This window comes from Hylaeus anthracinus, unplaced genomic scaffold (assembly GCF_026225885.1).
Source record: "Hylaeus anthracinus isolate JK02 unplaced genomic scaffold, UHH_iyHylAnth1.0_haploid 11994, whole genome shotgun sequence".
Lineage (NCBI taxonomy): Eukaryota > Metazoa > Arthropoda > Insecta > Hymenoptera > Colletidae > Hylaeus > Hylaeus anthracinus.
The window spans coordinates 10,316,145-10,386,898 of record NW_026534341.1 but is presented as its reverse complement, the minus strand read 5'-3'; the positions used below and the strand labels follow the sequence as shown (position 1 = coordinate 10,386,898).

The following is a 70,754-nucleotide window of genomic DNA, read 5'->3' as shown; positions in this document are numbered from 1 at the left end:
AGCAAACGAAGCATCATAGTCGTTGAACTTTCATCGAACCTTCGCAACTTTCAAGTTGCAAGAGAAATAATTTAAAGTAGTTATTAATTATAGGGTTTCACCCCGTCGACGCGCAGTTATGATTAATCGAGTGATTTACTATCTGCGATATCGAGACAAATAGAGGACTGGTATGAAAAAATTGAAACAAGTTTGACAAGTCCATAAATATTGATTTTAATCAAAAGTGTATTAGGCGTGTAATATTGAAGCTTATATGAAACGCCAATGAAACTGTTTTAGTACTACTTGCTTGCAGGAAGTTGTGATTATAATTTACACCTCAGCTGATGTTTATGTTATTTATTGTATTTTAATATTCAAGACTTTCTCAAATGCATACAAATATGGCACAGAATCATATATCTCTTATTCTTTAAATTTAATATTGAACTCCTAGGTGTACATTTTCATTTCACCGCGCCATCATATATCAAACATGGTCGTAAATCACGTTGAACGGCCGCTGGTCGGAAGTGAACGGTGATTTCCGTGTCGGGAGCGAAATCTGTTTGTTTTCGATGAAATAAATTATTGATAATACACTTAGAATACGCGAATATACCGTCGATAACAAATCGTTATGCAAACAGGCTACGCGTAGCACAGTGTGATATTTCAGCGATCTAGCGGGACAAACGGTAGTTGTCGAAATGTTTTAAATGTGTTTATGGATATTACAAATCAATAATAGAATGTCCTTTTTACCAGAAAATGTAAATGTTATTCCAAAAAATAAGGTATAATTAATTATTAATAGATGTATTAAATTTGTATCAAAAAGTCTTGCTATTTTTTGATCACAGTAGTACATTACAAGTAGAATAATTTTCTTTAATGCAAGAAAACAAAATTTCAGAAAATACGTATTTCGTAGCATAAAGTGTAGTTTAAATGTACAAATTGTTGTGAAAATTGACTAACATTTTGCAATAAAAATATATTAATATATAATTTATAAAAATGAATTTTTCTGAAAACTGATTATATAATTGCTAATCTAAATCTAATCTCACTTTACACTTTACACTTTGCACATTTTATATCTAACGATCTTATTACAAGTAAGCAGCCATTAGCTCGCTATTATTCGTGACGAATGATTGTTCGTCACGAATAATACCGATTACCAGGTCTCACCACGTAGAGGTTGCTGCGACTGGAGACCCGGAGATAGAAGGAATCAAAGCTCCTTCGATCTCCCTCTACATAGAGTTAACGAGCTTAATACTAAGTGCGTAACTATGAAAATCAAAGGAAAAGAAAATTCCCTTCGATTTCCAAAGTCTATGTCTGACTCTGCCAAATAATTATTTGAATTAAATGGAAGCTAAATGGAAATCGCGACACGGCACGACCATGTAACGGACTTACTGAGTCAGTCCCGTTTCCTCTTGTTGGATCTGACTCGAGAGGAAGTCGACCGACGCCTCCGAATCAGTCCTCCACACCCTGCACCCAACTGGGAGCCACTATGGGACCCGACTTGCATCCGTTTCACTGCGCTTTGGACTCACTGCATTGCGCCGGGAGCCTAGACTACACCAGATGGTAATACAGGGAGTAGAGAACCGATCCGAAGGAGCCGATTGTCTTCTTATCGAATACAGATTCACCAGGAGGACGCCAACCGACCTTTCTGTCCAGTTACACAGTTACTTCACTTATGACATGAAGTAACAGTGACCGAAATGGAGAACGGAGTTGCGAGTCCAATATGGACTTACGAACAAACAAAGGAATTGAACAAATGATTAATAATTATTTGGCAGAGAACAGACACTCGTACATCCATGCCTTAAAACTAACCAAACCAAACTAAGATACCCACAACCAATACCAAGCCAAGCTAATACTAAGGGAAACTACAAATAGGAGGGGCGCGTGACATGGACGCGCGATCGCGAGATCCATATCGATCGAAGGATCAACGACGAATGATCTCTCACCTTTCGCATACCTGTGTCGAGGGTCGCGGCTCGCTCTCGAACAAGAGTGGGGCAAGGGCAAACAACAACCGCGTGGCTGTTGATTCGACAGCTCGATGAATTTATCGAGAAACATTAATATCACAGCAAAATCATATTCCCCATCATTGTTTAAATAATAAGTCTTGTTAATAATTATTTTCACTACTGTCAGATATTAATATTTAGTTGGTGCAATCACGGTTCAGAATAAGCATTCATCGAACACAGTAATCGTGAGAAATTTTTCTATATCGTTATATCTGTTAACTGGAAGAACTAAAAATTAATTTCTGACAATAGTTACATTAATTATTAACAATATTTGTTCAAGCAATGACCGAGAATATGACTTTGCCGTAATATTACACCGCGCGGACAGTGGTAGATGCTTTTTCTAAAAATGTTCAAAATCATTACTAACAAATAAGTAACTAATTTGCGATTTCAGTCACCAACCAATTACGTTTCTTTTGAGTAGCTTCGTGTGTGGACGAGCTAATAATTTCCGAAATATCGGACCACATAAGTTTTGTCTCGCTAGATCGCTGGAATACATATCACACTGTGCGTGGGCCTGATTTTTTCGCTCCATTCTTAGCTAATATTGCGTATTCCTCCAGTGACGAAAAGGGGCACAAAGTCCAAGAGAATGTGACCAATTGGACGTCACGTGGAAATACCTGCACGGTTTCTCGATCGAATCACCTTTTTGAGTAACTGGCCGTGGCTGTGATTGACGGGCATCAATACTTGACGAAACCATCGATTAGAGATTGCCCTATCGCGCTACTGGTGATCCCTCTGCACACTGATATTTCGTGGGAGCCAGGAAAGTGCGTGTACTCGAGTGCAATAGCATAGTTCCCGAGGACTAGGTCTGGGATTAGCTCTTCCGGTGTGTACGATTGAACAGAAGTGACTCGAGATCCGTCGAAATTATGAAACGATGGATCAATAGTATTCCATGATTAAATTTTTATTAGACCGAAGAAAGTAGAGTTATCATGTTGTTTGAGTATCGCCAATTTTTATAGAGTGTGTGCAATTTCACATATTAATTTGAGTAGCAAAAGTACAAGAGGCATGAATTTTTAGGATGATCTAATATGTTACAAAACGTGACCAGTAGCTTTACTTACATTGGTAGGTTAGTAAAAATTCCTCACTGTTAAATATGTTGTAATTAAATATTAGAAGGTTGGGAGTGGGATAGACCTAATCGCCATCGATTAATTGTAGGAATTGCTCCCAGCTAGAAAGCTCGCTTAGGCGAGTTGACCTACCTGCTCGTTTCTATAGCGATGTCCCGGACATTATCAGCTGATTAGCGAATGCGACATATGGCCACGGTTGGTTTTATTAGATTATCGGCCACTTATTTTCAACCATACATCCTGGGGCAGTGTGGAACGACGATCTGAGCTTGAAAATTTCAACTTGATCGCGGTGAATCGCGCACGATTTTCTACATAGTAACTCAAGTAAGATTAAAAAATTTATTTCACATTACTAGTTTACTGTCAAGTGCAACATTTTGTATCCTTTATTCTTTTTTTATTATTTTTATATCTCCAGTACACGTGTGTATACAGTCAGTCTCATGCATATGCGTACTCTCTCTCTGTCTATTAAAGAAGTTTGTCTAAATAAAATAATATGTTCGATGTTTTTAAATAAGTGTTTCATCATAAATATGTATATCGACACAAACACAAAGAGTACGAATATGCATGGGACTGACTGTAAGTAAACGTATGTACTCTTGGAGGCACTGCACGAGCGCCTTTCCATTGAGAACCCACTATACAGAGTGGTACACCTGGCAAGTATTGCAAGGCGTTTAAACCACTTAAAATTGTAGCGATAGAAAGTAAATCATTTTTCGCAAAGTAATATTATTATTAGAGCCATCAACTTTCAGTATAAAAATACCAAACATCTTGTATCTGTCTATAACATTTTATGTATCAAATACTGTAGAGTGAAATAAAATATCGAACGTCGAGTTATTAAATCCTTAAAAAATGCAACATTTTAAATGTATAAATCTCCAAGAGCTGAGTACTCTTGCCCCTAAACGTTCTCACAACAACAATTTCGCTAATACGCCACAGAACTCTGCATTCATCTTCGCATAAGATCCGTAAAGAGGTGTAATCGCCCTAAAAACCTCTAATCTCCTAAACTGAACGACTACATCGCCGGTGGCACGCGTCTAACGCATACACGGATAGTGGTGGGGAGAACGTTAGGTGCCCCTCCGTCGTGATTATGGGGTGAACTCTTGGTACGGTGCCCCATAGAGGCCGACCCGCCCTTGTGGAGGGGGCAAAATACCCCCGGGGCAGTATATATGCTCTAAGAGCCCCATGCCACTTTCACAGTACCAAATTGTACCCCGCCTAGAACAGTCCACGTTTCTTATTTCCTTTTTCCGCCCGCTGCACACGGCTCGCTCGGCTATGCCGTGAAAAGAATATCACGCGCGACAGTTTCGTTAAAATTGCACGAAACTCATCGGTTTTGTGCCAAGTGATCAATCTGGATAAATTCAAGAAGGATCGTCCTCCTCGATTAATTCATCAAGTAAGGTTGTTTCGGGTGAATTGGTTCCCTAGTTTAAAACTTGGAAAACTTCAGTGATATTTAGAGCCTGGAACATTACCATGATTCACTTTTTGGTGGTGATAGTGACATTACCCTCCATGGGCTTAATTTTTTTCTAAAGTAAAGGCATTTACTTTGATATTTAAAGTTGATCGTCCTGCCAACCGTCATTGATGTTATTCATGGTTATTAGAGAGATTTTTATGAGAAAAGTAAAATTATTTAGTAAAATATTGATATATTAGTATGTAACTTGAAAGTAAAATTATTTAGTAAAATATTGATATATTAGTATGTAACTTGAAAGTAAAATTATTTAGTAAAATATTGATATATTAGTATGTAACTTGAAAGTTGCGTGAGCCCATAAACATTTAAGCAAGTAAATTTGATGCAATATGAGAACTGCGAAAATTGGAATTTTTAAAGAAGGGTATATTAATCCTGGAATTTGTTAAAAGTGATTAATGTCTTGCAAGTGTCTGATATTCTCTTGTTGTCTGTTCTTGCTGTGAAATTTATTTGTACAATAGAAGCACAATTAAGCTGAATTTTCTAAATCGTATATGTGCCACTGTATTTGCTGAAGAATGAAAAAATAATGATTTGGATGTAAGATAGAACTTCTATTGGTGTTTGTAAGTCATTCGAAAATGATTTGTTCTTCAGAAAGCACTAGCTATGTCCTCGGAGTACTCGTTCTGCAGCGAAGGAGGTTTCGACGAACTCTCAAGCTCTTCAGATTCGGGCTTCGACGTCAGTTTCGAGTCGCCGAAACACGAGATACAAGCGGACACTCTGTTTCCGCCGGCGAAGGAAGAGAAACGCAAGAAGACCAGGAACACGCGGTGCAAGAGCCCTACGCAGGTGAGAAAGCGTTCCTCAAGTTGTAATAAAGTACATCACTCGGTAATCTAATTGGGCACATACACTTTCCAAGACTTCCTAACAAGTAAAAACTATAAAATTAAGTAGTACTAGAAGAGAATTAATTTGGTTCGACAGTTGAGATTTTTGAAAACACATTCTAAAATATTTCACATATAGTCACATAAAAATTGTAACACTATTGACGATTATTTTTTGGCTATTTTTCTTATTAATTTCATAGACCGTTAGATGAAAACTACATCTGTTTTATGCAGTCTACAATATTGATTTAAATTTATGTTATAAAGAGAATTTTAAAACTTTCGTTCTATGGAGTTAATCGATTTGTGTAATGAACGGCTCAATTGTAAGTAACTAAAATTCCAATTGATCCTGAGTAGCGTCTAATCTACCCACTAAGAAACTACTCACCCGCTATAAATTTACCTCCACTCCAAGTTCTTCGCCACCAAGAACCTAAGAAAAGACGTTGAAAGACACGGGATGGAGAGAATCGATCAAAATGATCACGTGCAACTATTGATTCGCTCGCAGGTGCTCAGGCTGAAAAGGAACCGTCGGATAAAGGCGAACGATCGCGAGAGGCACAGGATGCACACCCTGAACGACGCCTTGGAGCGGCTCAGGATGGCGTTGCCCACCTTTCCGGAAGACACCAAGCTGACGAAAATCGAGACGCTTCGGTTCGCCCACAACTACATCTGGGCGCTCTCCCAGACGCTGGGAAACGCCGAGGCTGGTGAAATCACGGTAAACGTTGGGAACGTGACCGTCAGCATCGGTGAAAACGGGAACATGATCACATCTTCGACAGGAAGCTGCGCGGTGGCGGCTCAGAAACGATTAGGACCGTCGCACGCCGGATTCCCCTATCCTCAGGAGAGATTCGTCCCGGAGTGGCAGGAGTACGACTGCTACAGCGACCAGAGCGTCAGTCCACCGATGCAGTATCAGCCTTGTTTCGACCAGAGGATGTACCATCCTCAGCACCAGCTCCAGACGCCTCATCACATGGGGCACAACAGCATGTACCAGTGTCTTTAGAATTTTCGTGGCGACGTTGAACTCGTGGGACTTCGTGGACGGGTGGAGATTGGATACTGGGTGCAGGGAATCGTCGAAGGTTGAAGAAGTTAGTCTAGACAGTTACAAAGATGGGCGAAATTTTATTAGATTTATGGGCAATGACATCACCTGAACAAGGATCACGAATGAGTCCAGTTTTTTATTCGTTATTCGTGTTTCGCCCATCTCTGGTTCGAAGTTCATCTGCGAGGGAGAATAATGATGGATTCTTCCAAGTAGGATCCTCTGCAGTTTGAAAGTAACGAAAGCAGGGGAGAAAGATGGAAATATTCTAGAAACATGTTTGGTAATCGCGTGTTGCATGAGTCATCGCCACCATTGTAACACTGTGTTGAGCAGCGTGATCATAAGACCTGCTCAAATCCATCAGTGACGTCAGTGCAAAGTAGTGAATTAAACTCAATCGGTTTAAATTATTTAAATGAAGACTAGAAGAATGTACTCCTCAAATTTTCTGACTGCAAGTACCTTCATAGCAAATAGACTTCTCATAAATATCTATGCATCTTCGTATGTACATCTGAAGAAACTAGTCCCCAGTAATTTTTAGTTACTCACGCTATATCAAATTTTCAGTGTCATATTTTTTACAGTATTTATCAAGGACTGAAGACCAAAGAATTTATCTAGATTGTAGCAAACACAATTCAATTTCTCCATTAGCTTCAATTCTTAGTGTTCTGATGAATCTTTCGACTCAGCATCCTTCACGAATCTAAAACAACAATGTAATTTACAAGCAACATGATTCTCCTGCTGCATGTAAATTATACTCCGATCAACAATAGCCTGCATATCCTATTTAAAAATTCGAAAAGTGCTAACGACCAATTTTGTGTAATCGTTGGTCGTTCGAGCTTAGTTCGCGTGATTGTAAAAAGAGTAGGCCAGTGCGAGAAAGATGATCGTTATTTACTTTCTAAGAGAGCATTCTATCTGCAACGAATTTCTAGAATTAAGGTTTTAGCCGTAGATCGATCGTAGCATGATTTTAGTTTCGGTACTCTCGCGATCGTTGGAGACGCGTCATCATTGCCATGGAATCGATATCACGATTCACGAATGTTTAAACACGTACTAAAATCGCGTTCCTTTTCTTTTCTAGTCATCGATGTTCTTAGGTTGATCTCGAACGTTTGATCTCACCACCCTCGTTTCTAGATTTAGGTTAATTTAAGCGTGCATCTCCGTCAGTGCTCTTATCGGATTGTGAAGTCACCGATTCAGGGAATATATATTGTACAGAATTTACATCTTATCAATAAATCATATTTTACCTAGCCCACTCTGCTTTATCAATTTCATCTCGAAAACCGTCGTCATATTGATCACCTTCATACGATGGCATTAGTTTTCAGTAAAATATCGCTGATATACAAATGAGACTACTATGACTGATAAGAGAATGAAATATAAAATCTTTATATTCAGTACAAGCGTAAAATAAAAATTTTAAATGAAATTATTTTTGTCTGAAAATAGGCTCCAACAACGAATGAAATTACAAAAAAATACAATTAAATTCTATAGTTATCACGGTCACACTGATCCAGTCACGTTTTCCTCGATGAACAATCTAACACCATAGTCATGGTGTCCAACTGATGCCAGATAAACCACGTTTTCGTTCAGTAATAAAGCTACGGTTTGAAAGAGGGCGAATAGATACGCAAACATTAAAGTTACGTTTAAACCAGTTATCGTCTTACAAACGAGCGTGCTCGAGCCACTTTGCAGGAATGAATTCCTGTTCGAGAATGAATGCACACGTGCCAGGACACGTGTCCTTTGTAGGAATCACTGCGGGGCAGATGTATCACAAGTTGCGCCTGAAATTACGCCTACCCGCCTAATCCGTCGGATTACATCAGGAACGTGACTTCGAAACGCTCAAAATCTCTTGCCATCGGAAGAATCGACCTTGCAACCTGTCACGGTCTTCCTTTAAACTCAAATTAACACATCATATTCACTTACTGCACGTAGACTAAATCATTACAGGATTATTCGTTTCAAATAGAATTTAAAATAAAGGAATTTGTAATAAAAAAAAGTTGGATATATTCTATACCATCTGTACTTGATCGATAAACAAAATTCTGAAGTTCGCTTTAGAGAACCCTTTATTTAACGCACATCTCAATTGCAGAATAGGAATAGAAGTTCCGCAATTCTCTTGTGCGAATAAATATTATTGGTAGAACAGACGTCGACATGGAAGTTGCAAGACCGTCAGGCAAATATTATTTTTCCATTCTGAGTTCAGCAGTTCAGATATTTTGATAGTCCCTGTCCCGCTTCCTCTCCATTTGATGGAACGATACTTGGGTATTTATTTTCCTAACACTTGGCTACCGTGTAACGAAAATGAAACACCCACTTGTTCTTGTTATGGAAATTATTTTCCTCTGGAGGCGCTTGATCGATCGATTTTTCTCGATGTTTGATAGAATTGGATTAGTGTACTTTCAAACACGATAAAAAATATTTGATATTCAATTCAATTATTAATATACAGTTAGTCCCATAAGTATGTCTTTCTATGTCTATTGAAGAAATTTGTCTAAATTAAATTATGGGTTTGATGTTTCCAAATCAATGTTTCCTTATAAATATGTACATGAACAAAATTTACACATACATATGTATTTACAATGAAAAATGTATAATATTTGGAAACGTGACATCTATCATTTAATTTAGACAAACTTCTTCAATGAACATAAAAGGTATGAATATTCATCGGATTGACCGTACATTTTGTTCCGTTCAATACGAAAAATATGTATTAAATTAAAACCCATTATTTTATTTTCGTTATTTGGAAAGGTTACCTAGATAAGATTATTGGCCATGTCTGATGCTTTTATTGTACAGAGAGATAGAAAATATATTTTTTCAGCACAGCAGCGATTGCTCAGCGCATTTAACGACTTGATCAATAATTTCGTATACAAGGCCTATTTGCAAACAAGCTGCAAGCTGCGACGAATCCGTTAGCACGCTCGATCGTTTCCCCAAATCTCGCCAATAATGGTAATGCTTCAATGGAACCATTATGTCGGCGACATGGAACTGTGTGCATAGCGCGACAGACGGCCAGGAGCCGTAAAGGTGTTGGATTTTGGGGGGATTCAATCAGTTTTTGCCATGGCCTCTGCACCCCGTAACTGCTTCCAACTTTAGGGGTGCGACGGCGGAAAATAAGAAATCGGAAACACGGGCGATTTATTTCCTGAAATTACGCTAATGTGGGTTCGTCCAACACACAGTCGTTGTAAACAACTTAGACTCTAAACTAAAATAGAATTTTAAAACGTTATCTTATTACTTTGTATGTCATCTTATAACTTGTACTTTCAAATCTGTGTAAACACTTTCAAAACGTCGATAGATTTTCATAAATTCCTTCCTCATGATTTAATACATAGCCCAATAATGTATTAATTAGAGTAATAACTTTTCTTTCAAATTTGGAATGGTTTACGATCGAAAGGGTTAACAGATGAAAAGACTGATGCATTCTGGAGAATGTGTTTTACTTTTTCACCAAGCTTGGTAAGCTTTTGATGTACTGTTCACAGTACGAATGTGTCCACCAATCGTCTGTGCGTTCAAAGGTGACGGAACAATGCTCCCAACGGGTCGCGTTCTCCGGTTTTTGTTTAAACAACGATTCATCGAGCATTTTTTTTTACGGGCCGTAAACATCGAGCAGTCGCGTTTCCAGGCGCAGTGATTTCGCTTTGATCGACCTTTCGTTGGGTCGTTTCCGTCGAGTGCACATATCGATCGCTCGCAGGGCCCTCATTGTACCGGGGCGCTGGTCTGTATGGTGACATACTGGTGGCTGACAGAGGTGCTCCCCCGTGGAGAGCACGGGTAGAAGCGGAGGGGTACCGTAGACGGGCTCGAAAAGGGGAGACCAGTTTTCCTAATTCATGAAAATTCGTGAAATTACCTTGACCGATCGCTGAACACTTAATCGAAGATTAATGGCCGAGCCTCTGCATCGAGACCCTTCCTGATGGAATAATTCACCAGGCTCGATTGGCCCTCGAGTGCCAAATAAATTGAAAAATTGAACCATTTTTTTCGAAGTATTGCAGAAGGTTCTCGGTATATCCATGAAAATTCAGGAAGCTACACTCTGACGGATCACTTGGTTGGAGATTGAAGATTGATCGTGGTGATCCATTTTAATGATCTAAAGGTGGAAATGTTGTAGTGTCTGTGAATGTAGAAAGTACAATCTACGCGAAGTAGTAGAGAAGTAGCAGGAAATTAATATCTCTTAAAATTAATTCCCATTAATTTTACAAACGTACCAATTACAATTTTACATTTCCATCTCGTGAAGCATCCCTTATTTTTCATCTTGTCTGCGATCCAATTTGTCTCAAATTAAGTAAATTAGGAGGGTAAGTATATACGAGGTTTCCAATGGAAAATTAAATCGAACAAAAGGAACGCCGATCGAGAAACGAAACAACCCTCGCGTGTGTTTACCCCAAAAGACTGTCGACGGACAGAGGAGGGTGTAAAAAGAAGATTCAGACAAACATCTTTCGGCATCGTATTTCGGCATCTGTTTAGGCATAGTGCCGTAGGGTAGCGGGCTTTTCATTGCAAGTTGGCATTTGCAGGCCTTTGTGGTAAACCACGAACAATGCCGGTCAGACAACTACGTCATGGGACACACCCCGCGAACACTACAGAATTCTCTGCGGTGCGTGCGCGGTGGGCTTGCTAAAATATGGAAAGCCTTATTTGAGCTTGAGATCGACGCCCCTGACACACCGAATAAATTGAATTAATTACGACGAAACGTGAATGTTTATTTCTACGACGTCTGCGCAGATACTTGCAGTACTACGTCACACGAGGGATAATATCTCTGTGAAATGCATATAGTGCAAAAGGGAAAAGCAACAAATTTGTTTCAAGTGTCGTGCATGTGGTTCTCTAAAAATAAGATAATATTTTATTTTACTATTATATTTGTTATTCTATTGTATTGTATTCTATAATATAATATAATATTATATTATTTTATATTATATTGTACTTTTTATTTTCTCTGGAATATAATTATGGAATATAAGAAGTGAAAATAGAACTTGGAATAAAAGTTTCGCGACATTTGAGGTTGTTAACAAGAATTTGACAACAACTGGCGAGAGTCTACACGCCATGGTTTGACTCTCGCGATGGAAATACAGGGGACAGATGTCTACGGGGGGCAGGTGTACCCCAGTGTACGCGTGCCAACCAACCCCCCACTGCGCTGCCATTCAAGACTATAATTTACTTGAAGAATGCCCGAGCCAGCCAGGCATTCATCCCGGAATGACGTGGATTACTGGTCCAGGGAGCAACCAGTCCTCCAAAGTCGATCGAGAATCATCGTATCCCCGACGATCAACGATAATGTTAACGACTCTACGTTCTGCTGCGCATGGGGTTTTATTTATAACCCGTAATAAATTTATACAGGGCAACTGCAACATTTCCTCGAGATTGACGATGTTTTGGAAAAATTCCATTTATTTTACATTTGACAAAAAAAGTCTTAAATTAAAATAAATAAACTCTCTTCTTTTACTATAAAAAAAAAAACGATTATACTGTAACGTGGTTTCTTAAACAATTATATACAATTCGCTGTTTGTATTATTTTATTTTTATTTATTCTGAGAAGTTGGTTCAGGCAGGCTGATTGCACGTGTTCATTATATTTAATATACCTCCCTATTGACGTTATTCATTAATAACATCAACCGCCCTGACACTTAAGCCAGGCTTTAATCACATGTAAAACCGGGATTAAAACCCGTTCCAAAGGCTCGTTGGACAAATCATTGATTTAACGTCATTGTGAAGCGTTCGTAGCAACGTACGTTTTATTGGGCCTGTAGGGTGAGCTTAGGCAGGATTACACGCACGCTGAAAACACATTTGATCTGCAGATTTACATCCCTCTCCGTGCGGGTGCGTTTTATGCGAATTCGACGGACTCCGAAGACAACTCATTGAAACACTGGGAATGATTTCGACGAATAGTTGATATATATACCATTGAATGTAATAATTGTACAATTTTATTAGAGTGTTTATTTCTCTACTATCTCGTCCCTTATAAATTGGAAATTCAAAACTCAAGAGAAATCGTTTCCAAAAAATTATGAACGTCGGGGGCAATTAGTAAGAATCGTTCAGACAACAGTAAAGGTAACGGCAGTGGATATAGAGTTTCATTCTCCACGGTCGAGTAGGCTAGTTTCATAAATTCATCGAGCAAACGGTTTTCCCTAATTCTCCAAATCGTCGGCAAATAGTAACTCAATATCGCGATCGGAGCGCCCTTCGAATTTCCAAATCGCTGGCAAATAGTAACATAATATGGTGAATGGCGTTTCTTCAAGGAGGATCAATAGAGGTGGAGCAGCCTAATTTCACGGAACCGTTACCTTCGTGAATGCTCAGGTGATCGACGTTCTCGTAGGTCAGCGGTCAGTCAACCTGGCCTAAGAATGAGATGTTCCATCTCCATATATCAACAAATAATAACTGTTCTTTGAAAAACAGCTCTTTATTAAAAATTTGGTGCGAAAATGCTCGGGCAGCGTAGTTGACAGAATAGTCGATGCTACCTCGTTTTTCAAGAACGTGTAAAAAGCATGTGGACCGTCACGATCAATTTTCGAACAGCTGAAACGAGCCGGAAAATAGCCCTTTATTATTCTACGAAGTCATACACAGCAAATAATCGATGTACTTTTGTACAATTTCTAAAAATATAATGTGTGTTTGTGCACCAAGGTTAAATTAAATTTTAAATACATACATTTTTACATACAGTCAAAACTCAATGATTTATTTTGATAATAATAAACATTATTCGTAAAAAATGTTGTGATTGGTTCAGTTTTGCTCCTCACTGTAAATGTTGCACCATTTATGCGTTGCTAGAGAAGATTGCTGGAAGCACCAGCCAGGGTCCATTTAAACATATGCAATGTTATTCCTACACTTTACACGGTGCCGGTCCCATAAACAGTCAAGTGGTGCCGTAGCTCGTGCCCCATAGACTTCACCATCCTCCTCGCACCCCAAAAAGTCCCTCTACCCCCTCGTACCCCTCTCACTCGGCCCGTGCCCCCTAGCAGTCACTGGCTGGCAGCTCATTAAACACCCACAGCAACCCTCGGCCACCCCTCACCCTGATTTAACTATTGTTTAGCTTACGTGTGTGCGTCATCACCCACAAGGGGAACGATCTGGACGCGTGTGTGCGTCGTTTGACGAATGTACGGGGTGTAGATGAATGCTCCGCCATTTTGCGAGGGACCAGTCTGTCGCCATCGTACTTTCGTCGAATTTTCAAAAAGGAAAAGTTTCATTTAGCTGTTACTCCTCCATTATTCATTTAAATCTACCAATAGAATTTTTCGATTTTCAATATATGCATCTCGATGAAAGTCTTGGTGTTTAAAATAATTTTTGAATTTCTTTTGGCGTGAATTTGCATAGTTTCTCTGAAAGTATTTAATAACGAAGAATGGAGAATGTGTTTCATTGCTTGGTTAAAACTTTTTCGTTCAACAATTGCAGATTTCTCGTTCGTGACCGATTCCTGTTACACCCTGCATATTTTCGTCATAGGTGGCACGACCACTAACGACGGGTCTCGCGTGAATGTGTTCACCAATACCAAAGAGATTCAACCAGCCATCTGTCCGTATTTTGGCGGTCGACGTACGAATCGCAGTGGTTCTTACTTTGATGCACTCCACGCAGGAGTTCATATCATCGTGTATCTTGGGTGTAGCGATGGGATTAACCCCTTCTTCAGGGTACCCTTCCTACATTTACAAATTTAACTACAGTTGGATCACTGCTGTTGTTTCAATCACCATGTGTAGTTAAAATTTCGTCAGTATTTCTGATCCTTTGGTAAACCTGAAATTTTGCACAGAAAGATTTAAACAGTATTTAATTTTTATTCTATGTTTCCTTTCATACTATATTTAATTCTTCATTTATTTTGCATAACGTCATTCCTGCATAGATATGTAAGGGTGTGCATATGTATATAATGAGTATATAAAATAATATACTGACAATTGAACAAATGTGCCGAGGTTCAGTTAAAGTATTATGTCTAATTTCTGTCTCCTGTTGGATTAAAATAAATGAGAATGTATTGAACTATAATTAATACACACGGTGAAAGAATAGTTTGATTATTGTGCAAATGGAGTCGACCCCATCACTACCAAATGCAGGGTAAGAAAATTAGATTTCGACTCGTATCAAAAGGACGTCCTCGAACGATCCCTTCAGGGATGCGATAACGAGACTGAGTGGTATCTAAGGACCCAGGGAATTCCTTGCATCGATTATCGTTTCCTGTCCAAGTTATTCAATCTGAGCTTGTTAAGCTCTCTTTTTACACCCATTAATTTTTAAATAATCCTATAAAATAAAAATATGAAGACGTAATTTAACGAAGTACGTGTGATGTTTTTTAATAGCGTCCAGGATTACATTTTAGTTTACGTAGATCGTAGATGAAATAATAATTGTGCGTGACGAGTCGTTGGCTTTTTACGCCATTAGCACCCTTTCCCGAGTTCGCTTCATTATCCACCTAAGTCGAATCGCGGATATTGAGCACCGCCGGAAGTACAGAAGTGACGTGTCCCGCCATCGAGTACACCGGCTTCTGCTTTGATTGTGATCGTTTCGACCCCACCACACTTTCACCCCTTTCTCCCTCCGACCACCCCGTTTCCAGCACCGCCCCACGCTACATTACTATTTCATAGCAATCGCGCCGCGCAAGAGACGATTACTGTGGCCTAGCCGCGAGTTAAAAGCCAAATCGCAATCTGACATGGGTGATCAACATTTCATACTACAATTTGCAATATTTTTGCATACTGCAGTGCGACGCGAAGGATGGCAGTAAATACTGGGTCAAACTGCAGCTCTATACTCGACGACGATACTGAAATTAGATATTCTATTTGTGCTTGTTTTATAAATAAAAGGCGATACAATTTTTCAACGTTATGGAGTCTTACACTTAGAAAAGAACTTCAAGAACTTCTCTTAGTTTACAGAATATCTTGCATTCGCGTTTATTATATTCATCGTAAATATTGATCTTCCATAAGGAGGTACAAAAATATTCACGACATGAATGAATAATGAGGATTGCCACAGTAGTGGATAATTGATTGACTTTTTCAGTCGAGTAATACGAGACGGCAGACCGTTATTTTGCTCAGGCGACCATTACTCTGTTTAATCACCTGGTTACGAGCTGCGGTCTCGATTCAGTTGCGCTTCGAGGTCGTTGAAGACGTAATTAGGGCATACGGTGTTCCATATTTGTTGAAGAGAAGACGAATCTCTTTTTCGAATTTTTTTATACATGATCTACTCGTAGGTGTTGCGAGCAATTTTCGACTGTCTATTGGACTTGGTCAGATATTCGAAAACATTGTAAAAGTGAAAATAGAAATTTTAAGAAATAATTCCTAGATGTGTAATATTTCAGTTGAAATCCAAGCACACCATACCATCTGCGTTTGAAGATCTTTGATTGCATATTGAATTTCAAAAAGTTCGTTCGTCAGAAAATTCTGATTTTTTTACGCGACGCACAGCCACATTCAAAGAAGAAAATAACCAAGGGGTGTTCGATTTTATCGAACCCTTTCCCGCTAACAAGAACGTAACGGGAGCCCCATGGACCTCGACCGCGACTTCCTGTTTCCCTCGGGGTTTCCATTGAAAAAAAAACTCCGCTATCCGGATGCAAGCGGCGTTCCGTCTGAATGTGGAATTCGTCAGAGAAATAATTCACTGAAACGGATTTAGGAAGTCCACCCTAGAGGATCTCACGCTCAGGCTATATCGGCTACACTGAATCACGAGGGGCTCGTTACGATTAAAAAGAAATCGACGCTTGGGTACGTGCAATAGTATCTTCCAAATTGCGAAAAAACTAGTGAAAATCGACTGAAGTGGCACACTTTTGAAGGGTCAAAAGCGCGAAAATCCTTCCCCTCGCGATTTCCCTCTGATCTCTGCCGCGAAGTGGTGAGTTTCAAAGGAACCGACGGCTTTTCTTACAACGCCGCAAGGAACGACCGTGAAACGTGCGCACGCTTCAGCAGGAATTCGGGGTGGCCATTCGAACGGAGGTGGTCCGAGGAAATTTTCGTAAAAGCGTATTAAACCACCATACGAGAAACTCGAGGCTCGTGTGAAAACCGCGATGGGAACTTTTCCCTTCAATTGCACTTTATAATTTTGATTCCAACACTTCTCAATTCTCAATTCTTTCGATTATTCCAGGGTAGTGTTAAAACAATTCTCCTAATATATTTCACACTGTATATGTCTAAATGATTCAAAACTGTTAACCATCTGTGGGCTGAATTGCTTATTGAATTTCTATGGGAGAAATCGCTTATTTTAAACAAATTTCTACAACAGGTATACAGGGTACGAATATTTATGCAACTGATCGTAAGTGATTGTACTGGGAACAGAATGTATCATGCAGTAATCTCAAATTTGTTGTATTAAATGCAGTTTAAGTGGATAAGGTATTCTCAACAGGACTGTTGCGCTAACGCAATCGAATTAGCAGGGATTCTCTTGTCGACGGGAAACCGGCTATGATATCTCAATTACGGCCACTTTTACACGCCGGTGGACGGGCACGTGCGTGACGGTGTGAAGTTTCCCGCTATCAATTTCTCAAAGCCAACCACCCAGTGATAAAGCCACGTGGCGATGGCGTTTAGTCGCGTTTCGGTCTTCCTCCTCACGTGCCGCAGGAATCGAGCACGTGGCCATTATTACACACAGTGGTTGCTAATTCGTGGTGTGCCCTCGAAACGAGGGAGGAAGATCGATTGGGAAGCGCGATGAAATGATCACGTTTAACACGAGACATGTAACCGCAATTCAGAATTATTTAAATGACTGAATCACATTACTGGTATTTTAATTCTGAAGTATATACCTTGTGATAAAAATATTAAGCAATGAAAATTGATATGTTATGCCGCTTCCTCGAGTCTTCGAGAAAAAAATGCGAGCACCTGGCTTCGTATTTTTTCCACCCTCGTCCGGAAACGATTACGACTTCGATAAGGAAGACAGTCGTTGAATTTTTTAAAAGCTTACTTCCGCGCGTTAACAAAAATCCATCCATGAAATGGCTTTCCTGTCGATACGTTACGACTCTACCAATCGACCACGTCCATTTTCCAAGAGAGCGGAGGGGTGAACGAGGGAAAATCAAACAGCGTGGCTAGTCGCGACGACCGTGGCGAATCAATTTTAATGCATCGCAGAACGTGACTTTCGGGGGTGCGTGCCACCTTTGTGGACCACCGGTCGTGTAATTTCAAGGTATTTAGGCGTCCTAACGAGAACGACACCCTCCACTTTCGTGGAGTCGCAAGGTGATTGTGGATTACCGGAACTATTCGTGTAATCCAATCTCCGTTGGATAATCGGTGGCAAACCTTTTCCAAAAACCAGTTGTAAATTTTCTGATAATAAAAACAAATTTTCTTACAGGAAAGAATGAGAATAATATTAAAAAAGTTGTCCACTGTTCGTCTAGCTGTATTTTTATTCCGTTGCAAATAAATGAAAATTATATTCCTGTAAGGTATGGAAGATGGAAGTGCTAATTAAACTGACCACAAAGTGTCATCGCCAGTATCTCGTATCACGCCCATAACCCCAGCGATCCTTTCCAGCCAATCGCCTTATCCGCACTTTAGCATTTCGAGCTATCGCCACGTGCGGCCACGTGACCGCAGGACGCAACCCTGATACACCTCGCCACGTGCGCATTTCGCGCGCGACCTCGCTGTTGATTCAAGTACGGATTACTCACAGATAACACCTCCGTGGAAAAAAAACGGAAAGAATAACAACGATGATCCGATTCGTTTATAGCTAAAACGTCGCGTGCCACCGCGAGTGCTTTTTTGGGAAGAATTAAAAGAAGAATACTTCGGTGAGGATTGTTAGTTCTTCCTGTCGGACGTCTGAAGTGGCAACATCTGTTGATGTTACATTTGAATGACGCCACGAGTGCGCTGGAAACTTCTGTTGCTTCGGAGATTTATTAAAAGAAAAATTTCATATGAAGATTACATGGTTACATCATTATAGAAATAGGAAATAAGGAATTATAATATTACAGTGACAAATTATTAGAATATTCCTGTACTGTGCTGGTGACTTCCACGCTTTTCGTATATTTTCACAGCACTGGATGTCTTCTAGAGCAACTTCAACAAATTGTCGTCTAGTTTGTGTAATTTGTACTAATTTTAAAAGTGGCGATCATCTTGTTTGTTAATATCGATTGACGAATCGTTTGTGGCCAAGCTTGAGCCACGACACGTGTCGGTGGAACACCAGGGCAAAGTAAGCGTAATTGAGGTATAAAGGGCGAGAGATTCTTGGCCAATTGGAATGCTTGCACCCTGTTGTGACACGTGACTTCGACGCGCGTGCGAATCGTTTGGTAGCACGTGCAGTGGTGTAACTAATTCCGAATTAATTCGATGAATCTAATCTACGTATTTCGTGCTGTGGCCTGAATCTTTCACACATATTATTATGACACTATTAACACAGTCGCGACCGCTGACGTGAATTCACGTCACTTCAAATTCCATTCCCGGTTAGGAACAAAATTATGGAAATCTTTTTATTTTATACACTACATATTTACAACATTGATATTTCAAAACATATTTTGTAACTTTTATCTTCGCCCCAACGATATAAATTTGCGATGTCCACCTTCAGAATGTTATTATTTTCGTCAGCACTCGGTATTAGAAACTTAAAATATCTGCCGGTCACGAATGTGTTAATAAAAATAAAGAGTCTTGTTGGGTCGATTTTTCTAACTAGAGCATCAGTCCAGAGAACAAATCTCGAGAACAGTATCGAGAATAAAAAAAAAAGGAGCTTGTGTGCACAGAACTATAGTCAAAGGATCGCCTGGGGATATTTAACCTGTCTTGCATGTCGGTAAATGTTTGGGCCACGTGAAGCGCTCCTAGCAGTTTGCAGAACGTTTTAATTAAAGTACGCACAACGACGAAATAAAATTATTCGACCGTCAATGAAGTGGGCAAACACGATGCTAACGTGGCGTATAACTGTCAGAAATTAAAGGGGGTCGTAAACTCGTTCGTTTGAATTTTCCTGCATACTGTACACAGCGATTCTTGTATATCTCAAACAAGAAAAATAATAAAAAGCATGGTACCGAAGAAATTCGATACCTATCGCGTTCATAGGTTTTAAATAAATTTAATGATCAATAGGAACCTCCCTTAACGTTTGAACTCGTCTATTTTAAGCCATCTTCCAAATAAAAATCTATAAAAGAATTAAGAAATTTCTTTAAGGTTTGAGAATTTGTAGAAAAATTATTTATGAATTATTTTTGAAATAACAAATACGTACTAACATTCAGGATTTAAACGTAATAGGATCGTTGTCTGAATTATTCCCTGCACTTGATCACTATCGTACCAAATCTTATTCAATTTACATCTTTTATTCATCCATCTTCGTCGTTTGATTTGAAATAGAAATAGATTTAATCGCGATGAAGTGCGCTCCATTATGGACGATAACGCTAAAAAAATTGCGACGGAATGAAAAAATTGAGATTTTCGCGACCCCTGCTCGCATGATCGTACGCACCCGCACTCGAATCCGATCGAGATAACGAGTCTCTCGCATGTTGCTACAAACGAATTCGTACCCTTCGACCGACAATAAACTGTATTATCTTGGATCGAGGCCACTCGATGCACCCCATCGACATCAAAGGGAAGAATTCGATCGAGCGGGGCGATCGATAACGCAATAACGCTGGATACTCCACCTCGCGTGTAATTCTATACTCGTCCAAGAATAGTTATGCACCCATTCCTTTGATGTTTCTTTCACGTGTTGAAAAGTATACCTCGCACCGCAATTATTCAGTCTTTGCATAGTAAGTGTCGAATTTAACACGCGAGGCACGTGTAAAACCTATTATTGGAAATTTTACGAGGGCCTATGAGAAAATTTAAAAGAATAAATGGTTCGTATCCATAGAGAGCTCATCAGATTTTCTCAGTATTGATTTCATTTTTCTGGGGTATTATTGATCCACTGCAAATGAATTCATTGTTACAGTGATGTAATACAAATTCATGCTTTTGAGAATTATAAGTTATGGTATACATTCACGAATTAAAAACTTAGCTCACTAAAATGTACTGAAATCAGAAAATTTGGACTGTAAAGGATTAAATCAGGATTAAAGCATTTTATTATCAAGATAAAATTCTGTTCATTTTCTTAGCGAGATGTCCCAATCCTTCTCAAAGTAAACCCATAATCTAACCCCGTATCGATGTATCAGAATTGAATACTTCAAGCAAGTTGCCCTCACCATTTGCGTACGAACCTACCCCGAGAGGGTGAAACTCTGCTAACCGTCGTCTACAGTGCTAAAAGGGTGCACCGAGGTGGATCGAAACAGAAACAAAGAGGGCACATTAAAACCTATTCCGAAACTCGTCTACTCCGAATAATCAGATACCTTTCTGTTACAACCAGGTGAGCCTGCTCGAGCGAGTAACGCCGTTTGGCGTTAACGCCAGGGCTCTTGTATGCGCGGGCACTATAAACGCCGTCTACGTACAATGGCTGATCTTAATCTCCCGGTTACTGGTTACAGCGGGGACGGGGGCCCATTTACCATTATGTTTGCACTCCAGCTATCACTCCATTGTCTCAGTTATCTAATGGGACATCGACTGGATTGCTTTTCGTGACAACGGATTTGTTGACTCCCGATCGACGCGTCTATTTCCCGGAACTAGTCGTTCGTGTTGTGGTTGTCGTGTTTTTGAATTATGGTTGACTCACATTGGTGGTCGATGGGAGTCAGAGATAAGTGTCTTTACACTCCATCTGTAAGTAATTTTTGAAAGATTTTCTCGTGACCACGAGTGACTTTGCATTCCTCCGTTTCGAATTGTTTCTAGCAAATATTAATTTACAGTTCAGTGGTTTGATATTTGAAATCGAAGGATCCCATCAGAATTTTGTGCCCAGATTCTACAAAAAACGAAGACAAAGCAAATGATTTGAATGCGAAGTCCATGTAGGAGTTTACACGCAGAGATAGTCGCAGATGTCTGACGAAGAGTGCTGGCCACTTAAAAACGAAGTGGACCGACTAGGCCCGGTGGCTGAGCAAAAGCAGTACAGTTGCCATTCGTGGTAAAATAATATCGAGGAGAGAAAAAAAGGCTGCACGCGCCATTGACCTTCTATAAAACGTAACATCGGAACGGGCAAAAGTAGAGGGTGGCAAGCCTGTTGGGGCAGTGTACACAAATAAACACCCGGGCAGAAATTATTTTCCGAAGGGTTCGTTAAAAGTATTGTCATTATTTTTTGCTCCTTGGGAAGTTTACGGGGGGAGGCTTATTCTGCAAAATTATTTGAGCGATTAAAGAATAAAGTCACATCTCTACTTCAAGGGTGGAAGAAAAGATCAAACTTTTCGCTGTAATTTAAGTTTACGTCCTACATTTTGAATTTATTATTCATACGCGTTTTCGAGCAAACGAAAGTTATCTAATAATTAATAATAACAGGGTAACAAGTACTCTGCAGTAATCCCGATGCACCCAAAGACTCTGTTGATTCCTTTTCTATTAATAAAAGGGATAAAGTACGGATTATTTAGTTCATATCGCGGACACTGGGTTTCTAAAGAGATAATGATCGTTCCTAAGAGGAAAACCGACGAACATAATACGCGAAGATTCCCTCGGGACAAAGGAGGACGAATCCCAGCTAGCCACGCGAACAAAAGAATCTCTCAGCAGGGTATTCCCTAGAAACGAGTTCCCGAATGGCAGATCTGTTCGATCGTTACGTATTTCAAGAGTAAATCAATAAAAATAATTTTTATCGCAATTGACAACAAACAGTGGAATATTTTAACTCTGTATGGACCGAATTTGCTTTTTCTGAAGATAACTTGGAAAATTTACTTTGATATAGCAGGTTGATGATGCTGCCAACGATTTTATGTATTTATGATATAAACTAATATAATAAACACGTATTAAATATAATCAAAAGATATGTGCACCTATGCAAAATGAAATAACAATATCATTATAATAATTGTAGAATATTTTCAATACATATTATATACATTTTACGTATTCTTGTCTATATTATTGCAGGTAATAATTGCGTATAATCCGCGGTCTAGTTATCAGAGACATTACATAATTAAAATGTATACGTCGTCTTGTAAAAAAAAAACTAAGATTATTAACTAAAGCATCGACGTATTAGCATGTGACCTGAAGGTTACACGAGCCATAGAGGGTTAAAGAATTTTGCTTTACTCTTCAACCTTACGTCTATAGACGATTCGAGGGACTTAAAAAATGAATCACGCGAATGACAACACGAAAGGGACTTAAGTCGAACACGCACCAGTACCTGTAGTCCCTACGTTTGTCACCCCAAAACTGTCTTTCCAGACGAACGCTCAGGCAAAATGAAAATCGCTCGCACGTGATAATGCGTATGTCAGTCCATCCCCCTCTGTCTGATCGAAACTACCGAACAGAGAAATGCTAATTAGATTCTAATAGTTTTAATTTCATCCTGACGTGGATTTTCCAGCGTGCGCAAACGAGACACGAAACATTCGGTCTTTATTAAAAACTTCGAGCGACATTTCATACATTTAAAACATGTACGATGTGGATACGCCATGTTTCGCAGCTTTCGCGCGCAACAATAGAGAGATTTTCGTTTTGGGGGACGTTCGTATGCTTCTGCGTAGTGATAGGAGCAAAAAAACTCGGTGCGAAAATCCGCGTGGCAGCTTAGTTGACAAAATAGTTGATGCCACCTCATTTTTCAAGAACGTGTAAAAAGCACGTGGACTGTCGCGATCAATTTTCGAACAGCTGCGACAAGCCGACCGCGTGTAATGCTCGAAATCGAGATCAGTTTCTGGAAGACTGACTTGATGTATGCTGATTCTACATCAGCAATAAATTGGCGAGCAAGTTTGTATTGTGAATTTATTATTTTCCGAACTTTGTAAATCAGTGTAACGTTTATTATAATAATCATTTATGTTCATTTGATGACGATGTCATTCACGAGCATCGATCAACATTTTTTAAAATTTAACTTTCTCCAAGCTTTAACTTTAAGTCTTAAGCTTCATATTAAAGTGTTATACAATTAATATATGTTATCTATATCATCTCACACGTACGTATTATTTAATATTTCATTTCATTTTGACCAACATACAAGTAAATAGATTCATTTCTTTGGTTCTAGTTAAAAACACCAAGGAGTTATAGTAAAATTAAATTCTCATTTCCACACAAGAATTTAAATCTTTCGCACTAGTTGGGCTTCATCCCTAACGAATTCTGCGAATGTTGGGTATCCTCAAGGAGGGTATCATCGATCTCACCGCCGTGAAAAACAAACTGGCCACCCATCGTCGATCGGTGCTCCATTATCTCCGGACTGTCACGGCTTTAAAGGATTACACGTCGATTACGAGGCTCAATTTTAAACTGTACGTCTCCCTTCTCCCAGCTACGGTCTGGCAACCCTTTGCGGGTTACTCCATGGTTTTACAATCAGTCACTCGTGCTGTGACACGTCCGACGACCCGTCAAAGGGGTTGCCTCTTTCCGAAAAGCGGATTACGTTTCTCATTCTGCATCCTTTCTCCTTTCTTTCGCACTCCAGATAACAAATCGATGTCCTGGGATCCTTTCAGATCGATTGATCGATGAATTCTGACTTAAGATAGCTGGTAACTTGGGTACTTTAGTTGGAAGCATCTGAGGTGTGCAGAAGTTCATTCTGATAGTAGATGACAAATGGAAATTTCGTACGAGCTCTGTTATTTAGCAACACATGGTCTAGCGTTTGTAGCGAAAAAGTAATGGATGAGAAGTGTTTATCTTTGATTCGTCATTCGAAAGTATATAAATAAGTGCCATCGATGGATGTATTTATTTGCAGAAATACTAGGATGATTGAATTAATAATGTTTTTTAGATATAAACAAAATCATGATAGCTCCATTCGGTAAGTATTTATAAACAGAGAAGCTTGAGAACATAAACGCATAAATAACAAAAAAAAATTTCATGTTTAAAGGGCAAAATAAAATTTACGCAATAGAGGCTACATCTGAAAACTATAGTACAGCTAAGGCTTCTCTTTGTGGTTTTGTTCCTGAAACGAGAGGCAGAGATCTATGAACGCCAAAAAAGTTTTACGCCTTTTTCCAGGCTCCTCATATTTTTTTCCTACCCTACGGGACAGTTTCGCACGTCACTGTTTACTACCGGTGCAACCCCTTTTGTCCTTCCTGGGCGTGGTGATTTTCCAGAGGGTGCCAGCCGCTTTCCGGAAACCCAATGACCGCAAGAACTTCGCAGTCTTATTTGGGAACCTCTGTGGGATTTAGTTTTTTTCCGTTTGGGACACTATGTGTTGGGGTTTCGCTTTGTGTGCCTTGGATGAGATTTTATTTATTATGAAAGATAAGTCTACTGCTGTTTCGAGTCTCAGGGGTAGAATTAATGTTCTTAACCTTTTACTTGTATACAAATTTATACATGTGTTCAAATATCTTTTACAGCAAGCAATTGATTTCATGTGCTTTGATGATATATGTCCGCCACCTATACATATGTATACTAACAAGAGCATTTTTTTAAATACATTTTAAACCAATAAATAAATATTTACAAATTCAGTATCCTCCTTCTACCCTGTCATCATTTAGCATTCCTCACCTCAGAAACGAATACATATAAAGTAAAAGTCGCAGAAATGGAACAATGTAGTGGTTACGAAGCTTCTTACCTTCCGAGGTGCAATTTCGGCTCACCGAACGAGAAGAACCGAAAAACCAGCGTGGCATTAGAAAGTACTTGATGCGTACTGGGTACTTTGAAATTTCGAAGGCCCCTCCAGCGTAGACTGCCATAGGTGCCCCCAGGTTTTTTTTCCAGTATGAATGATGATGTATGGATGTTGGCTGGGCGCTAGGGGCTGGGTAAAGGGTTCCATTGTTGCACACCCCCCTCGAGAACGGACCCTCTCTCTCTCTTCGCGGGAGAGACCATCGTGAAATATTGCCGGCGAGCAACAAACTGCATTCTGCAAGCTGTATACTGTTAATTTTATGCCCGATTTTTTTTTCGGCCACTCCATCGATCCCGCCACCCCTTTCACTATTTGGATGTCGCGTCGTGAGCGACGATCGTTACTGTTGGAATTCTTTATACGGGGGGGAGAACACATTTAAATCCCTTGTGTGCCTACGTCTGGGTTTACACAAGAATATTTATAGTATTTACTTTATTTTTGTTTGTTTTATTTAACGTCTTTACTGCGCAATGGTTGCTGCAGTACATGCGTATTTCACGGCATACAGTGGGTGTAGAATGTATTCGTACACCGATCAATTTCCCAAAAAACTTTTCTGTGAAATTGTAGTTTCTTAACTTCTGTTTGTATAATCAATGATATTTTACATATTCTCGGAAGTCTCTGAGATAGATATAGTCCAAACAACATTTACTTGTTGATATAATTTGTGAAATTAACAAAAACATTGCGAAAAGTGGGTAAAAGTATAGAAGCAATAACGTGAACACATTAGTTTATTGCTCCGTGCGAATTAGAAAACATCAAATTTCAAGTAATGTACTTTTAAAAATGGCTCTAATAGAGGAATGGAGAAAGATGCCACTTCGAATAACTAATAATTTAGTTAATTTAATGCTTAGAAGAGTAATTATATAAAATTACAAATTGCACAATAATTATAAAATGAAAACGAAATCCAGAAGTATTATATACTTATAAATTAATGTAAATTAATTGCTATAAACTTGCAAGCGGAGCTAATAAACTTATGCTAATAAACTTATTGCTTTAATATTTCTATCGATTAATTGTTTTTTTCTTCTTAATTTCGCAACTTACATAAATAGCTATTTTTTTTGTACTATACCTATTCTAGAGGTAAAAATAAGTTAATAAATTATAATTTTACATAGTTTTTGTGGAAATTGATCGGTGTACGAATACTTTCTACACCCACTGTAGTTTTAAAAAGAATTATTTTCCCATTTTTACAGTTTTATTGAAAGAAATAGTGGAGAATCATTGAATATGGTAAACATGGGTAGCACTGTATCAGGCACGCGTTACTTCCACCCCATTCTGTTACGCATAAAGAGCTTTCCGCGACATCCTTTGAAACATCTCCTTTTCACATGAATATGCAGTTGCCTAATGCAGCTGGGGTTACACTTTCGATCGAGATTTTTTAAATAACGCATTCAAACGTTTTCTCGCAACTCAACAGCTCACGTCACAATTCTGTCGACGACTATGCGCAATTTATCGCTTCGCAGTCCTCTAATTAATTCCTTTGATTATCGATACATTGTTCAAGACTGTATTGTACTTGAATCTTTCAATCTCAATGGACACTGGATTTGTTTGACACTTACATTAATCTTCGTAATCTACTCCAGTGATAATACATATTTCGTCACTCAAAATGTCACTCTTTGGTTGATGAAACATTCTTCCTTGATGCTTCGAATCATTTAGATTAGAATCTTTAGATTAGAATCGTAGATGAAACAGACAAGGTGAAATGTCTGTATTCTTTAATTTTTAACTGTGTGTTTAACGAAAAAGAAACCCATTGCATTTACTTGTAGAGATAAAAATACTCCACGAGTGTATTCCAATAATCATCGTCCACGCGTCACTGGAAAATGAAACGCAACGCGAGCGAGGAAATTAACGCCGATATTTGCTTATGCGCGCATAGAAAACCTCCATCAACCCCCGTATTTGTTCAGGAATATGAATCAGTCCACCTGGAAGCGACCAAGGAGAGAGTTCGACATAGGAGAGCGAGGCCTACGAAAGGAGATCCGCGATTGTCGTGCGTATTTGCCCGGCTATTTATCACGGTTTATTATTTCCTATTGTCGATGGAGTCACGCATTGTTGGCATACGAGCAGGGCCGTGGAGAATTTCTAAAACCGTGTCCGATCGAATTTGCATATTTCGCCCCAGGGACGTACGAGTGTCCGATTACAGGGCCTATTAATTGCGGTTCCGCATTGTTCTGCCCGATAACGGGGGTCGATACTAAGTTTTCGCTTCGCCCTCTTCTTCTCGCGTTGATTCACTTTTCCAGGCTCCGCTTGCAAGTTTCGGGGGCGAACGATGCTCCTGCAAAGAATAAAGTTATGACAACTTCGACAAAGGCACTGCAAGTCTACTTGAACAATTAGTTTACACTGGGAGAATTGATTTTACATTGTTCATGGAGATAGCTTTCATACTTGCATACACGTTGCACATATGTACGTCTCGTATAGTCAGCATTGTACGTACTTAACTCTGCCAGATAACACGGTTGCTCGAATAATTTACATTCGTAAGATTTCACACGACTCTTAGCTCCCAACTTCTCATTTTGATGTATAGAATATTAAATTGTAGTGGGGTAAATAATCAGAAACTTGTCCAACCAGAAACCTTATCTTACATACTGAGTCTCTTTCGTTTCATTATAATTTTCGACTTATTGTTGCACGTACTGTAAAAGAACTATGCTTCAAGAATATTGGTCATCTATTTCTATATATTTCTCTAATTATTATAGTTCCTCATTCACGGTACCTGTTCCTGAGTGTCTTCTGCAGACCTTCACAATTTATATCAGTAAAACTTGACGTAACATTTATATTCCACACAGAATAATAATTTTAAGTAAACATTACAATCTTATTAGACTCTCAACAGTTATTCGACTCGAGTCACTATTTTCAAGACGCATCGACATAGCGAATGAAACAGCGGTCCGTCACGATACGGCAGTTTTGGGAGGGCTTGAACCTTGAAGAGGCAGCACTAATCAAAAGTGGTCCACGGAGACAGATTGAAGGGCGTGCTGAAATAAATCAGCCCTTTGTTTTACGGCTCTAAAACGGCCGTTGGGGATTTAAAACTCGAAGTTACGTCCATTCATTAAAACACCCCAGCTGCGAGATCGAAAAGGCTTCGGCGGTTCGTTCAAAAAATTCGTAATCGTTGTTCTCCAGCGCGAGTAATGTCATTATAGTAATTTATGTGAAGAGAAATCTATTTTTAAGTCGTAATTTTAAAATGGCGTGAAAAATATAAATGTTTAGTTCAGCCAATGATTTCTCAGTAATATATTCAAAATGATGTTAGACACTGAATAAAAACAGAGGACACTGTCTTACTTTCATCCTTCTTTTAAATAAATTACAAGGTCTGCATGAATAGCTAGAAGGGATGCACAAACAATCACGATGACAGCTCATCAACGCGTTGATGAAAACGGGTTAAGCCGTGCGTTGTGCTGGAAATAATTCGAATTAATGTCTCCCAGCCCAAACCTGGTTCCCTTAGGACTATCTTGATGAAAAATAAGGATTTCTCGCGTCGTCCTCTGAGATCGCGATTATCTCTCACCCCTGTCTTATCGGTCCCATCGAATGAGACAGGTCATTTAAAGAAAAAGATTAATTATAGGAAAACGTATAACTGTCTGCTACTATTGCATTAAAACAATGCACACCATCTTACAATAAAATAATACGATACATAATTTCGTTGCGAATAGTAAATATTGTGACGAACTTCTCTGCACGATTTTAATTAAAAGATACCTACTCCCTCCCTATTAAAAAGTTGTTTATAAAAGTCCATGCATACATTCAGTGATAAAATTTATATTATACATATACATGTATAGAAGGTAAACGATCTTGTTTGTCTGAAGAATAAAGTTCACAAATTAAATTAACATGTCCCCAATCTTATGAATTATGTGTACACCTTGCACCTCGAATTTATTTTCGAAGGTGATTGTAACGTTTCATGGATAACACCAGAAATTTTAATCGTTTCGTTTAAATATATATCGTGTAATGATCCTACGCTATCTTTTCCAGTAAAAATGTTCATAAATCACCCGGCCATTGTTATATAATTACATATTGTGCCGGTAACGACCGAGATAAGTGCACGTTGATAATATATTTTTAAATGGAATCGCCAGACTATGTGGTCGGTCAACTGGTGGTTGACGCTTCGATTACTTTTGAGGGCAAAAACATTCTTGACGTTTTCAATTGTTACACACTTCCAACGTCATTCTGATATTTATGATTGAATAATTTGAAATGATAGATGTATAAATGTGTAACTGTGTTTCACGAATGTTATTGTACCTTAAGAAATGGCATCAAAGTGACTAGACGATTGAGGAAAATTTTATTGGAGATATAAATGACTAAAGAAAATACCCCGGAATACCTTCGTAAACCAAATATTCAGAAAAGTATTTGTTTCATTCTATAAATGATTGAGATTAAAATTGTTATCAGCGAAAAAACAGATCAAAAGATGTTTACCTTCAATCCATTACTTCAAATTCCTGTCTAGATAAGTGTCAATCGTACATGCTCAAAGTGATAATCAAGGTATTAACTGCATTACATGAAAGCTCAAGAAGACCTGTTACCCTGTATCTAGAAAGCATCTATTAATAGAATCAATCAGCCAAAGATTGACACTTTCAATCTATTCGTATGATTAATTTGTCATCGATCGAAACCATCGATCTATTAATAGAACTGGTATCGAATAAATTTCATCGCGACGTCGTTACGAGAGTCTTTCGTCACATTTTTGAGTATCAGCTGATAAAGTGATAAAGTGCATCGATGGACTTGGGAGAGCGCGGTGCACATATATGCCCGATAATACTTATATTATTATTGCGCGGGCGCGGGTCAATAATCGAGCACGTTGCCTGGCGACGGTGCTCCTGCTCTCTCCCAGCATCCGGAATTTCTTCTTCTGCGACTACGTGTAGTCCTGGTCCTGCAGCTGCCACGCGCAGAAGTCGAGCAACCTTCGATACATCCTCATCGGACCGGTTTCAGCTACTCTGGCTTCGAATCTCTCGTTCCCGCCAGCTGGGTGAGTCCAACATTTTCATTGCGCCTTCATGTTCGTTTTCCATTTCGTTTCCATCGCAATCTCGCAACGGGTTTGCTCGCCTTGCTTTCTTATCGTGTAGTTATTGGTCGATAGAAGTCCAGATTTAAAGTTCAGAGTCAAAATTCAATGAACTTTACCGTCGATGCCTGTTTTTCAACAGAGTTACTTTTATTTTTCGATATGTCGCAGCGTTCTTCTTACTAAATACTGGAATTTGGGTGGTTCGTCGTGTTTACTGTTTATGGTTGCGATTCTTTGGAGATTCAGGAAGGAATATTTTTAGATCGAGTATGAAGAAAGGGATGGTTTCTTGAGAATAATTTGGGAGTTTATTGGATAATTGAAACATTCTTCTGATCAAAAGGGTTGTTTAGTTTATATAAGACCTTTTTCAGGAGATAATGATTAGTATGTCATGTGGGAATGTTTTTTATAATACTAATAGTAAAGGCGCAAGGTTTGATATTTATATTATAATTTTGATTGCATCGAAGTGCTCCAGATGCAACACAAGTAATTGCATGATTAGTTAGATTAGGTTTAAATGTCAAATAGTTGCTAATCCTATGGTAGATGGCAGGTTGACTAGTTTAATTGCTAGTAAATGAAAAATTGCATAGCAATATCAATGACTTCAGAATGTTCATTAAAGTCTAGTATTGGGACAGAAAGAAAAGGAAAACTAATTCTCCGTGTGAATCGAGAAGAAATAAAATGCAACTATAGAAACGTTGAATGATAAAAATGATACTTTGTTAATATATTCTCACATAACTGCAATTTTTACTTTAGCGTTAGTAATTATTCTAACAATAATTTTAAAGTAACAACTAATTATGTAAGCATTTGTGATTTGTTTTCTTTCAAATAGAATATTTCTTTTCCCAAATTGAAATACTTCATTTCTTAGTGAGCTCGTTATTTCAATACACTAATTATTGCTAGTCGTAATTCAAAAGAAGAATAATCATAAATGACGTCCATTCCAATCTAAATATTACAACACAGACCTAACCTAGAACAAAGATTGTTATTTAATTGCTCCAGCATCAAGTGTAATAAGTGTACCATAAATGAATGAGTTTTGAACGTTTCCAGACCTACATTATAGTTCAATCGAATGGTACACTAGTGATGTGGAGGAAAAGTAGAAAGTTGGCAAACTCGGAAACCTCTGCATTTGGATTTGAAAAGGAATGTAACAAGCACGTTAAACAAAGTCTTGGAGTGCGATATTCGATCGAGAAGAACTTCGAGAAGTTATGTGGATTCCAATTACAGGATTTGTCGTCGTTTGAGAGATTCACCTTGTTGTTGTACCGACCGACGGATCCCGCCAGCTTGGGAGTCGTCAGAGCACTTTTCGGTGAGCGATTTTTATTTCTAAGAAAAAGTGTTAACCCTTTCCATTCCAGATTTTCTGATTTCATTTCTGTCGAGTCGACTCAGCGTAGAAGAGCAAACGGTTAATGGACTGATTATTTGTAAAATTTGAACAAAACATTCGTAGGTCTGTGCATGGTATTGGACGTAGTGGAAGAGAGAGGACTAGCAGATATCGACATAAAATGGGGAGAACCATTAGACTGTCACTTTCCATTGATCCATGGAATGAAGCCTCCCCCACTGGCATGGATCACAGTAATTTATGCAGTAATGTGGATGGGTGCGTTTGGGATTATGCTGGGCTTGCACTTCAAACTCGCTTGCGCCTGTTTCGTATTTCCTTACTGGTACATCTTCCTACTGGATAAAAGCTACTGGAACAATCACACGTATCTATACGGGATCGTTACGACTCTCCTCTGGGGTACGGAGGCTAACAAGTACTTGTGAGTTTGAAAGGAAATGTCTCATCCCAATGTGAATACTGGTTCGTCGTCAAATACTAACTAAACTGATTCGAAATCCTCCAGTTTGGGTAAAGAAATTTCTCAAAATTCTAAAGGAAATCTTTTTATCTCTTTGCACTCCGAATTATATTTCAATTTCGATCCCAACGCTTTTAAATATTTTACTTGAAAATTACTTTACTTAAAAAATATGGCAATTTAAATAAAGAAATAAAGAAATAGATGATTTTAATTTACAGTTTTATTAACACTATTTTTGTACCTTCAAGTGTATAATATCGTATAAAAAAAGTCGGTTTCTCTTCTGCCTCCAGGTATCTTTCTAGTTACACAATTCTTGTATTTTTCTCCGGGTTGTTCAAAACTGAGATGAGGCTTCCCATCTAAACGATCGTATTTATAATATGTTCCGGGCCTTCTATATTAATTTGTACATGAAAGAATGTCGAGTGTTACCCGACAAAGGAGCTTCTAACTTAAAAACTGATGTCAAGTCACACTCGACATAGGAGTACAAAGAGTTAACGTAGAACACATAATTTTGAAACGATCTGCAACGTGAGATATTATATTAGTGCACTTTGCATACAAAATCTGAATACAAGGTGTCGCCACCTTAGAAATAAATATTTCAAAAATTAGTGTGCAATTCGTAAGTATCTTTCAGAGGTGATAGTTTAATTGCTTTCTTGCAGTGCATTAGATGCCATTAAAGAGAATGGAGGCTCAAACTCGGTCCCATTGTGGAACTACTTCATCGTGAAGTTTCAATTCTTTGCGCTGTACTTTTTAGCAGGATTGAAAAAGTCTAGCGCGGAATGGCTGTCAGGTTACGCCATGACGAATCTATCGAGGCACTGGGTTTTTAGTCCGTTTAAGTAAGCATGCCAACGAAGAAGTATTGAGCAATCTTTGCTCGAACAAGCGCTGCTTAATTTTGAAACGTTGCAGGTTGTTTTTAACCACAGAGCAAACTGATTTCTTCATAGTACATTGGTTTGCATTTATCTTCGACCTGACGGTTGGATTTTGGATGTTGTTCGAGAGGACTCGAATTCCAGCGATGGTCTTCTGCACAGCTTTCCACTTGATGAATTCTAGACTGTTCAATATTGGCAAGTGTTCTTTCTGAAATTTCTGCATTGACCCTTTCAGACCTGGCGTCCACAATTGAGGACACAACATTTTAAAATTACCGACACTATCGTTTAGTACGAATGTCCTGATCAGTTTTCCTCGAAAACTACACTATTAGGATATTTTCAAAAATTGTTTCCATACTAATTTTAATCCAAGTTAACTCTAAAAATTAAACTACATTAGTACGAGAAAAAAAATTCATGTCTGAAATTGTTACAAATTTGTCACGTTTAAAATTGTTTACTCACTTTAAAATAAAAAATCTTTATTTTGTTTACAGGAATGTTTCCATACGTGTGTCTAGCCACGATGCCTCTCTTCTGCAACGTTGATTGGCCTCGAAGGTTTTCTTCTAGTTTGAAACGTGCTTCATTTTTCTCCCAAAATGAAGCCACCACTTCCTGCGTAGAATCATCGACGAAATCCACAGATACTCGCAAAGAAGAGTCTACTAAAAAATTAATCGACGAGCCATCGAGTCAAGAAAGAAACGAATCTTCGTGTGACGAAGGAAATACTGATGCAGATACTGTCTCTTCTATCGAAGCTAAGAATGAACAAGAAAGTATCAGAAATGCTTGCAAAGGCGTAAGAGGAACTCGTCTCAAGTCGACAGGTGCGACGAAGCAGCAAAAACTTGTAGTATCTCTGTTGCTCTTTCACGTGGTTTTGCAATTTTTCCTTCCTTACTCTCATTTTATCACTAAGGTACTCCACGACTCTAAAATCACGAACGGTGTCCTCGTTTAGCTATTCTTAATCGAAATTCGTCTTTAGGGGTATAACAACTGGGTACCAGGATTGTATGGTTACTCGTGGGACATGATGGTCCACGCCTGGGACACCATACTCGTTGTTATTAAAGTTCACGACAACGTGAGCAACGAAGATCGTTATTTGGATCCCAAAGCGTGGGTGGCGAGTGATCGATGGGAGAAACACGGTGACATGGCGAGACAATACGCCTTCTGTCTAAAGGTACCTATTATCTCCGTAAACTTATTATTATTATTAATTATTTATTCTCGCATCAGTTTGTATATCATTAGGGACCACTATGAGTATACTCTATAAATAAGATATAATTTTTTATATGCATTTCTTGTCATTTAAGCTGGTCTTCAGGGTTGTGGTTGATTTCTTGTAGTTAGCTGTATAAAAATATTTTCGGCCGTTTTATGCTCTAATATTGAATTGTTTTTGTAAATCGAAGCCCTGTACTTTCAGGACAATTTAATCGAACAAGAGAAACATATTTTCAAACGTGATCTTCAGTACCAACCAAGGACGAAATGGACACGTTTGTCTACGAATTTAAGTATTTACATCGACGTCTGGTGCTCTCTGAATGGAAGGTTCCAGCAAAGAATGTTTGATCCCACTGTTGACTTATTGACAGTGGACTGGCATCCATTTAAGCCCATTTCGTTCCTAATGCCTCTTCTCTCGCAATACAATTCGTACAGGTACGTTAATTTCTGCGTAAAAAGTGTACAAATAATATATACATTGTCTGTATTTAATTTCTAAATCCTTCAGGTACAAATTGGAAGAAATTCAGCAACAGGTTTACACATGGTCCAACGACACCGACGTTCTCTTCGTAGCTGATTTCCCAGGGATGCACCTGGACAATTACATAGCTAAAAATTTTACAAACGTTTCGTTAACAGTGCTCGAAGGTCAGGTAACCTATAGCGACGAACAACAGCTGAAAGGTGTAATCCTCTCGAAGGAATCGTCGATTTCGATAAAGACGGGTCAATTTCATCGCGTGAAGACGACGAGCGCTTATCCAGCTTGTTACATGTACACTTACACCAATCGTGACAAGCAAGAATCAGACACAGACGGGTATCTATATAATTAATTTTAATGTAATTCACTGCTCGCAAATTAAGATTAAATTACTGAATTGAAAAAAAGATTCCAATCAATTCGCGGCATATTATTTTGTATTACTATCTTTGGTTAACATTTTGCAATTGTTTAAATATCAGTACCTATTGTACGTCTCGTAATTTATTGGTTATTACTGAACGCTTTTTCAATTTCACACGATAATGTTTATTATCAAATATTTATTCGTTCTCGAAGCAATTCGTGATACCTCCGAAGATTGCTGAACAAATTATCGCCTTCGTTATGCAACAAATATCTAAAATTAATATAAAAACATTTTATACGGATTGTATAATAAGACTTTATGTTTGTTACTTTACAGAGCAATCGACGAACTAAAGGAACCCGTTTCAATCTCTACGGAAATCCTCTACAGGATTGAAAACTGGGTCCGAGCCATGAATCACATTGCAAACGCATTTTTCTACTTGGTTTACAATGTTCCTATGGTGCAGAGAGTAAACATTAATGTAACTTGAAATTAATTAGTCTAAAAACATTGAGACTAACACCCTAGCTGTCTTTTAAAAACAATTTATATTCGAAATGTTCATACTTGACCAGGTAAAAGAGTAAAAACCATTGTATGCTATGAATTCAATTTAACTGTCAATGATAAGATGAATACATGTGTTTAGTTTTAACGTCGCTCAATTTCGGAGCAATTTTTGAGAGAACTAATTACTGTTTGACAAATAGGCGATTAAAATCTTCACGTGTACTCCTGGCATAATGTATGATTGTATGATTGTATCATATAAGAACTAAGCTCTGCTAAGTCATTCGTTATTTACACGATACGTGAAGTTTCGAGACTGCAATCTGTTCAAAGATATATTATGTACATGAAGAACAAGTGTAATTCGTACATGTACAATGTAAGACTGCGAAGGAAAGACTGTGAACAGAGAATTAAACTTTATTTCGTTTAACATATACAAAACCATTCTTTTACCGTAATAGTTAGACGTAACAAATGAAAAAAAAACCGAAAGTAACCGCAAGGACGTCGCGCATGGCAAAGATATGCTTGCGATTAGACGCGCACGTGTGGACACGCTCTGTTAAATGACGAAAATAAACGATCGACGACCTTCCACAATTATGCAATAATATGTAACTCACTGTAAAAATTAACGAAACCTCGACACGGATTTCGTTAATTTGGTACTTTGGAATTGTATGTGAGAAATCATTATTTGATGTATTTATTAAGAAAAAGAAATTTATTCCTGTAACAATCTTGAACTAAAAATTTAGTTTAAATATGAACAGTGTATTGCTTGATACCTAGGCTGGATGGATTCGCTAAGTGCTCAATTACTCGTGTCTAGACAGCTCGAGATGGGTAAAATTTGATTCCAATAACAGATAACGACTATCACCAAATAACAATCTATACTAATTTACTTGTACTATTCATTTCACTGAACAGTTATATTTTTTATCACTTTATGCTACAATTAAAATTCTAAATTTTATTATACAAATATTTACAGTCAATCTTTTTCTTTTGTTTTTATTATCCATCTAGATAAAAATCTTTGTACATGGCTGTTAATGTTGCAACTGGTACTCGCATTAATCATGATTCGGCAGTTGAAGCATTTTGCGATCCCACTCACTCGTTGATACAGTTGATAACAACCTTCATACGATAACAGATATCGACAAGATTGAAAAAATATCATCCGCGTGTTTATGAGCGTATGATACGTAATTAGGCATTTTTTTTCTCAACGTATTAGAAGATAGAAAATAATCGCTCGAATTTTATTGCTCTCGTATCTCATCCTCGGCAACGAGCATCGCGATAAATTGTAATATCCTCTGATAAGTTGCAAACGAATGCATTCGGCATACCTGATAATCATCCCAGTCACGTAACCACGACTAAAGTAGCCTCGCGTGCAATTGAATTCGTAGAATAACGAGACACATTCGCGGTATTGCGCAACTCACAGTGCTGAGCCATCTGTGATCTTTGCGACTGCTATCTTTACCTCATTTTATCAAACGTATCGCATGCCACAACACTTTTGTAACTCCTCACGCTTTTATTTTTGAAATTTCCACGAGAACGATACAGCTGTATCCAACGTAATCGTTTAAACGTAACAGTATGAAAAATCAAGTCAAGACTGATTTCACAGGTCACGTTTTGTCTAGATCCAACGAAACGAATTTTACGTACCATTTATCAAACATAAACAAACTATACCATTCGTAAATACAGATGTAACAGTTTGCCTCCCACGTTTGAAATTTCAGATTCTCCACAGTTCTTCATATTTACATACTCACGCCTTTCTGTTAATATTTACAGATTGTCTAAATGGATTTTGTCAGGAGAGAAAATTGAATGAGATGTGAAAAACAAATACTACACGGTGATAATTGAACAACAGACTTACATAAAAGAAGCGATGAATTATTCGAGGCTCACAATGTTGCTAAATCGTAACGATGCATCATTCGAAGAGAATCAGTTAAGGTTATCGTTATCGTACGATGGCTAACAGAACTAAAATCATTTTGTGTTGGCATCGCCGTACCTGACAAGAGACCTGCTTATCTAAATGCGTGGCAAAGGAAAGCGAACAATCGTCAGTAGTCGTTTGGATACGATCGCGCAGAGGATTTCGTTCCCAGAAGCGTTGCAAGATGTAGCAAAATCACGTTACCGACGAATCCAGTGAAACCTTAGCGAACAGAGGTCGATAAGAAGAGGAACACTAATGTTGAAGTACGCGAACGTGTCATCTGAAGTGTTGCGACGTATTTATCGTAGTGCAAATATGTGTTGACTGTTTGAAATACGAAAATGAAGTGACAGTGTATTGTTGAGGAATTATTTGTGAGAAAGTTGACGTTGATATGAAATAGCACAAAGTCACGTGATCGATAGTTAGATATCTGAGATATTAGGAAATGGTTGCCGATGTCGCTTTCGTGGTATAATCGACCTTGTTGACACACGGTCAGTAATCATCAGTAATTTTAAAGATTATCTTGTATGATAAGGACGTATTTGTGATATTTGTAGCTTTATTAGAAGAAAGTACTTCATTAGAGCCATTGAGTATAAATTTAGATGATATTCAATCGAATTAAAAGATCGATAAGTTGTGATAAGAATTCTCATTGCTTGTTCCTCAAGTTTGATAGTTATTAGTAATACAGCACTCATCGGTAAAAGTAATAATTTAAAAGTATTTTAATATTACATTATTATATATATTAATATTATAATGTTACATTTGGAAGAAAAAACTCGGGAAAGAAAAATTTGCGTATTTAATTGAATTTTAAACATTATACATTTTTTTCATTTTCACCTAAGAAATTAGTTATAATCTGATTTGCTTTACAATCAGTAACGAGAATAAGATATCCTAGTGTTCAGTTTCGTTTAAAAAATGATTCGTAAAATTCACTTACGTGTCTTGATACTATTTTAATTTTACTTCCAGAAGGGAAGATGTCTGACGATCAAGTCGACGGTGCGATAAAATCGAAGGACACGGATCCTCTGTTACAAGCGCTCGAGAAACTCGGCTTGGGGTCCAATTTTCTATGGATAATATTTATTTTCACGCTCACGCCGACGATATTCAATGGAATGCATTCCATGTCCTACATTTTCATTGCCGAAGTAAACTTCGCGCATCGCACGCGTTAACGATAACCTTGCACGTAGAATCATTTGTACAAACAATTAACGAATTACATGTTTGCATAGGTTCCCACTCACTGGTGCTCGGTGCCAAGTCTAAGCGCTGCGAATTGGACGGACGAGCAAATAAGAAACATTTCCTCGGCCAGCCCGTGCACCATGTACGGTTACAACTATACGTCTTTCGCGATAATTGGATTCGACAAGGCTTTGGAATATAAGAACAACAACGAATTTCCAGAGGAATTAGCATGCGAAGTAAGAAGCTTTGCGAATGATCTCGACAGAACTTCACTCGTTGAAGATGTAAGTGTTGCTTTTCGCGTATCTATCTTGACGCGATTACACCTTTCAGATAACCTTTTTGGAAAAATGCTGTTCGAACATTTGGACGTTTGATACTGATAACAAAAACCAATTCACAAAGAGCACCCAATTTCGACATTGAGTTCCTTATCGACTTTCTTAATTTATTTATTTTTCTCAAACCAGTTCTTTTTTAAACGAATTGAAATCGTCATGTTTTCTATTTTTAGCAGAATAATGATTTCAGTAGTCATTTGATTGTAAATACTTTTAGTGGGACTTGGTCTGCGACAAAAGCGCGGCTCGTTCGAGTACTCACATGGCTCTGTCCCTTGGAAAATTATTGGGCAGCGCTTTCTTCGGAATTTTTGCAGACAGATACGGGCGTAAAGTCAGTTATGTAATTGGTATAATATTGTTGATCATTTCTGGTCCAGCTGGTGCACTTGTTCCCTGGTATTGGGGTTTCATGATCTCAAGGTTCTTCAATGGCGTCAGCCACGCTGCCATACAGTACTCAGCATTCACGACACGTAAGCTGTGCCTTAAACAGAAAGATTTATTATTTTTCTTCACTCACCACTTCACTTGGTTTCACTAAAATTATTAACATTTTTCTATAATAGAATATTGGTTGAAGTATAGCTGTTAACATTATATGTAATAAATTCTAATCTAAATGAAAACTGAAATAAATGAATGAATAATTTATACAGTTACAGAAGTGGCATGTGAAAAACATAGACAGTGGATGGGAATCGCTTACAATACTGGCTATGCCTCAGGAATTGTCATTATTCCGGCTGTAGCTTACTTTATACACGAATGGAGATACGTTCAATTAGCAATATCTCTACCTGCTCTGCTCTTGTTGATCCACTTGTGGTAAGCTTGTGAAATGTTATGTAAACACCAATCGAAGGATACATTTGCTTACTTGAATCGTTAGAGGTACAACACGAAAAGTCAAAGGAAATTTTATTTAACTCTTTGAGACGCCGATTATAAAATAAAAATGAAATTCATCCTGCTTATTTTACCTTCAGCGTAAGTTCATGGCATTGTCACATGAATGAAAAACTTAAATGGTTCATGCAGGTACATGCCAGAATCTCCTCGATGGCTGATAGCGCACAATCGTCGAAAGGAAGCCAAGACTTTGATCGAGAAAGCTTCCAAGAAAACTTCCAATGACGATACAACGACAGATTTGGCCATCACGAATTTTAAAAATTCGAATGTGTCAACGGCAGCCACCGAGACGACCAAAGAACGATTGCGAAAAGATATTCAAGGTTTTCAAGTGGTAATCAGCGACAGCGAATTGCGGAAGAGGCTCCTCATCACAAATTTTAACTGGATGGTGGCCTCGCTCTCTTATTACGCGCTAGGTAACCAAACAACCAAAGTTTACAACCGTCAAAGTTTCTGTGTAATTCTTCATGCTAAAATTAACTCGACAGCCTATTCCTAGAAAATAATTCCAGTGGTTGCTCGATGCAAAACAATTCTTGGATGGTGTTTCTCCAAGCATTCGATTAAAGAGGCAATTTGATTAATTTATGGTCGTCCTCAGGGTTCCAAAAATTTTCAACTGCAATATAATAAAGAAATTGCATGTTGTGACAAAAAATACAAGAAGCACTTTTTTTTTTTATTAACTACAGTATTAAACACGAAGAAAGAAGAATGTTCAGAATTGTATCAAGAATACTAATCACCTAATAATTATTTCCAGAAAAGAATTCTGTTTTCAATTTATCATATTCATACATTTCCTTTTATCTAAATAGTATCATATTGTTTCAGCATTAAATCTGACGAACTTCTCGACAAATCAGTATATTTACGTCCTGGTGATGGGGCTGACCGAAATACCAGCTTACCTGATACCAACACCAATTTTAATGGTCGTGGGAAGACGTGTTGGAGCAGGAGCATTGTATATAATCGCAGCGTTATGCTTATTATGTATTTTAGTAATACCAACGTCAGAAAGTGATACGATTCTGACTGTGTCACTGTTCGGAAGATTTAGTGCGTCCGCTGCTTACGGGATAGTTATTTTGTACAGCTCGGAGCTCTTTCCTACGGTAAAAATAATTATAAACCTCGCATTTAAATATTATATTTACTTCAAAGAATAGCACTCTGCAAAGTTTCCAATTTTCATTTATTAATTCTGTACAAATTTTTTTAATATTATGGTCATTTTCTACTGTAATCTCTATTCCAGGTGTGCAGGAATTCCGCGGTTGGAACAAATTCAGCCATGTCCCATGTTGGAAGCGTGGCTGCGCCATACGTTGCTGATCTGTTAGGTGCATTAGTTTGGTGGGGACCAACAACCCTCTGTGGTGTTCTAACTCTAATGGCTGGACTGTTGTGTTTGACATTGCCAGAAACTCGTGGCAGGCCAATGGCAAATACCGTCGAGGAAGAAGTCGCAAAAGATAGGGAGAACGTCTCGTTCTTTTACTGTTGTGACAGTAGACACAATTAAATGAAAGCGACATTAATCACATGCACAGTACTGTAATAATATTGACACAAGTATTGTTCAAACATATGACAATATTGTACAAATAGATGTTTTGTACATCTGTATTGTTTTTATATTACCTTGTTCATTCATGATAAGGCTCGACGAGACTGTTGAGAAAGTTGTTCCACTGTTTATACAAAAACAAGAAGTAAATACTTTTGGATTTATAATGAAAACTTGTGAACAAATTGTTTTACTACCCATGTTATTATTATAATACCAGTGCTGTCTATTTGGTACAAGTTTCTAGTAAGTCTAAATTGCATAACATCACCAATTATTATAAATACCTATACGAAGGAGATCTCAACAATGCAAACTAGACTCAATTATGTCAGATAAAAATCAGACCCAGCTACCCGCACCCGATCTTTTGTTCCAACTAATCCGAGTGAAGTAACAAAATACTAACACAAACTTGTATAAGTACAACTTCACGTAACATTGATTTCATTTGCTAAGAACATCTTGAACATCCAAAAAATCCTCTCTGTTTGATAAATGAAAAACTTTTTAGTTCTTTTGTGATTTCTTTGATGTCACGAAAGAAATTCTCGACTCTTTAATATCACATTTAAAGAATAATTTAAATAAACCAACTCTACTTTACATGTAGACAATTTGACAAGCACGATTCTAAAATCGTATTGATTCTTGTGATCTTCAGATTCTTCAGATAATTGTGAGCCAATGCTCGATGAAGCTGTTAGAGGAGCAATACCAATTGCCTTTAGGACTGCTGACTGAATGCCGTGATCTTATAGGAGTATCGGAACGTGAGCAGACCGTTCTTTATTATTTATTGCACACCAACCGTACAATATTTGTCAAGATCAAAACTGTCCCTTACATTCGCAGCGGAGTTGATGGAGTATTTTAAATCTCCAGTTCAAGCTTTGAAGTCCTCAAGTAGAGAACAGGTCATGGTAAACGCTGGATGCTTCTTGGCATGCATTATGAAAAAAGGTGGCCTGGTAAAGTCAACATAATAATCTTCCAAACAGAATTGAAAAATGTAGAATTCAACGTTAAAAAGATTTGCGGATTCACGAATATGGTTTTTCATTGATCAATGTTTAGATGACAGAAAACACGGTAGAAGTGGAGAAATTAATAAAATTCTTGCCCTCATCAAACGATAACGATTCGGACAAAAGATTGCTCGCATACAGAAACATATGGAGGCGTGTGCAGAAGCTGCTAACCGAATCTATTTCCAAAAATTATTCTAATTCTCTGTAGATATCTTTGATCAATCATATTCACATGCTCATTTGATGTTTCAGTTGAAGGGCTAGAAAACCCATGCGAAGTCGCCCTGACTTATCGTGAATGTGTACATGCGCGCGTGAATCGTCGACCGTGACCGAACTTTATATAAATTCCGTTCAAGAATAACCATACGGCTAGTAGTAAATAAACAGTAGACGTTTGATCAAAAGAACAACCTTCTAGTAGTAGATGAATATTCCCTTTAAGGATTCCTTACTTTAACTCCGTTTAATGCAGAATTACGCTGCATTTACATAATAATAATAATATTTCTAAAAAATTATAGAATACTAGTACTGCCTATTTAGAACGAGTGTCCAGTTACTATAAATTACATAACATCTTCAACTATTATAAATACCTGTACGCAGGAAGTCTTAACAATGCAAACTGAGCCAAACTAGACACAATTATATCAGATAGAAATCAGAACCAGCTGCCCGCACCGATCTTTTGTTTCAACTAATCGAAATGAAGCAGCAAATTATTTACACAAGCAGGTATAAGTAGAACTTCGCGTAACATAGATTTCATTTGGTAAGAAGATCTAGAACATTCAACAGCCTTTCTTTGTTTGAAGAATGAAGAACTTTTTACTTGTTTTGTGTCTACTCTGCTGTCACGTAAGAAATGCTTAATTTAAACGAAAACAACTCTGCTGTACATGTAGTTAATCAGACATGCACGATTCTGAAATCGCATTAATTTCAGATAATCGTAAGCGAATGTTCATTACAAGAGGTTGCGGAGAGATTCGAAATACCTGTGGTACTGATGATTGAATGTACTGACCGTGCAGGAATATCAGAGCGTGAGCAAACCGTAGTATATTTATTGCACGTCGTTCGTAAAATGTCTGCAAAGCTCAAGGATCTCTTATTCATCCACAGCGGAGCTGCTCCAATATTTTAGTGATTCTGATATAAGTTTCAAACATTGGCGTAGGACAGACTTTATAGGAAAAGTCGGATGTTTCCTGTTTTGCATTCATGAAAAAGAAGGTTTGGTAAGATGAACGTGATAATCTAGAAAAAAAAAAAGAATCAGAAAGTGTAAAACTTTGCGTTAAGAATACGACTAAATAACATACACAGATTTACGGATATCGTTTTTCATTTATGATTGTATAGATGACAGGAACTATTATACATATCGAGAAATTAATAGGCGCCATGTCCTCAATAATGGATATGAATTCGGAAAAAGGTGTACGTATGCAAAAAGCTATGAAAGAATGTGGAGAAAATGGTAAGTGAATCTATTTCAAATAGTTTGAGTAATTCTTCGTATACCTCTGTTCAATCTATACGCATACTCGATTCGTGTTTCAGTTAAAGGGAAACAGGACCCATGCGAAGTCGCTCTAGTATTTCGTGAGTGTGTATATAGCATCATGAGAAGTTAAACGTGAAACAACTTTGTATGAATTGTGTTAATAAAGTATCGTACGGTTTCTAGTAAATAAACAACAGACATTTGATCAAAAGAACTTTCTCGTAGTATGCATTATTCCGTATGCGTTTAATATTATAGTATCGCGATAAAACTAATCAGCGAGAATCATAGATACGATTGACATGCGTTCTCATACAATTCGATTATGTTTCCGAGTTCGCCAGATGGTTCGTAACTATCGTTTCTCAGTGGAACACTGACCGTACGTGCAAATGTTTGCTAGAAAATTAAGGCTCTGTCAGACGTTGGCTCCCACGTTTGAGGAACTGACAAGGTACAGTACAAAGATTTTCATTTTAATCGTTTATTGAAGCTTTTGCTAATTCCAAGAACTAGAGCTCAAAATTCAAATGCTCAGGAACTGGTTTTATGCCTGAAATATTTGTTTCTACCTCATTTTGTCGACTATATCTATTTAATGCATTAATGAATGCAGTTTTGCTACATGGCAGACACTTCTAGTGGCAGTGCTGATATTCACTGCTACCGGATTCATCTTCCGGGCACGGTGTGGATTTCTAGAAGCAGTAAACGACGAAGGGGTGATAAATGACTTCGTTCCTTCAAATTCAACTGTGAATAGAAATACGAGCTCAATGACGTCTGTGACCCAACAAAATTTGGGTCCTACGATACAGGAGATTATGACTTCGAACTGTCAGATCAAGGAATGCCCAACCATCAGTTGCTCGTCCATCCTGAGCGACGCTGACCCTGGAGAGGTGGCGACAGTTTTCATCGAAACCACTTTCAAGGTATGCAAAGCAATGAAAACGAAATCAAATTTCATCGTTTCAAAGCCTCAAATAGCAACAACTCACGAAAACACACCTTCTTTTAGCCACAAGTTTCTTTTATATATCCTTCTATCAATTTTGGTTGTTTCCGAAAAATTTTATTCTCGTTTCTCTGCAGAATATAACATTAAGAAACATTTCATACAGATGACTTGCTCGAGATCAGAATCAGTGAAGCTGTCATTCGTCGGCTGCAAATTCCCATCTAACACGCTTCGAAGCAATTGGCTGAGCACCAACGCGTCGATAGAAGAGCTGACACTGGACAGATGTTCCCTGAGCGAAATAGAAGACGAAGCGTTCGACCGACCCATTTTCAAGGAAACCAAAAAAATCATCTTGGTGGGAAACCAACTCTCCTCTTTGCGAAAAGCAATGTTTCGTAAAGTAAACGCATTGGAGGAATTCACAATGCGAAAGAACATCATCAAGTATGCGGAATTAAATTTATTAGAGCACGTAGCTAGCACTCTAACCATCCTCGAGCTATCCGAAGTCATCGACGACTATCAAATACTGCGAAACATAACGGGTGGAACTACACCTCTGAAAATTCAGATTCTATCGTTACGAGGAAACGCTATAACCATGATTAATCGAGAATTGTTTGAAGGAGTCACAGAAGTGGAATCTCTCTACCTAGACAACTCTAAAGTAGAGTATCTCTCCCAGGATGCACTGCAACCGATGGCAACTTCCATATTGCAATTGATAATAAACAACAACAACATTCGATCATTTCCAGAGGGGCTCTTCGACTCGGTCCTATATCTCCAGAAACCTTTTCACGTGACGATACAGAACAATCCCTGGAACTGCGAGTGCAGCATGCAATGGATGCGAAATCTTATTCTGACCTACCCTCAAGTAGTAACCAGCGTACCAGTTTGCAGCACACCGAAAGAGAACTCTGGGAAATCATTCAACGTAGCAACGTTTTGTCCAACAGATACTACCAGCACAGCACACGACTGTGACCAGTCCACAGTCGAAGTCCCCGAGACCAGCGAGTTACTAGAATCAGAGGCCATCGAATTGAACTGTAGCGTCCCAAAAACAATCCTCCAGATGAGCGACTCCCGCAGGGTTTTATCGAAGGATGTCCATTTTCCTCCCCGTTTACACGACTTCTACGTTCTGAAGACCGAGGACCAGAGCCTGCTGATCAACCTCCCCGACCTGGAGGAGGGAGTCGTGTTGCTCTGGTTCGACAGCGATGACGTCGACAGGTCGCTCAACTGTGCAAAAAACGTCAAGCACTCTTATCTGCTGCAGGGTATCGATCCGCAGACAACGTACACGATATGTTTGCTCAACGATAACGATACTTCTTTCGTGTCCCCGTTGAACTGCTTGGCCGTGACCACGAACCCGACGTACGAGGCCTCGACTTGGTTGACGAACGCTGACAAAAGCGCCGTCTTCCTGTCGTTGACCGTGTCTTTGCTCCTGATGCTCGCCATCGGCGCGTTCATCGCTTTCGTGCTCATCTGGAGGAACCCCTCGTTGCTGCGCGGGAGCAAACGGGTGATGCTGGTGAAACGCAGGAACGTGGACGCCATTGTTCTGCCTAAAGGGGTCAACGTCGACGAGGAGAAACGCGTGAACGGAAACGTGGCGTATGTCAGCAACAAGATGTATGAGGATGGTTACATCACCCCTCTGCCACCGAGACCTATACCTCCTCGCAGAGAACGGGTGTCCAGGGTTAGTCTGCAGAGCGATTGGAACAGTTACGTGTCCGATTTCGAACATTCGGAGCTGTTGGACTCCTGGAAGACCACGAGATTGAACAGCCAGACAGAGAGACAGAAATGCGACGCTCCAGCCTTGCCACCCCATCCCTTCATCCCGTCGGTGTCCATGACGGTTGCCTCGACGGATGACAATTCCGTGTACCGAGCCACTGTATAAGATTTTTTTAAACGTTCTCGGAATTGTGTCTTGCATTTGTAGTTACATTGGGGTGCTGCTTTATTTTTATTTGTTCGAAAGTTATATTCAGGATTTTGCAGCAAAGTAATCGTCAGCATCTTTTGAAATTTGGTAGGATTATTTATGAATATGTATACTAGATTTTGTTAATTTTACAACTGAAGTTTCGTGTTTAATCAGCTTAACTGATCAGCCTAAAATTTGATATACTTTGATAGAAATATTAGGTCGTCCTAATAGTTTATGCCACTTCTACGTTTGCTACTGAAATTAATATGTGAAACATACTCTTAAGTGTTATAGAGAAAGGTAATCTCTCTCGTTTTAGAATATTTTCTCAACCTTCTGACGTTGTCATTATACCGTCACTATAAAATTTCTGTAGTTTTTTTTATTAAATATTGGTACGGTCTTCAGCACGAACTTATGGGATGACCCAATATTTTAAAGACACTAAACTTCAAAAATATAAAAGGAAGTCCAGTTTTCGACCCAAAATAAAAGAGTACCCCCTTAACGACTATGTTTTGCTTAGAAAAACTGTAGATGTCGTAAATACACCTGGGTTAGGTCTCGAGAGACGATAATTCCATGTACCAAGCCGCTGGAGTATAAAATTCCCTCGAATTACCTCAAACTTGCGGTTCCCGTTTCTAGGTACTTTTAACGACCATGTTGAAAGTTTCGTTTAGTAAAATAGTAGGTGTCGTAAATATACCTGGATGCAAATTCAGTCATAGTTTATTTATACACCTGATCTCGTTCGGTTCGCAACCAGTATCTTTCATGATAAGTGAACGACGGCTACGAAACTGTTTATAACAAACTGCGCGCGGCTCGTCGTACATTTTGCAACGTGGAAAATAAATAATCCTTGTCTCATCGGCCTAAATCTTGAATAATCTGGCCGACGGCCCGAAGGCGCGAGTGTCAATGTCAGTTTCGGCGGTCTAGTATAACGCGAAAGTCTGGGGAAAAAAAGTAAATAAACAGAAATAAACATTTTCAGCCGAGGTGATCAGTTTCGCACAACCCTTCCAGTTTCCAGGTACCACTCATACCTCGACAGTAGGGAAAAGGATCGATTTAATCTTCATTGTAATTCTAATATACAGTCAGTCCCAGAAGTATTCGTACCCTCTACATCTATTGGAGTAGTTTGCCTAAATTAAGCGATAGATTTGACGTTTTCAAATAAATGTTCCATTATGTACATGAACAGGTTTTACACATGTACATATTAATAATAAAAATTTATTTGAAAACATCAAACTTGACATTTAATTTAGACAAATTTCTTGAATAGATATAGAGGGTACGAATTCTTTCGGGACTGACTGTATATCATAAATTGTACCAGTAATAGTAAAAATATAAACACGTAAAATTATACTGCAACAGCATCTTTCTGTAACCTTCAATTCGCTGGTCGAAGATTACACCAAACACGCCTATATTTACCAAACATAAACACGAAACGAACTATACAAATTCTTCCTCCATCCTTGTATAACTCAACTATTCCAAATATTCGGCACTAAATCATGCTTCTCTCCAATAACAGATCAATTATCGAGCGTGACTTAAACGCTCGGTACGCGTTGAGCAACTCTACCCTGCCAAGATGCTCGAGAATATCAGTACTCGCACCTAAATTTGCGCTTCCCAAGCTGAACTAGCAAAGATTCGGCCGACGATCGGCGGCGTATTTCTGGCGAGTTCGCAAGCGTCGATATATCGACTCGGGCATCGAAGGGGTTAATATAATGGAATCACGTGTGGTAACGAAAGCGGGTACGAGTCGAACGTTGATTGTTATCACTGGCCAGTTCGCCCACCGGCGTTTATTTTTAATGATTAGGTCAGTGGTTCGGCTCTAACGTCGAAGCTCCATCTGATTGGCTAAGGAGGTCACTCAGCTCCGACGTATCGTCCTCACCGGTGGCTGCCAGCCGAGCAGTTTTTGCACGTACCGGCGACTGGCAAACCACTGCAATTCTCTAAAAGGACGCAATGCCAATATCAAACTGCTGTACTGTTGGACCAAGCCGCAATCAGTATAACCGTTTTCACGCTCGGCACCGCCGCGTGCAGTGGAAATGACCGGCTATACGCAGAAGGCGCGTCACTGGCTTTCTACGGACGCTGCCAATCGCAGTTCCGGATTTGCGTGAGCTTGACATTGCGGGATGATGTAACCCCTTCCCTCGACGTAACGCGTTCCCGTTTCCCACTTTCTTGCAAAGCGATCTACCGATCTCTCAGCGAGGCATGATGCAATTATCATTCCATATTGGTTTTCGCGTTCTTCGCTTCTGCTCAGGGACGGCTCGGGCTTTAGGGGCGCTTAGCCGTCTGGAGCAGAGATTAATTTCTGGCAATTTGTACAATTTGAAGCGCGAGCTTCCTAAGGCTACATCGCGATTAATGATAGATTAATTTTATGTATATTTTCTGGGGGGAAGTATAGTCAGTCCTATAAGTGTTCGTGTCCTCTACGTCTATCGAAGAAATTTGTCGAAATTGTATAATAAGTTTGATGTTTCCAAACAAATGTTTTATTATAAATATCCACACGAATAAACACATATGTATATATTTGTAATGAAAAATTTATTTCGAGTTATTTATTTTATGGGGGTGATTGTAAATTCAGGTACCTGATTTAAGAGCAATCTGTGAAATATCTAAAGAGTAAAGTGATGAATGAATAAATAAACTAATCTCCATAACAATTTAACTCCATAACTCGAAGAGCTTCTCACAGGAACTGACGAACCTTTAGCTTCCGAGTGCCAAGGGTTGAAATAACGATCACAAATGTTATTTATTTATTTATGCAGGATCATGTCCTACCGCACATACTCGCAGGAGCAACTAAAATAATCGCTCAACGTTCTAAATAAAAATTCACCAGAGTAAGAAGTGACAATAAAAGATAAAAAGAAAACAATAGTTGTTTGAAACGTCGATGCAGTATTGGCCATTCAAGTCTTGCGTCAACGTACCGATCGTTTCGCAAAGTGTGTACCATGAAAGGCTCCCGATTAAGAATCTTTTTATAGTGCCTTCGAGATGACAGATGATTGGCGACATGTCGATGCTAATAAGAATGCGGGGTTGCGTCTATGCAGTTCTACTAATTAGTTTACTAAGCCTCAGTGTGACATTTTCATCGGTACAGTAAGTCGTTCAGAACCGATTGTTCCGAAGGGAATCGTTGGTCGTTTACTTACCGTGGTATTGTGATTAATTTGAACGAAAAGCTTTCTTAACGAATCACCACCGCAATGGTAATTATCCCTTTGTATTCCAAGTGTAAAAATGAAGATGGTGTAACAGTAATATTTTTTTAAGTCAATGAAGAAATATATCGTATTTATTTAGTGATTCTATCGATCAATGTTGTTCTCTTATTACTGAAAGTGGTTTAATAGAGTTGCCAAATGCAAAGTTTGTTGTGTACGTGAAATAATTGTTACCACTTCCTTTGCAGGATGACATTCAGCTCAGCAAGGACCAAATCGCACGTGAGTACCTATAACTTTAAATTAGGATCAATAATGCACGCTGGAGAAGAAGCTTCTTAATTAATTATTCACTCGCAGAATTGAAGATGGGTTTCGATGCCTTCGACCCTGAGAAGAAGGAGATGATCAAGACTGACATGGTCGGCACCATCCTATCCATGATGGGAATGAAAATCCCATCTGAAACTCTGAACGCGGTTATTGCGGAATTCGACACGTTTGGTATGTTAGAATGAAATTAATTTTATATGCTTCCCAAACATGTTTCAATTTTTATTAAAACAAAATGAAATAATTTTCATGAAATGTAAAGCAACCAAAGTTATAAATTAGATTTTATTAAGTTGCACTAATTGCTCTGAAATTTCAAATAAATCATAAATTCCTGGGGTTTCATCGTTTGCTAGGATCTGGAGAGCTGGACTTCCACGAGTTCTGTGGGCTGGCGTCCCGATTCATGGAGGAGGACACCGACACCGAGGCGATGCAGCAAGAATTGAGAGAAGCCTTCCGTCTATACGATAAGGAAGGAAACGGTTACATCACCACAGACGTGTTCAGAGACATCCTCCACGAACTAGACGATGCATTGTCTCCAGAGGAACTTGACATGATCATCGAGGAGGTGGACACTGATGGATCTGGCACACTCGATTTCGAAGGTACGTGTCGGCATCCTCGATCGACCAGAGATACAATATTCTTGTGTTGCTCTTGACAGAGCTCGGCAAAATTCTTATCTTCACATGAATCTACAATAACTTTTCTTAAATTTAGAATGATCGAGTTTAGTGTTTCGTAATGGATAGATCGAAAATCCCTTTTTCCAATAGAATTCTATTATTCGACTGAAATTTTGCCCATCTCTGACTCTTGAGTACTATTTCCACCTCTTGTGTTTTCAGTTCGATTCAGTTCAGATCTCCTGCTTTGTCTTTTCTATTTCTCTTGTCCTTCGCGATTCCTCGCAGAAATCCTCAAAATGTTCTACAGAACTTAAAAACCAGAGTTAGACATTTTATTTGATAAAAAATAAAACCAACTTGATTTTGATCAAATCCTAAATATTGTCTTCCATGCTACATTTGAAATTTTCCAACCACGGAAAATTTGAGAGCTTCGAGTTACCGAGAGCCACGGATTCTTGTTGCAGAATTCATGGAGGTCATGACAGGTTAAATTATCAGCTTTGGCACGAAGCGGCGGTCTCTCGTGCCGGCCACGACCACGAGCTACGAAGCCGCCCGTTTCACACCGTGGAGACTGCGATTTATTGGAGATGTATGTGCCGTTGGCAAAGTATGAAGTTAAAGGTTCGTAGGTGATGTCTGCTGAGCACGCAACGTGGATACAGTTGAGAATGTATTTCTGCCAGACCCGTCGCTTTCGGAGTCACAATCGGCTAAAATGTATTTCTATCTACGCCGCGGTTAACTCGGGCGATATTCTAGAGAATATTGTTCCCAGAAACCGGTTCATATCGATCGATATAAATTGACGTTTCTACGTTGCGATATAGATCTCGATCTACGAACGCAATCTTCTCTCACTGCGTTGGAAGTTCGCGCAAAATTCAACGTCGTAGTGAATTCTGTCGGAACTCGAAGATTATAATTAAACAAAAGCGATATCTTTCGATTGAAAATATTGTTCATCGTGCTTCTTAATTTTATACTTTGCCAACGAGTCGTGAAATTGATTGCAACAGTGACAATACTCGTAAGCGATTAAATTGTGAAACGCCTCAGACCACCACGATACGATCAATGTGACTTCATGTCAAGGAAAAGTAATAAAAGTATAAAAAAAAACAGCAAAACCAATCCGTGTATATTATTGTGTACATTCGTCTTCAATTGGTATTTAAGCGTAATTCTTTTTATATATGAATACATCCATACCGTGTAATATGGTAAAGAATATAGAAATTAAATTGATGGCAACCCACAGTGTGTACATTATTTATCCCTATTATTCATCCACCCAAGATTACACATACAGACATTATTAATAAAATTCCATAAAATATTTGAAGGTGTAAATAAACAAGGACTGTGAACAGTGACTCAAAATGAATCTTCTCAGGATTTCATACAAATGAATTAGTTTTAGTAAAATATTTTGGAATAAGAAACTCATCTCTTACTTCATACAAAGATAGAATTAACTTTCAATTACTATGCTCAAGTCTGTCCAGACTCTCAGTGTGCGTACAAATCCAACAAAACAGCAATCAGATCTACAGAAACTAACATTTCGCATAAATTGTTACATGCTCCCCCCTCGCCCCTCCAAATTAGTCATCTCGACCTTCACAGTGGAATGCAAATCATATAAGCATATACTTAGGACCACTTCAGAGTTGAAGAGCCTACTTGCAACCTGTGCAGACAGTGATCCGATCTTTAGAAACTAACACACAAACTATTACGTGCTCTCCACAACATAGGTATAGGTTTTAATGAAGTGTTACATGCTCTATAATAATGCCACGCATTATCTTGTTAACCTGCAACGAGCAGTTTCTACTACTACGATCTGCGAAACTATCATTATCTAGACTGTAGCGGGTGGTAGTTGCTTAACAGAAAGTTAACAGTAGGTTGTAAGGAAGTGGCAACGGGCAATATGCAGGAATGAATGTTAATATCTCCTAAATATAATGGCTGGTGCTAGACTTTATGAGCTTATAATTAGCCACCTGAAAATAGAAGAGATTCGGTTATTACGCCGCATTGTCTTGATCTGCGGTTTTGCGCCAGGCGATGAGCCAACTCCCCCTATTGTCGCATCATTTTTCCTCGCCATATTGATCGCGAATCATATTGCGGCGCGGAAGCTTCGTTTGGAGGATCCTTGCGAAACGGAACTTGATCGTAGTATCGAGGAATTTCTAGAGACGAAGAATTTTATTTAGGTTTACAGTGGCTTTCGAATTTGAAGATCTCTTTTATCTTTATACAAAAATGAAGCTTTCCACATACAATTTCACTTTGCTTTAAAGTACAGACGTATTTTAAGTAGGACATAGTGTTATGTATTTTATAAAATGTAAATTTTAGACATATATATTGGACTCTTCCCAACGTTACTTCATACTTAAAATGTATATGAAACTAAAGGAGCGTATACCAAATTGAAGACTGACCAACGTTTTATGTAGTAACTCAACAAATAGTATGAATAGTTTTGAAATCAATTGTACTCTGTATCAAATGGAATTTAATTAGCTACGATGGACATAAAGATTGTCTATCGTAAATATAATTAAACGTTTAAATTTACATCCATTCTAATTCTCATTTGAAATTACATTTTATGATGTAATATTTCACTAGCTTATAAATGATGAAATTGAATTTATATTAAAATTTATCAGTAAGAGAAACAACATTTACTTGCCCAACTATTGTTCGCAATTATATAAAAAGAAATGAAAGGTGCCGTATCGTTATGTGCGTGAGCTGGCGAAATGTAAATAATTCTGTTTTCTAATAGTCATGTGTCACGTAAGCCGTGTTAAATCATCATTTATAATGGATACATGTGTCTGTTCCTTCGCTATCTAATTGGAAAAATATTTCGACGAATGGAATATTAAATCGTAATATATTAGGTAACACTGTTGTAGAGTATTAAAACTTAGAGTTTAAAGAAGTTATAAAATTTCTAGATGATTATTCAGACGATACAAGTCCAATCTAATGTTCAAATTAAAAATTAGTAGTTTGTTTCAAGCATGTGTTTAATATATATTAATAAGGTTGTATAAAAATAATCAGCAAATTTTAATACGTTTAATATATTTTAATGTACTTTTTGCAGAAAGTATTTCAGCTATGGGATTAATGAAATTCGAGGTACTCACAGGGTAGCTTGCAGCTCGAAGAATGCCATTTCAGTCTCCGTTGAATCGAGGGGAAATAGGAGAGACAAGGATGCCAGCAGGAAGAGTTTCAAAATCGAGTACGTTGCCTCTGAGCACGCACAATTGAAGCTCCGCGTCTGCGAAAACCGGGTGGGGAGTGTCCTCGATGAATTTGAAAACCACTAGAGTTCCTAGGTTGTAGATACTATTCGGTCAATCACGTGCCAGAAGATCATCGTAATGTCCACATAAAACAGAACTCCACAGCCAGAATTTGGTGCATACCCGGATAAGCCGTCGACGCTGTCGTGTGTTAACACCAAATTTTTCTGTAAATACCTAACAACCACATCGCCATGGTAGGTTGAAAACATCATAAACACAACTATTTTACAATGTACTCATTTTTTACACTTTATTGAGTACATATTTAGTATCACAGCCTTAATTTCCAAGTTAATCCTGATTTCTTGTTGATTATAGACTGTCGTAAATCATCATTAATTTAATCAATTTTGAATTTACTTATTGTGTAATTTTTGATACCGCGTAACAAATGAAACATTTACAACATATAAACATTTATAATTTTAACAAAACTATGTTTGATAATTGCAGGATGACCTGACCAAGGATCAAGTTGCCCGTGAGTAATTCAGTTCAATTTCGTCCGAAGCTAGAATTCATGCCTTTTATTACGTCAAATATAATTGTGAATGCTGTCGTTGCAGTCCTGAAGAAGGCATTCGACGCCTTCGACCACGACAAGAAAGGCAGCATCGGCACAGACATGGTGGGCACCATATTGACCATGTTGGGCTACGAGCTCAGCGAAAAGACACTGAAGGAAATCATTAATGAAGTGGACGAAGACGGTAAGAAAATGGCCTCGAACTCCACGCGTAATTGACAGAAAAAGAGGACAATGTAGTATAATTTCCGTGTACAATCAATTGCATCGCAAGTGAAGTGATGTTTTTCAAACTGGAACACACACTGTGAGCAACTCGAGTGCTGTTTACTCAATAAGACGATCATTGCTAACAGTGAATATTATTTTTAAAAAATTCTGAAATATTGGACCACTTTATAAGTCTTTTCATATTTAACTATGGGAACTTTGAGCTGACTGTAAATATATGTAAACAGAGTTCTGATAGATCTAGTCTCAATGAGTCAATTGATGGTTTATATTCGATCTGCACATGCACCTTCCTAAAATACAATCTACATAAACAAGAATACGTAAAGACTCATGTAAAGGATCTGACAGCACAACTGAAAACAGAATTTGGGAAATTTATTTTTGGAGATACCGAATGAGAGTGGAACAACAAATACCGTGACAAATCTTGGATTATATAGTTTTGAATTACTTTGAAACAAAATTTTATTCCCATACAAATTTTCACAAACAATTAGCGTGGCGCTCAACGTGTTAAAGAGATGTTGCTTATCCAATTAACATCTAGAGTCTTAAATAAAGCTTCTGACTCCCACAGGATCCGGTCAGCTGGAGTTCGAGGAGTTCTGCACCCTGGCCGCCAGATTCCTAGTGGAGGAGGACTCCGAGGCGATGCAACAGGAGTTGCGCGAGGCCTTCCGGTTGTACGACAAGGAAGGCAACGGGTACATCACCACAGAGGTGTTCCGCGACATTCTCCACGAGCTGGACGACAAACTGACGCCCGCGGAACTGGACATGATGATCGAGGAGATCGACGCCGACGGCTCCGGAACGCTGGACTTCGACGGTCAGCAGCAGCCTAGAATTTTCATAACACGTCGATCAAACTAATTACCAACGCGACCCGGGCAGCCGCGTGCCAAGAACAACTAACGCAGGAAATCTTACCGCGCGTTGGAAATTGCTGGGAACGTTTAACGCGGCTTGCCAACAATCTATCAGTTCGAATTAATTGATTAACGCGTGGCGTGTTCGGCGCAGATGACTAACGTCTTGTAATCACCACGGGTTTCCGACAGCCCACAGGGTCGCCTCAGGCAAACACACCTCAGATTTGCCTATTTATAGTCGACATCGATTAACTGTCGCGAGTAATTAATAACGTGGACTATTAATAATTTTGCATTTGATGAACCCAAGATCTTGGCATTGACTACGATGTCCTTTGTGGAGGATTGTCCCATATTCGTATACATATTCATAATGAAAAATTCATTTGGTAATATCGAAACTATTATTTAATTTAGTCAAACTTCGTCCATAGACATAGAGGGTACAAATATTTATAGGATTGACTATAGGTGGTTACTAACTACAATGCTTTTCTCTACCTCTACTTTCAATAATTTCGATTAATAATTTCTATTTCAGAGTTCATGGAAGTCATGACTGGAGGAGATGACTAGACTGCGAGATGATTCACCAGGATGGATAAAGGCTACGATTAAGTACAACTATCAAACGCTCTTTGCACTTTTCTTGGAGACAAAGGGCAGAGAGTACGCCGCAGGTCGACGTTCATCATTGTCGTTGACCAGTCGCGAGTACTTCTCCATTGGATGATCAGCGTTTTGATGTTACTATACGCTGTACAACAATGACACTCTGTCGTGAAAACTTCGGAGGATGGGAATGAGGCTCAATAAAAACTCCTTGATACGAAACAAATTTTTTTCTTAATTAAAACGTATTCCGAACCAACGCAGTTGTTGAAACGTTGTGTAATACTTTCTGTAATCTTGATTTTACTAAATTTTTATAACATCTGAGTGAACTCTGCGAGCTTGTAGAATCGACTAGACGCCTGAGTAACTGCAATCGAGTACGCTATCCTGTATGAAGTGCAAAGTGTCACGGGGGGCTGTGAAATAAAAAAGTATTGGAAACAAGGGAAATTAAAACGAGTGATTCTTTGTTCTAGTTAGAAGCCCCCATTGTCGCTCCTGAGATCATATAAATTTAGTAGTTGATCTTGTAGATCGATACTGTATGTTGACATTTCGTTTTATTTCTTAATGGAGCGCAGAGTTAATGTTGCGTTTACACGAAAGCTCCGACAATAATAATAAACCGCGCGTTAAATAACGATTAAGAAAATTCTTTCTGATCGCCAGAAGACATTAAAGAATATCAACATTCTTGGCAGACATTCGTTTGCGTCGTGTCTACAAGTGCAAATTTCATTTTCCGTTCACTCTTACGAAAAGTGCACCTGTATGCAAATTTGATAAATTCCTGCTAGTGTTCGAGTCAATGCATATTTGATTAATCTGTACTTCGAGCACAATTCTGGTTAAGTGTTCTATAATTTGTTTTTAATGATATTGACCTCGGCACAGTAATGGATTCCACGAATTAACTATACGTCGCTTGTAACAGAAATTTGCTATCAAGGGTCGGTGTTGAGAAATAGAAACGCAAAAATGTGTCACTGGCAGAAAAGTTACTGGTGCTATTTGCGAACTTTGATTCGCTCGATCTGTCGTCGGATGACTTTATCACAAAGTTAATGTTCTGTGTATCCGATACTACGGCCAAATTTGCAAACCACAGCGGGTGCCAAACAGAAATAAGCGTGTAAATTCATGCATCAGTTACTTTATGACTCAATCCTCTGTTCATAAGACAACACTTGCGAGCATGATTTAATAGACATCTAAAGAACCTCCTATTTTATTAAGGGGTTAGGTCTAGTCAGCGGCGTAAAAGAATGAATATTTTAAATAATTTTTTTTTACCGTAGTTTAATATATCTTATAAAAGTGACAGTACTAAGTTATTATACAATATTTTAACTTTATTCGAAAAACGTGTATCTTATACCTAATTTCAGTGATAATATATATTTTTATATCTCGGTAACACCCCTAAATTGGGCTTCCCATTTTAATATCAGTTCGTGTCGAGTGCAGAAATTAACTAAATATATTCCACCTCTGCAATTGAAGGCGAAGCTCTACTCGACCATGATTAGATCCGTATCTTCTGGAATTCCGGACGGTGCTCGAGACTTCGCATAGGAATTTCCTGTCAGAGATTGAAAGGAGCAATCACGGTGTAGCTCAGCGAACGGAATTGGACCAACAGAAGTCATACCAAATCGGGCATCTGAAATGTCCAGAGATGTCATTATATCACGGCAACTCCCACGTAGCCGGGTAATCAACTTCGAATGAAAATGGTTTGTCTAGACCAGATGCTGTTCACTCTATATTCGGTACACTTCGACAAGACACCACTGGGGTGCCGAGCAAAATTATTATAGCCAACGAAACGCGAGGGATTTCGCAATCACGTCTATCAGAAGTGGGCGAGTACGGTGGTCCATTGTAAATCAGGGTTGGGGTTGAATTCAGTTTTTTATTATTCTTAAATCGTTAAATAGATAACTCTTTCGCGAACTGAAGGAACTCCGACCTGGAATCAAATGTAATCATTTTAGAAATAAATGCAGATGAAATGGTAATGATTGAGTTGTAGACAGAATTGTTTCTTATTAATTTTATATACCGTTAGATAAAAGCTACATCTATATTTATGCATTCTACAACATTTATTTGAATCTATATGATAAAGGGAATTTAAAAAAACTGTATACATTATTTCGTCGCATTTCTCAACTTTTTGTCTTATGCAATCAATGGCTCACGTACCTAATAGTTTTTCATTCTAATTGCGATTACTGAGTCTCAAAATTCGGGTTTAAAAAGGTTAATTCAGTAGGACCTGTTACGCAGAAAAATCGCCCACTTATCATGGCACCGCCAAAAGCGGCATTATTTCTATAGTTTACTGCCGTTTCTGTCAGCGAACTCGTTCATATCGGAATATTTCAATATTGGATACGTGATTCGTGATATTTTCAACGAAAGAAATGCGCCTTTCACTGGTCAAGCTCGACCAGTTGGCGTCCAGCGCGCTTACAGTTAAAATCTACATTGTAGAACGGGCGTTCGTAGAGGAACGAATGACACTAATTAAGGCGAACGTGGATCTCATTAATGTTTCGTGATCAAGATAAGCCCGAAAGGTGAGCGTTAAAAGTGTCTCGAGTTGGAATATAAAAAAACTAGGGGGAATGTCCGAATGTTTATCAAAAGTTACCTGACAATTTTATGTTGCCCAATTATGATAAATCGATAAGATAACTGCCAGTACGGATACTATAATTTTCATGTTGCAAAAGCCAGTGCGTACTAGAGTTTAATTAAATTTCAATTATATGGTGCGTGTATGCCTCGAGCAAGACATGGAAAACTATACAGTTTTTCGCTAACGCTATTTAATTAAAATGAAACCATTTTATTGAAGAATGAGTATGCGTACGGGTTATCGAGTAGCATGCAGTGACTACGAGAGGATTACTTATCCTCACGCGACAAAACACGGACGAGCGTGTCAATTATCGCGATAGGTATCGTGAGCGGAACCTTTAATTAATCGCTAATCGATGTTTTAGCACTTAAGCAGGATGCCCTGACGCAGGTTATTTCCATTGGTGGATGTCCAGAACTAAGGTGTCATTATTTATCATCATATTTCATCGCATTTCTCAATTTTTTGTTTTATGGGTGGCCTAGCGTATGCAACTCTGGAATCGAACGAAATGCGATACTTTTCTTTAGTGCCCAACGATTCCGTTCGTTGGAACACTAGATAAACGTGCTGGTGTACGTCCAGTGATGCGATTTTCGTTTGGACCTTTTGAAAATCGTGGTGTAGCATGCTCAAACTCTAGAATAGATCGAAGTACGATAGCTTTCCTCTGTGCTCATCGATTTCGTTCGCTGAAACACTAGGTAAACGTGTTATCGATTTGTGCAATGAACAGCTCAAATAATAATCTAATGATGTCAACTCCTTTTCTTTGAATATGAAAATTAAGTTGTATCTAATAACAAATCCTGACACTATGAGATTGAGTTTAAAAAAGCCCTGTCGCAGTTGATTGGAAGGACTTGTTTTTAACGGGATAATTTACAGTAATTAAAGTTACTCACGCCAAGTAATCACACGCTGACGCGTGAAAGTGTGTGAGCAAATTGTTAAAAAACTTCATTCTTTCCTGCTTGACAATAATTACAGCTGGTGAAAGTTAGACAATTATTGGGTGCGATCAAATGCAACGAGTTTCCTGATTATTCCAATAAAATGATAACACGGAGCACCGGATCACGCTACATTAAATGATTTATCTTTACACGCATTAAATCGGTAGAATTATAGCGAAACGCGCGAGTCAGACTTTGGGAGAATGGTATTGCGTTTATGGGAAGTCTGTAATCCTCCGGTGCAGTAATTCCAGTATAACTCATAATTAGAATATAACAAAAAAAAAAAAAATATCAGAGATCTCTCTGGTGATCCCAGCCACGATCTATCTATCGCGAGATTCACAGGATTTCGTGTGCGTCTGGTGGAGATAAACGTTCTCTCACTCGAGATCTTGCTTTCGATAGTTCATGGAGTAGGAGTCATCCACCGCGCGGTAATTACACGCTTCGTATTGAAATATTCGGTATTCTATGGGAATAAAAGTCACGGTTTCTGACGCGAGGGTACACAGCTGAATTCGGATACTTGTGCCACTGAATTGTGGGTATTATCGGGCCTCTAATGCAATTTTCAGAAGAAAAAAGATATTTTAGACTTAGCATCGAGTCGATCAGGATCGCGCTTCCACCTTTCGCCAATCGCTACACTCGATCCGATTTTTCCACGAAGCTGCCTGAACGCAGCTGTAGCGCAGTGGAGGTGTCTCTAACAGGATCTTCTTCCGCACTCCGATAAAATTCAATAGCACTGGAAATCGTATAGCCATTCGATGTCCAATAAATCGATTAAGTTCATCGACGAGGGAACTGTATCTAGCACTTACGACCAGTAGTGAAAATGGCAAACGCGCCATAGACATATCAATGCCACCGGTGTAATCGTCTATTGGAATTTATTTATCACTTTCGTTTCTATTAGATTATCTGAAGTGCTTGGGAGTGCTCGGACGCTATTAAACGTCCGTTTACTCGTAATGCGCGTAATGCCGTGGAACTTTCTCCGTCGTTTACGTACTCGGACCGTGACACCTTTTAAAAATAGGATTAACCAACTGTGAAACGTTCTCGTCTCCTGCAGAGATGGGTCACCTGCGACGCTCTCTTTTTTTGCTAGCAGCTTAAGTCGCCGCGAACCATTTCCTGATTGGAAAGTAACGGACAGCAACGTGTGGTAAAATATGTAAAAAGTTCTCCGTCTCGATTTAACAAAAAATTCAGAATATTAAAGAGGTAGAAGCTGTCTGTTAATGAAACTTAGTGTCTGTAGATCGCTCGTTGTGCAACCAAATTATTAATCACGAAATTAAAACTGTATCGACGAAATTAAACTGACGTGGAAGCTGGTCCTAACTGTTTTTATCGAGCATTGCTCAGCAGAGGTATTAAGTCGAATTAGATTGTATGTCTATTTTAAGCGGCGATTTTGTACGGGAACAATGGTACGTGTTCATTAATCATAGAGTTACTAGCCCACGATCGCTTTATTTCAAACGAGGCATTCAACCTACCGCGAAACTTTCACTATTCATTAGGCATTTAGACATACACTACGATTGGGGTCATTTAATAGGTCATGTTACACGTTATTACAAGGCACCACCTGACTTGGGACTGTGAGTCTCTGAATCATGCGTAGCACTGGTACAGAGCAACACGTCATCGAGGGTGAAATGACACACTTCGTGACGGATAGAAGGTAGCCTGACGAGATATGAGAAGTAAAACTTTTAGAGAGGTCCTATTGCTGGTGCGAAGAGTCTCGTTTCGGAAAATAAATATGGCGAATCAGAATTAATTTAGGTGTTGTGTTGATCCTTTTTAAAAGAGTGGTGCGAACTTTCTTTTGCTGTCTAAATATAGCCTGTGCCAAATATTTTCGACGCTTCGGGCCATTTCTTGAATAAGTGACGTCAGGAGAACAAGATTTAATTAGTTGGAAAGTACAAGGGAATCGAATTGAAGATAGGGTTGAACAGTCCTATAGCAGACTCCACTAACCACCAATCTCATAACCACCTCGCATAACTCACAAATCTCAACAGTGAACACCACAACTCCACTTATTCCTTTGACAACAGCTACTCGTTATATGGTTACCAGGAATTACAGGTAGCAGTTCATTAATATCACGCTCAGATAATCGCAGTATACGTAAGAAACGCAAGATACTGTTACATAGTATCGCGTGATTAATTTGTAAATATAGACCTGCGGTTAACAACGGTTTGTCGGACGTCAGTGTTTGTTCCTTGGACAAATCTATGACCGATTGTTGATTTTAAATCGCTTGGTGAAGGAGAAAGTGGGTGAAGGCTGGAACGAACGATTTGCCACAATTACTCGTAATCTTCTGTTACACTTTACTAACGAAGCAAGTCCCGCAGCGAGAAAGCACTCGTGCCTAAACGCTCTTCGGCCGATGTGGAATTACTATGGGCAGTGTTAACATTCCACGGTAGCGACTTCCTCCGAGTAGGAATTGCGCGAATATATTTCCATTATGAAAATCATACACGATTCAACCATTATTTCCTCAAATTACTTCAATTTAAAATTCTCTTCCCCTTTCCCCTTTCCCCTGTAAAGCAGATAAATGTAAATGAAATCGAACGACGTTATTTACATCCACGTCGCATAAACACTCGTTCCGTGGCGTGAAAATGAGACCACCAGGAGGTAATCAAGGCGAACGGTCGAGATACGGTTTCGTGACATCTCGAGCAAGGAATTTGCATGCTGCTGCATCCACTTGGATAATTATCGAGTTACACAATATATCGCTAATTGATGTGTCTGCGAGCAAACTTGGCTGCATTCCAGTAATACGACGGCCTTGATCGCATTTCTTTGTGGAAACGAATTTATATTAAACGTGGACGGATCTTGTTACAGGAATCCGAGCGAGTAGACGGTCTAACAACCTTCAATCAGAGATACGCTAATTACGTCTTATCGACTATCAAGACCGTTCTTTTTCTCCTGCTGCGAGTATGTACTCGGTGAGTTAGTCGATGTCGAACATTCATTAACAGCCAATAAATCGCTATCTCGAACAAAATGAACTTGTATAATATTGCTGCCTTTTGAAAAGGAAGAACAAGCGAGTTACACGAATTTTCTCAAACGACGGATAATACGTCAGGTGGCGTAATTAATGGCTATAATTTTAAATTTATGAAACACGTACGATTAACCGTGATACACAGTGCACGGGACGAGATACGTTTCGCGTTTGTTATTACATAAATGGTAATTCTATTTTAATGAAAGTTGCCAAAGAAGCCAACCGGAAATAGGAGGTTACGCGTCATAATACTTCATTATGTTTGCTCGTCGTAACGATTGCTTAACGGGCTCAACAACTGCAACGAGAATTGTCGACCTGAAAATTGGTGGATTATCCGTGCCGACGATTAACTTTAATTTCTTCATCCGAACGTCGAAGGGGCGATCAATGTTGCCGTCGTTAGTGCAACAAGAATGCTTCGGATCGCCTTTTCGGTTGAGGGAAAGCTGGAAAAGTAAAATCAATTAGAAATACGTCGTGTGGATTTCTGTGTGTGTTCAACGATGCAATTAGAAAACGTTTGATTGGTACGCAACACAATTGTACGCCCACAGTTGGTGCGTATAATTGCTTCGGTTCGTTCGGTTTGAAAAAATAAACGACTTGGAACCTTGGAACATTGAGTGATTATTGTGTCTCCATTATACATCAAATTAATTGGCGAGCTTTTTGTGCTTGTTCGTTGGATGACGGTAAGAATTAATGGAACGGAAATATACATTTTTTGTAAAATATTAAAATACACCTTATTTTGATCTGCCAGGAAACGAGAGCTCCAGAAACCAAGAATACTCACCTGCACACTGAAAGAAAGAAGCCACACACGCATTCCTCCACTATTTCTAGTAATGTTTTTTTACGACATGAAAGTCGCTTTTATCTAAATAAAATATACAAATTTTGCGTAAGGAGTGAATATCTTCGATAAACAGGAACAAGCACATAGGAAGTACCGAAAAAGTGGAATACGAGGAAATATATCCCCAATATTTAAGACGCCTACTCCAACAAGACAAATTTAGGCTAATTCGGAATTACGCGCTGACATTTGGAAAGTGGCTCGCAATTAAACGCGAATTTACAAGCACGAGGCACTTGATATTTTGATAAAGAACCAGGCACCTACATCAACGCTGCCCGTTTTTATAGGATTACGAAACGCAAAACGATCTACCTTTTTTTCCCCTGCGTCGAACACTTCCAGTGGGATAAGATCGAAACGGTGCAATGATTACGGCTGCATACAATCTTTTTTTTAAGGTCGTTGCATGACGTGAGAATTAGCGTGCAACGACAAACGTTCTCCGTTCGCGAAAGTAAAAGTTATCGCCGATGGGATCGCATTATACATAAGCGAGCGAACCATAAATAATTCCGAACTTGGCTCTAACCGTGGACCGTTGAATCGATAAAGCGACGAACGATGTAATGCGGAGCACCGCGCTGTCCGAAGTCGAAGAACGAGGTTAGAGGCGTGCAACAAGTACGCGTAGAGCGCAATGGAGATTTATCTGCCATTTTCCATCGTTCATTGTCTCTCTTGACAACGCACAGCACTGTCAAATTTAAAGAAAAATCAATTTTTTTTTTAATATTTTGAAAGATGAAGTCACACAGTTAAATTATAATTTCAGTTCAATTAATTTTTGACGCGTTATTGTTAATAATAAAGAAAAAGCCTTAAAAAGTTACATTCGTCTAGCCAAAGGATAGACAAATATCTGTACAAAAGTTGAACTTTGTACGTTTCACAGTTTCCCTTCAAAAAATTGCCAAACGTGACATAAAATTGACCCACATTTCGAGTAACATTTATGGTCTTCTAATATCGTCTAAAACGCACGCTTTCGCCAAGCACAACCCCATAACCGATTTGTAGCCGAGCATACGTATCCCAACCGATCCGTGTTATTGCGAAGGGATTCGGTTCCTGAAGTAAACGGTACAGGGATACGGTAATTTCCTTCCAACTGAGAAAAGGAAGAAACGCACCAGGAAAGAGAGAACAAGACCCGCGGTGAGCACGAACGAAATGATCGTGTTCGAAGTTACCGGTCGATTTGCCTTTCTACATAATACCAGATACGTTTCCCTTCTCTCTCTCTCTCTGGACGAAGCACGGGAGCGCAAATCGACAGGAATCATTAGCGAACCCAGGGAGTAATTGATTAGCGGCCAAACTAGCTCGACGAAATTCCGTAATTTCTCTTCTCGTTTACGACCGACCGTATGAAAGTTACCGTACTATTCCCTGGGTAATTATAGCTGTCACACGATTCGCGGAACCCCGTGGCTCGTGGCCAGAAGGAATCATTCTTTTTCAGAAGGTTAATTCGGAGGTAGCCCATTGTCGAGCTGTGGCTCGCGCATTGTCGGATTCAATTTCAATCGACGGCGAGCTGAAAGGAACCGATCTGGTTCGATCGTGAATCACATTTAGAGTGGTCAGTCGACCGGTTAGACGCATCGATCCGCCTGTAGCATGCTCCGTTTGCTCCAATATGGTGAAAGGAGCCTGCGCGGGTTTCAGCATTTTAACGCCCGCGCCGAGCGCGTGCACCTCGAGGTATGCATGTGCTGCAATTGGAACGAATGTTTGTCACGAGGTCCCAGTCACATGATCTTTGGACACTCTCTGTGAAATTCAAAAGTCTGGTTATTAATGCTTCGTGTGTAACAGTTGAACTTCGTAAGTTTCATAGCTTTACTTACAAAGATTTCCAAAGTTGCTCCAAGAATCACCTCGGAGTCAAATTTTTATATACATTCAAAACGATTCAAAGGTAAATCATTAATTCGCTACATTCTTTTCCTTGATATATAGTATCTATAAAAATTACGAGAAGACTGTACTTCTGAGAGATTACAATTACCCTGTTCCAGGCTTTTCAAATTGTCAGCCGCGAGAGGGTTGAACCATGTTCTTTTTCTTAATAGTATCTACAAAAAACAAGATCCCAAGCACCCAGTTCCAAGTTTTCCAAATAGTTAGCCGCGAGAGGGTTGAGACACGTTCTTTTCCTTAATAGTATCTACAAAAAGAAAAAGATCCCAAGCACCCAGTTCCAGGCATTCCACGTTGTGAGCCGCAAGAGGGTTGATCCACGTTCCTCCAGTGAGCGCCGTTCCCTGCGAAGGACACTCGCTCTTAGCGCTTCGTCACCAGAAGTCCGTGGTGTCCGTTACTCGTAAACGTCACGTCCGACGAGTCATCGGCTGGAAAGTATAACCGCGGCCCGTTGATCACTCACGTGATTCCTTGACGGAATCGTGCGAACAAGGCTACCCCGCCCAGGCTGTCTGCACTTTCACGAGTGTCGGACGTTAACCGCCCGTCCGTCGCGGAATATGCGAATTTCCTTTCTAATTCGGCACCTTGAGGCTGCGTGGGGAAGGGGAGGGGGAAGTTTGTCCCGTCTCGAAGAAGGGGAAGGGCGTCATAAATCGTTAGATCGTCTCGGAGGATGGATCAGCGATCGAAAACGTCTGATACGACGGGCGCTCTTTTAAGGATAATTTGTAGTTTCGTTACGGAAACGGTTACTCGTCTATGGTTTTTGCACCGACGCTAGGAAATCGAGATGATTGTATTAGGTACGCTTCATTCAGTGGTTTCTAAACGAATCGAGCGGTCACGGTTCCCCTGACACTCGTTGCGAAAAAATTTCATCGCCGTAGAGCCGATCGGACCGTTTAATTAAAAATTAAATGCTTTTTCTGGCGGTTCCTGGGCGCGCCTTAATTATTTGCAACTTTCACCCTTCTGCATCGGTTCACCGGCTGAATTCTCTCGAATGGGTCTATCTTTGATGTTTGGTTGACAGGGTTTGAGTGGAAAGTCCGTGGTTTAAAGGTGGAGATAGGACTACCATTAAATAAGTTCTGGAATATAAAAGAAAGTGGAATATATTACACGTTTTGAATGAAGAATTTTTGGGTAATTTTTTATTAGCCAAGTTCAACATATAAAATAATTATTTCTGAGAGATGTCACATTACAACGAAATATTAATCTACATCGACAGATTACGAAACTATTCCACTTTCTTTACCTGGATAAATTATTCTTGGAATATCGTGCATACCGTCCAAGGCTGTAAACAGGAACGTGATGTTCCTGGCATTATGCAAGTCGCCATATATCATCAGTGACACTTTTCACTATTGAAAACATTTTCGAATCTGCATTCTTTCGTCTAGAAGTAACTACTAAAATTCTCTGCTTGATGAAATTTATCGAGGGGTGAAATTATCAACTATGAATATACTGGGTACTCAACGTGTTCTCATGTGAGTATTGTTAGTATATTCCACTACTGAATACACACTAATTATCATAATTAACCACAAGCTTTATTATACGGCAATAACCATAATCGTTACTAATTAATCGGATTACATATTGCCTAACTCTGTCTCTATTGTTCGCAACTTTCGCCCATTGCAATCAGTTCGCCGCTGAATTGATGAAGGCTATGACAGATATATCTACTTATTTCATAGTTGCAAGGCGATTGAATATTACGAAACAATTCATACCACCTCTCGGAATGGCGACAGGAAACAGTATGACAGGAATGCAGTTTTTTGAGGCTCCCTTGTTTAGGTTCGATACTTATTTCCGTTCCGCGCTTCCCGCTTTTCTGATTAGGTTCTTGTATTCGCTCAAACGATTAGCGTTGCGAGAGACGATTGGAATGGTCGCGGTTAAATGCAACATGCTTGCAGCTGCGATCGGATAGTTTCATAATCGAAACTTAACTCGTTCCTTAAAACGTGTCCCTATACCTGTCTTTAGGCGACGGTGCCCCGCCTCGATTAGTTCGCAGATTAGAAGTAACGATAGCACCATTCAACGACACGATTCGTACAGCGGATCGATTCGTTAAAAAGCCCATTTCAACTTTCTTGCAAAACAGTTTGCTGCAACACTTTTGCCTGCCAGTTTCCTCTCCGATTTCGTACATTTCCAAGACTGGAGCTTTGATTTTTCAACACAATCTTTTTTCAAACACTTCAGTCTCAATTCCTCCATTACACATTGGTGGGTAAAAGGAATGCTGTCTAATTAGCCGTTAGGCAATATATAATATATACAGATAATTCAGCATATAATTATCAGCATGAAAATTCAATAATATGCATATTCATGATGTAATATTATCGAGAGTTACAGAATTAGTATAAAAACTTGCGCGACATGCCTGAGGGGTTGTTTTAAGTGTAGCAATTAATTGGTATATCTACATCACTTTCTCCAGTAATTCGAAGTATCACAGTCATCATAGCACAGCCTTGATCCAGACGTGTTTCATCGTTTTCTTTTGAAATGAGTTTACTACACTTATCAGACTTGATGGTTTCCCGAGGCACAAGAGCAAAGGAAAAAAATTCTAATGTGTGTCAACTGCCACTTTAACGAAAGTCGACGGTTCACTCTCAAGGTAACATTCTTCTTCATTTTCTATGATAGCTGAAAATTTTTAGCGACTGCCAGGCGACTACGTCATATCAAAAACAACTCCACAAACGTGTCATACAGGTTTCTGCTGTAATTATGTGTCTCTCGGTCGGACTTCGTAAACCAGTTTATCATTTTTAACGTAAACCTCTGATGCTGAAAAATTAATTTGATTTATACACTAATATTACATCATAAAACTAACGAAATAATATCTCTTGCTCAAAATACATGAATATTTATATTGAAAGTGAATACTGCTTATGAAATGATCGAATTAGTTTGCACTATAAACCGAGAAAGAGTGTCTAAAAATTATTTCTTTTATTCTTGTAATTAAAGTAAGCAAAATTCAACGATTAGTCAAAGCAAAACAAACTGTAGACCATTCTGAAAAATATGTGCGGGATTAGCTGAGATCTCAGATGTCCTCCAAGATTTAATCTTCAGAATTCTCCACAGAATCAGATCACCCACCACTTAAAAATCTTAAAAACATGAAACGAAGAAATACGAGAAAAGTAGTTCGCTCCTAATAAATCATTTCTATCGTTTTCCGTGTTTGATACACCACCGTTGATATTCCTGAGATACGATGGAACGATTCTTCGACATAACCCGCTATTAATTTGCCAGACAGCCGCGATATCTTTATCTGGAAATTTCGCGTTCTCGACGTAGATTAATCGTGCGATCTTTATCGCCAGCACGCGATACTCCCCGTTGAATGTCTGCGTCAAAGAAAATATTTGAGACTTTCCAAATAAACTGTTTAGATGATTCGATCCGATTCGCAGCAACTTTCTTCGTTGATCGATCCGTCGAAAGCTTCGATGGCGAAAATAAAGGAAGAAGGAGCGAGATCTCAGTTTCACGTGTTGCTCGTTAAAGATGCAATTTGTTCGTGGCGTGTTTCGCCTACCGTGTGACAAACGTGATTATTTTCTCATGGCTGAACTCACCTGAGAGCGTGCGTGCTTAATCGAACGACGCACAAAGTTACGGGACGCCTTATCTCGGTGGCAAGATCTCCATTCACGGCAAATTGAACGCACATCTTCCGCGAACGATGTTAATTCGCGGCGGTGACATTGAATGCCCGATAACAAGGATCCC

The 70,754-nt window shown here is 38.9% G+C and overlaps 7 protein-coding genes and 1 long non-coding RNA gene across 11 annotated transcripts; 7 read left to right on the top strand and 1 right to left on the bottom strand.

The window, feature by feature from the left end:
• The first annotated feature begins 3,270 nt into the window (after positions 1-3,270).
• On the top strand, positions 3,271-7,802 carry LOC128888904 (basic helix-loop-helix neural transcription factor TAP). Of its 2 annotated transcripts, none has more exons than XM_054146100.1 (3): positions 3,271-3,490; positions 5,286-5,483; positions 6,042-7,802. In XM_054146100.1, exons 2-3 carry the CDS (start codon positions 5,298-5,300, stop codon positions 6,549-6,551), a joined length of 696 nt encoding a protein of 231 aa, XP_054002075.1. In that variant the 5' UTR covers positions 3,271-3,490; positions 5,286-5,297; the 3' UTR covers positions 6,552-7,802. The 2 variants fall into 2 exon arrangements, with proteins under 2 accessions (XP_054002075.1, XP_054002076.1); XM_054146101.1 differs by lacking the exon at positions 3,271-3,490 and adding an exon at positions 4,469-4,595.
• A 22,855-nt stretch (positions 7,803-30,657) lies between these two features.
• On the top strand, positions 30,658-36,195 carry LOC128888900 (vitamin K-dependent gamma-carboxylase). Its single transcript, XM_054146095.1, has 10 exons — positions 30,658-30,789; positions 31,909-32,176; positions 32,321-32,642; positions 33,359-33,541; positions 33,615-33,778; positions 34,084-34,511; positions 34,581-34,781; positions 35,031-35,269; positions 35,343-35,657; positions 36,028-36,195. Exons 2-10 carry the CDS (start codon positions 31,945-31,947, stop codon positions 36,182-36,184), a joined length of 2,241 nt encoding a protein of 746 aa, XP_054002070.1. The 5' UTR covers positions 30,658-30,789; positions 31,909-31,944; the 3' UTR covers positions 36,185-36,195.
• A 2,346-nt stretch (positions 36,196-38,541) lies between these two features.
• Positions 38,542-42,424, top strand: LOC128888903 (organic cation transporter protein-like). Of its 2 annotated transcripts, none has more exons than XM_054146097.1 (8): positions 38,542-38,685; positions 39,179-39,360; positions 39,448-39,687; positions 39,962-40,220; positions 40,404-40,572; positions 40,786-41,078; positions 41,497-41,780; positions 41,924-42,423. In XM_054146097.1, the coding sequence occupies exons 2-8, from the start codon at positions 39,187-39,189 to the stop codon at positions 42,188-42,190; spliced, it is 1,686 nt and encodes a 561-aa protein (XP_054002072.1). In that variant the 5' UTR covers positions 38,542-38,685; positions 39,179-39,186; the 3' UTR covers positions 42,191-42,423. The 2 variants fall into 2 exon arrangements, with proteins under 2 accessions (XP_054002072.1, XP_054002073.1); XM_054146098.1 differs by lacking the exon at positions 38,542-38,685 and adding an exon at positions 38,768-38,903 and having other exon boundaries at positions 41,924-42,424.
• Positions 42,425-42,983: 559 nt separating this feature from the next.
• Positions 42,984-44,980, top strand: LOC128888907 (pheromone-binding protein Gp-9-like). Its single transcript, XM_054146105.1, has 5 exons — positions 42,984-44,127; positions 44,216-44,315; positions 44,395-44,510; positions 44,635-44,752; positions 44,836-44,980. Exons 1-5 carry the CDS (start codon positions 44,086-44,088, stop codon positions 44,907-44,909), a joined length of 450 nt encoding a protein of 149 aa, XP_054002080.1. The 5' UTR covers positions 42,984-44,085; the 3' UTR covers positions 44,910-44,980.
• A 622-nt stretch (positions 44,981-45,602) lies between these two features.
• LOC128888902 (leucine-rich repeat transmembrane protein FLRT1-like) lies at positions 45,603-50,728 on the top strand. Its single transcript, XM_054146096.1, has 2 exons — positions 45,603-45,714; positions 45,904-50,728. The coding sequence occupies exons 1-2, from the start codon at positions 45,604-45,606 to the stop codon at positions 47,668-47,670; spliced, it is 1,878 nt and encodes a 625-aa protein (XP_054002071.1). The 5' UTR covers position 45,603; the 3' UTR covers positions 47,671-50,728.
• A 25-nt stretch (positions 50,729-50,753) lies between these two features.
• LOC128888905 (troponin C, isoallergen Bla g 6.0201-like) lies at positions 50,754-53,168 on the top strand. Of its 2 annotated transcripts, none has more exons than XM_054146102.1 (5): positions 50,754-50,869; positions 51,188-51,221; positions 51,300-51,443; positions 51,629-51,883; positions 52,375-53,168. In XM_054146102.1, exons 1-5 carry the CDS (start codon positions 50,774-50,776, stop codon positions 52,398-52,400), a joined length of 555 nt encoding a protein of 184 aa, XP_054002077.1. In that variant the 5' UTR covers positions 50,754-50,773; the 3' UTR covers positions 52,401-53,168. The 2 variants fall into 2 exon arrangements, with proteins under 2 accessions (XP_054002077.1, XP_054002078.1); XM_054146103.1 differs by having other exon boundaries at positions 50,841-50,984.
• LOC128888908 (uncharacterized) lies at positions 52,886-55,354 on the bottom strand. Its single transcript, XR_008460344.1, has 3 exons — positions 55,090-55,354; positions 53,923-54,114; positions 52,886-53,603 (listed from the first exon to the last, which is right to left on the bottom strand). It is a non-coding gene; the product is annotated as an uncharacterized LOC128888908 (long non-coding RNA).
• On the top strand, positions 55,355-57,957 carry LOC128888906 (troponin C, isoallergen Bla g 6.0201-like). Its single transcript, XM_054146104.1, has 5 exons — positions 55,355-55,448; positions 55,708-55,735; positions 55,821-55,964; positions 56,592-56,843; positions 57,428-57,957. The coding sequence occupies exons 1-5, from the start codon at positions 55,446-55,448 to the stop codon at positions 57,460-57,462; spliced, it is 462 nt and encodes a 153-aa protein (XP_054002079.1). The 5' UTR covers positions 55,355-55,445; the 3' UTR covers positions 57,463-57,957.
• The last annotated feature ends 12,797 nt before the right edge of the window (positions 57,958-70,754 follow it).

Excerpts from the sequence above, each read along its gene's own strand:
- LOC128888905 (XM_054146102.1), top strand. The coding sequence starts at position 50,774 with ATGATTGGCGACATGTCGATGCTAATAAGAATGCGGGGTTGCGTCTAT. Across the intron at positions 51,222-51,299 it reads CAGCAAGGACCAAATCGCAC|AATTGAAGATGGGTTTCGAT; the intron begins GTGAGTACCTAT and ends ATTCACTCGCAG. Across the intron at positions 51,444-51,628 it reads TGCGGAATTCGACACGTTTG|GATCTGGAGAGCTGGACTTC; the intron begins GTATGTTAGAAT and ends ATCGTTTGCTAG.
- LOC128888907 (XM_054146105.1), top strand. The coding sequence starts at position 44,086 with ATGAAGAACTTTTTACTTGTTTTGTGTCTACTCTGCTGTCAC. Across the intron at positions 44,316-44,394 it reads CCGTGCAGGAATATCAGAGC|CGGAGCTGCTCCAATATTTT; the intron begins GTGAGCAAACCG and ends ATTCATCCACAG. Across the intron at positions 44,753-44,835 it reads GAAAGAATGTGGAGAAAATG|TTAAAGGGAAACAGGACCCA; the intron begins GTAAGTGAATCT and ends TTCGTGTTTCAG.
- LOC128888900 (XM_054146095.1), top strand. The coding sequence starts at position 31,945 with ATGTGGAGGAAAAGTAGAAAGTTGGCAAACTCGGAAACCTCTGCATTT. Across the intron at positions 33,542-33,614 it reads TGGGTTTTTAGTCCGTTTAA|GTTGTTTTTAACCACAGAGC; the intron begins GTAAGCATGCCA and ends GAAACGTTGCAG. Across the intron at positions 34,782-35,030 it reads AATACGCCTTCTGTCTAAAG|GACAATTTAATCGAACAAGA; the intron begins GTACCTATTATC and ends CTGTACTTTCAG.
- LOC128888906 (XM_054146104.1), top strand. Across the intron at positions 55,965-56,591 it reads TAATGAAGTGGACGAAGACG|GATCCGGTCAGCTGGAGTTC; the intron begins GTAAGAAAATGG and ends TGACTCCCACAG. Across the intron at positions 56,844-57,427 it reads CGGAACGCTGGACTTCGACG|AGTTCATGGAAGTCATGACT; the intron begins GTCAGCAGCAGC and ends TTTCTATTTCAG.
- LOC128888903 (XM_054146098.1), top strand. The coding sequence starts at position 39,187 with ATGTCTGACGATCAAGTCGACGGTGCGATAAAATCGAAGGACACGGAT. Across the intron at positions 41,079-41,496 it reads GCTCTCTTATTACGCGCTAG|CATTAAATCTGACGAACTTC; the intron begins GTAACCAAACAA and ends ATATTGTTTCAG. Across the intron at positions 41,781-41,923 it reads GCTCGGAGCTCTTTCCTACG|GTGTGCAGGAATTCCGCGGT; the intron begins GTAAAAATAATT and ends TCTCTATTCCAG.
- LOC128888904 (XM_054146100.1), top strand. The coding sequence starts at position 5,298 with ATGTCCTCGGAGTACTCGTTCTGCAGCGAAGGAGGTTTCGACGAACTC. Across the intron at positions 5,484-6,041 it reads GGTGCAAGAGCCCTACGCAG|GTGCTCAGGCTGAAAAGGAA; the intron begins GTGAGAAAGCGT and ends ATTCGCTCGCAG.
- LOC128888902 (XM_054146096.1), top strand. The coding sequence starts at position 45,604 with ATGACTTCGAACTGTCAGATCAAGGAATGCCCAACCATCAGTTGCTCG. Across the intron at positions 45,715-45,903 it reads TCATCGAAACCACTTTCAAG|ATGACTTGCTCGAGATCAGA; the intron begins GTATGCAAAGCA and ends CATTTCATACAG.